The following is a 70000-nucleotide window of genomic DNA, read 5'->3' as shown; positions in this document are numbered from 1 at the left end:
ATTGGCTCATGGTACAGTGGCCTAACCAAAGCCCTAAAAGAGAAGTTTCAGGTTTCTCAAAATAGGTTGGTCAGGCTTGTCTTGGGGCTGTCTGCAAGGGACCATGTTGGAAAACATAATTTCCACCAGTTGGGTTGGCTCCCTCTGGCAGCCAGGTCAGTTCAACTACAGCTGAACCTGGTGCATAACATCTACATAAACAGCGCCCCTGTGTACCTATGTAAGCTCTTTCAGAAGCGTAGCGAAGCCCATTCCAACCTAACCAAAGCCAGCATTGCAGACCTGACCATGCCCACGTTCACCACTGAAATGGGAAAACGCTCATTTAGATTTGGAGGAGCAGTCAACTGGAACCCTCTACCCCTGACTATAAAGAGCACCAGCAGCCATCTCCTTTTTAAGATAAGGGTCAAAGCATGGCTTTTAGAAAATGTTGCCGAATAGTAGGGTTACCTATGTGTTAGCAATGCGATTATATGTATTTATGCTGTAGGTAGTGTAGCTTTTGATTGTTTTATTTATTACTGTACTGTCTAACTGTATGTATTCTGTTGCAGTGCTGTCTGTTTGTCTCAGACCAAGGACCACAATGAAAATACTTTTATGCGTCTGTATCCTTGACGTTTCTACGATGAACATGATGTAACATGTGTTTTTTCCTGTATAACGTCTAATAAAATCAAATCAAGGGATGGGGCGATAATCGTTATCATTAAAAACGCACACAATAATCGTAGAGATTTTAATTTATTGTGAAATTGTCCTCCGTCATACACAAGGATGAATTAGCTTTTGTTGAGCATCAAATCCAGTACCACTTAACCCTCTGTACTTGATAACACAGACCTGTAAAGACTGCATTTTATTTGGTATGCTCTTCTTTCACTCTACACAAATCGAGTCGCCAAAAATGGCCAATCTACAAGGTCACAACACGCTGCGTGCATTGTGAGCTTGTACTTAGTTTACACCACTGCACACTTTGTCCTTCAACGGTCAAGTGACAGGGGTTTGCACAATCATGTTTCTTCCAGCTCAGGAACGTTGCTAAAATCAAGTCAAATTTGCATTCATGCCTTCATGTCATCACACTTAATACTGCAATTAGTCCATGAGCCAGACAAGATTTAATTCGAAAGAGTGGGCAAAACCATACCTATATAAATTGTTTATAGGGTCAATATAAGTAAATACATATATGATAACCTTTCCACAGGAGCAGCTTTTTCATATTTATCACACATTTTGTTATTTTCCCCATACGTACATGACAGGTGAAAAAATGTCAAAATTTAAAACATAGTTATCATAATGAAACTTCCCCAGTTGATTACTTACATGAAGACAATGATTTATCGTATTACAAGTTATGCATTAGGAAAATATGCCCGAATTTGCATAACCTTCCAGAATCAACATTGGAACATTGGACAAAGCCAGAGTCAACATTCTTATTTAATTTTGTTAAGATGTTGGAGTCAAAGGTTTTTTTAACGAGGGAATATTCAATATCTGGCTACATTTTGGGGCTCTGGGTCATGGACTAAATGCCCAATGTGCATATTTAAATATACAAATTCAGAAAACTTGTAGTACAATAAATCAGTGTCTTCATGTAAGTAATCAACTGGGGAAGTTTCATTATTATAACTATTTTTTAAATGTTGTCATTTTTTCACCTGTCATGTACGGATGGGGAAAATAACAAAATGTGTGATAAATATGAAAAAGCTGCTCCTGTGGAAAGGTTATCATATATTTATTTACTTATATTGACCCTATAAACAATTTAATATAGGTATGGTTTTGCCCACTCTTTCGATAATCATTGCTCAATTTTGGGGCTCTGGCTCATGGACTAAATGTACAAGTTACAAGTAAATGTCATTTCCAAACTTAGGACCAAGTTCTGCGAGACTGGTGAAGTCAACAAGGAAGACAACAACCAAAGACCCCTTAATTGCTTCACTGAGGAACCATAGATTTACAGGCAAGATTTGCACAACGGTACCAAAGACAGATATCAAAGTTGCAGGACCCATGCTCAGGTGCCAGACACACACACACACACACACACACACACACACACACACACACACACACACACACACACACACACACACACACACACACACACACACACACACACACACACACACACACACACACACACACACACACACACACACACACACACACACACACACACACACACACACACGTGCCTAGCACAGACCTGTGACTGGCACACACCTGCCTGCAAATGGTACCAGGGCTGACACCAAATAATGCGTAATCTGCATAACGGAACACCAGCATCACTTGCCCTTACACACAGCACATCTAACCAATTGAAGCCTGAGGTTCCGATTCTGCCAAATGTCAACGGTTCTCTGAAAAACGTATGTTTCTATATCAGTGGTTTTCAAACCTCTTCAAGGACCCCCAAAATGACATGAATTTGGCCGCGGACCCCCCCCCCCCCCCCACACACACCTCAAAATATTTTGTTCCAGGGACCCCCCCAGAAGCAAAGATTTGAGTTAATGTTTGCTTTAAAAGAAAAATATATACATACATACATACATACATACATACATACTACATACATATTCACGATTTTTCTAAAATAGCAGATCTACAAGCTCATAGCGCGGCACTCGGTGCCACGCTATGAGCTTGTATATCTGCTATTTTTGAAAAGCCAAAGTGTAAAATGATGCTTTTTAAGCTCAAATGAAAAAGTGACACAGATGCGTTCCAGGTCTTAATGGGTTCAAAACATCAGAAGCTGTGCAAAGTGCCGTACAAGGTTTAGGCAAACAGCATCAACAGGCATCCATCGGTGCACACATGTGTGCATATTTATAAACCCATTAGAGCAGAGGTCTTCAACAGGGGGTCCGGGACCCCTAGGGGGTCCTCAGAGTTACTACAGGGGGTCCGCCAAATCTTTGTGTGATAGGATTATTTTTTTTTGTACATTAACCACTTGAATATTATATCGCTATTCTGAGGGGAACATTAGCCGAAAATAGCCGATCTACAAGCTTTGTGAGCTTGTAGATATTTTCGGCAAAGAGAGGGGGAAAAGAGCACACTAAGTACAGAGTGAAAGTTTACTTAGTGTTGATGGTTTAAGTGGTTAAATGTCTGAAAATACACATCAACATGAAACCAATGAAAAGCAACACAAGTTTATGCAATATAAGGATGAATTAGCTTTTGTTGAGCGTCAAATCCAGTACCACTGGACTTGTACTTTACTTGAGTATTTCCAATACTCCACTACATCTCATATGCAAATATTGTACTTTTACTCCACAATTCCTACAATTATTTGAAAACATTAGTATAACTTTAGCTTTCATTTTGATTATTATTATTATTGCAAAACATACATCCACTTCAGCCCTATATACATTTCGGCCATTTGAAAATAGCCCATCTACAAGCTCACAATGTGTCACATCATTACGAATTGTGAGCTTGTAGATCTGCTATTTTCATATGTTATACATTTGAGAACTTGATATGGGACAATTGGGACATTGTGCACAATGAGTACTTTTGGTACTTTAATGCCAATACTTTTGTACTTTTTGCATAAGTACATTTTGAATTCTGGACTTTTACTTTTAACAGAATAAGTCTCAATACCACAATGTAGAAATACAAGTAAAAGTACTGTATTAAAACATGCTTGAGTCAAAGTACAAAAGTATAAGCATCGAAAATATACTCAAAGTACCAAAGTAAAAGTACTCATTCTGCAGAAATGTCTCTTAAAGTTTTCAAAATGTATTCAAATATTTTGAAAATATCAAGAATGCAAGCTCACACCAAAGCAACACGTTGTGAGCTTGTAGATCTGCTGTTTTTACTATCTCTCACACACACACACACACACACACACACACACACACACACACACACACACACACACACACACACACACACACACACACACACACACACACACACACACACACACACACACACACACACACACACACACATGTTTAGGGCTGAAGTGGTTAGTCCATGTTTTGTAATAATCAAAAGCTACAAAATAACTACTAACTCAAGTTTTCATATCATTGTAGTGGAGTAAAAGTACAATATTTATCTCTGAGATATAGTGGAGTAGAAGTAAATGTATTGAAAATTGGATCTCCAGTTAAGTAAAAGTTTCTCAAAATTGTACTCAAGTACAGTACTTGAGTACATGTACTTAGTTACTTTACACCGTACTAGGCCTGCAAAGCTGGTGTCAGCATCACGACCGTCATGGATTAACTTCAACCTTGTGTTTGCACCTTCCCCATTTACGGCCTGTACATCTACATAAACATTCAAATTTCAAATATAAAGTGCTTACTTCATGGCCACGGATGTTATAATTATGTACGAGTCCTCCAACGTACCTGCATCTTCCGTATTGTTCATTAAAAAGCATTTTAATCCGATCGGTGGCCATTTTCCTCATAGAGTTATAATGTAGCATAGTGCAATACACCTCCCAGCCGATAGGGTAGCGTGGTTTAAAGCATATGGTGAATAGACGGAGAAAATGGCCACCAATCAGATTCAAATGCTTTGTATTGAAAAATAAGGAGGATATAGGTACTTCTGAGGGCCCGTACACTAGAATAACATCCGTGGCCATGAAGTAAGCACTTTATATTTGAAATATGATCGTTAATGTAGATGTACGGACCGTAAATGGAGAAATTGCAAACACCAGGTTGAAGTTAATCCATGACTGTCAGTCAGTCATGTTTCAGGACTAATACAAAGACGGTTCATATTCACTTCACACAGCAATGCTTCATCCTCACTAGTTGTTGCTTTTTTTTTTACCAAGTCAAATAACAGTGAAATTACACGCAATTCCATCAATTCCTTAATGCTAAGCAGTTAATTAGCAAAGCTAAGTAGCTAACACACATCTGCAGAACACTTACCTGTTTTGTGGTCTGGATGGAGATGTTTTCACAGTCTGGTCACAGTGTGTTTTAACAGCTTTTTTTACCAACCTGTTAAACACTGATAACTCTACTCGACGTCCCTGTGGAGTAACGTTACTTTAGGAGTTGTTTATTTCACTATAAGAGTATTTTTCCTTCCTTTTAACTCTATGAGTGGGTCACAAACATTTGTGATGGAAGGTGTGAGGGGGAGGGGCTGACAATTAAAGGACTCTAATAGCCCCGCCCCTCCCTGCTTCCTAGAGCAGGTTCTCAACCTGTGGGTCTGGACCCCACATGATTTTTTTTGAGGGGGGGGGGGGGGGGGGGGGTTCCCTGACAGTGAAGTGACAAATAAAGGACTTTTAAGACCTTTTTAATACCAAAAACACAAGTACTACATCAAAAGTAATCAACAAACCCAACATCAACAAAATACTATAAAAACTGGTCAAACATTGGCCAAATTGTCAAATAATATAAAATAGCCCAAAAAAATAGCCAATCTGCAAGCTCACAACGCCTCGCGTTGTGAGCTTTTACATCTGTTATTTTCACAATATTTATCTGTGGAGTCAAACTAAATGTAACGCCTCAACTCCTACTTTCCAAGTTCTTGTCAGGGTGGGGGGTCCCCAGTTCAAATATGATTATTTTGGGGGGTCCCCAGTTCAAATATGATTATTTTGGAAGGTCACGGCCTGAAAAAGTTGAGAACCATGTCCAAGGGCAGGGTTTCTCAAAGTAGGTGCCCCGGCCCCCGTTGCACCCTAGGGTGCCGTGACACAAGTCCAGGGCCCAGGGTGGGCGCAGAAAACGTTGATAATATTTGCAAATCATCAATATATCACTTCAGTTTAACCACTTCACCTCGCTGCGTTCTTTTTCCATCTACTGTACACCAAATCTCTTTGCCAAAAATAGCCGATCTACAAGCTCACAACACGTGATGTTCCCCCCACACAGTGGTGGAAAAAGTACTCAAATGTTTTACTTAAGTAAAAGTATCAATACTGCAATCTAGAAGTACTCTGTTACAAGTAAAAGTCCGGAATTCAAAATGTTACTTGAGTAAAAGTACAAAAGTATTGGCATCAAAATATACTTGAAGTACCAAAAGTAAAAGTACTCGAATGTTTGAAAATAGCAGATCTACAAGCTCACAACGCGTCGCATCGCGACGCGTTGTGAGCTTGTAGATCGGCTATTTTCAAATAGCCAGTGTATAAAATAGAGCTAAAGTGGTTCATGTATGTTTCATAATAATCTATGTCTGAAAAGTAACTAAAGTTTTCAAATAATTGTTGTGGAGTAAAAGTACAATATTTGCCTCTGAGATGTAGTGGAGTAGAAGTAAAAGTACTGAAAATTGGAAATACTCCAGTGAAGTAAAAATTCCTCAAAAGTGTACTTAAGTACAGTAGGCTACTTGAGTAAATGTACTTAGTTACTTTACACCACTGCCCCCACAATAGGGATGCTGGGGTTCAGGTGGTTAAACGACGAGTATAAAGTCCTTTTCAATCTGTTCTAATTTAAAGGAAACTGATATTCTGATATGAAGTTTTCCCCGTGACATGCTGTATCTTTGGGGGAAAGACTGTAAGAATGTAAGGCGCTTTAAAGTAACATTGTCATTCAGGTGGTGCCGTGGATGGAAAAGTTATTTACAGGATGCAAACAGAGCTACAGTATAACTACAGTACAGTGATGGAAAAAGTACTCAAATGTTTTAATTAAGTAAAGGTATCAATACTGCAATGTAGAAGTAGCCTACTCTGTTACAAGTAAAAGTCAGGAATTCAAAATTTTACTTGAGTAAAAGTACAAAAGTATTGGCATCAAAATATACTTAAAGTACCAAAAGTAAAAGTACTCGAATGTTTGAAAATAGCAGATATACAAGCTCACAACGTGTCGCACCGCAACGCGTTGTGAGCTTGTAGATCGGCTATTTTCAAATAGCCTAGGTATAAAGTGGTTCATGTATGTTTTATAATGTAATAATTTATATCTGTGTTACGTCCCAGATGGTGGTCCAGGAGGAAGGGACGGTAACATATACCCAGATTATATACTTGAGACAGACATAGGATGAGGTTAAAGTAAAGTTGTTTATTAACCAACTGAAGTGAACAGAAATAAATGCCAAGTAACAAATACAGGGAGGGTCAGGTGGTGCCAAAGGAAAGAATGTAGTAAACTCAAGAGAAACAAAAATCCTTCCTACTCCAACAATAAACGGAAAATACAATGGGTGGCACTCACCTCTAGACTAGTGGGATTAAACACGGGAATTACCTACATGCAATATGTACAGGGTACCCCAGAGCTAAACTACCCCCCCTGTACTAAACGTTTGGCAAAAAGGTCAACAAGTCTTTAAGAGACTGGAGGTGAATTAGTTAGGACGTGCATGGAGCAAACAAATGATCTGGTGGAAGCATCATGGGGAAAGAGAAAGATGGCCGCCGTCACAGGTGCTTTATATCTGATGACGATGGAGGTGATTGGTGGAGTGATGAGGGGAAGGACCAACCGGTGGTGAGAGGCGGAGTTGAGTTGAGTGAATGGGCTGGACCTGAGAGTGAGTGAACAGAGAAGCAGGCAGAGTGTAGCAGGGAGAAAAACAGCATACACAGTCTCCCCATAAACATACAGTCTCCCCTTAACCATACCCGTAACAATCTGCAAAGTGACTAGTAACTTCAAATAATTGTACTGGAGTAAAAGTACAATATTTGCCTCTGAGATGTAGTGAAGTAGAAGTAAAAGTATAGACAACTGGAAATACTTCGGTAAAATAAAAGTACCTCAACATTTTACTTAATTACAGTACTTGAGTAAATGTACTTAGTCACTTTACACCACTGCAAACCACGGAAATTAGAAAACAAGGAAGGGACAGCCTAGGGGGTGGGCCGACGCCATTGCTTGCATAGCAGACGCCATTGATGCTCATGGGTGCCAAAACTGGAACAGGAAGTTTGGTGAAATACTATGAAGTCTATGGCAGCCATCTGGACCAGCTTGTAAACAAACACTATTTCTGACCGATTGAGTCCTTTGTCAGATACTCGGTTCAGGAATATAAAAGAAGACATATCACATGCTTTTATCCAATTAATTCAGATTTTTTAGCACACTGTATAATTTTATTGAGGCATCTAAACAGCGGCATGTATCGTCCATAGACTGTACAGCAGTGTTGCCAGATTGTGAGAGAGAAATAAGCAACCAGGTCTAGGAAAACAAGCCCAAAAGAAGCACCGGGGTCCAGGGGATGGGGAGATGGAGCAGGGACACCCTAACCTACCTCGACCCCTACCTCGGGGGGGGTAGGGGTCATGTATGTTTATGAAATTGTGTTTCATAAACATACATGTTATTGTGCATAAATACTAAGCTATTAAAATAATAGACAGATTAATATATTCATGCTTTTATTTTAAACATACATGTACAGGGTAGTGAGTAGGGTGGCGCACTGCCATTTATAAACATACCTTATTAACCGAGAACAACAATCTGTCAATTGCACAATAATCATGTATACAAGCTATTCAAAATGGACAGAATAATTTATAGATATCATCATTTATTTAATACATAAATGTGGAAAATGTTTTTAAAATATATGAAGACAAATGGATATTTAAAACAATATATATACACAAAATATTTGAGTGTATATATATATATATATATATATATATATATATATATATATATATATATATATATAAATATTTGTGTATATATATATATATATATATATATATATATATATATATATATATATATATATATATATATATATATATATATATATATATATATATATAATTATTGGAATTGTCTAATCAAGCAACAATTTCGCGGACCCCCTGCAGTACCTCGCGGACCCCCTAGGGGTGGCGGACCCCTCTTGAAGACTTGCACTAGGCCATTATGAGCACTTTAGACCTTTACTGTATACATTGAAAATAGCCGATCTACAAGCTCACAACGCGTGAAGTAAAATGTGAAATATTGAGGATTTTTGTAACACTAACAACAAATCTGGTAGGCCTACAGGGCTCCCTGGCACAAAACATTTTCAGATGGGGGTTAGGGACAAATACACATTCATTTTGAGGGTCCATGACATAAACATAATTGAGAATTATAATTGTACTTTTAAAATTGTGAAGCCCAAGTCCAAATAATCAACTACACTGTAGAAAAAAGCCCATAAAACCGCAACCCGCAACTACCAATATTTACAAGCAACTTCACTGAAAAATAAGCCCAAAGTCGCTTATAATAAGTGGACATGGCAACACTGTTTTCTGTCTCGGCAGTATTGCGTACTTTGTGCTCTTTAGATAGCTCAATAAACTTATACAGTTGACACATCAAAAAGCAACACAGCAGAAAACAATGTGTGATATGTCTTCTTTTATATTCCAAAAGCAATTACTTTACAAAGGTCTCAGTCATTCATAAATATTTTTTGTTCATAAGCTGGTCCACCGTCTCTCGTCCACTTCAATGCATTCCACTGAACTGAAGGCTGCAGTCTGGCTCCCATGGTGCGACGAATCTGCTGGGTGGAATTGCATGGTAGCGAAAATGACGTAGATGACCCTACCTTCTTTAAATATATCTTGCTGCAAACCAGGAAGTACAAAAATAAGCTTTGGAAAATGCTAATCACCACACAGGAAGTACAGGATGCACAGGAAGTCACCATCAAGTCAAGTAATCTTTATGTACAGTATATAGCATACTTGAGCATAAAGAAACGATAGGAGTTGACCCAAAGTTCTTTCCAATCGAGGATGGCCAAATGAAACACACGATAACCTAATAAATTGTAAAATCCACAAAAGCAAGACTAAAATGTAAAACACATACCAGTAAATCAAGACTATTAAGAGTAACTAAACAAAACAAACAACTGATTAAAACGCTGTAAGGTATTACAAATAAATTAAATTAAATACATTCAGTGGACTCGAGAAAACATCAAAGGTGGGGCAACCTCAAACTAAGCTAAAACCACGAGAAAAGGGTGGGTCTTTAGATTTGATTTAAAATCGTCAACGGGGCAGAACTTAACAGTGGTACAGAATGTTATGTTTCTCAAAACAGATTCTCAATCATAGCCTAGAGCCATGGAGATCATGCATAAAGAGAATTAAAGAGTCCCTAAAACTGGGGGATGCCACATGGCAGAGTATGACAAGGTCCCTGATGTCAAAGTTTCAATCTTTAAATAAAGGCCTAATAAAGAACACATTTGTTCTAACGAAACCCTTACAGTAGACTAATAGTAGCCTTACATCACATCGTGTATTTAGTTGCGGGGTTGTAATGTGACGGTCAAGTAAGTGGAAATAACATCTTATTAGGCTTTGTTAGGTCTTATTAGGCTTTGTTAGCCTCTAGGAATTATGTTCCATAATTAGCGTATAACTGTGTTTGTTTGTTTCTGTCTAATAGCAGAAAACACCATTTATAATAACGCCTTTTGTTACGTTTCATTTCTAATTAGAACATAATTAAGGGATAATAGTCAGGGGTGCACATAACTGTTGCGCAGGTGCGCATGCGCACCCAAAATAAAAAATGCGCACCACATCAGGCAACGCGAGGCGCTTTTGCGCACCAACAGCTGGGACAGGAATTTCCAAGCTTTTATTTTTTAGCAAAACTAAAAAATAAAAGCCTGGAGATCGAGGCTAGGAATTTACTTCCTGAAGCCACAGTCACACAATCACTCTAAAGCACCCGTCGGCCCCATGTACAGCCATTAGGCGGAGGGGTAGAGATATGACTCGCGTCGCCTTGCATCGCCTCGCATTGCCTGGCTCGCTGCGTGCACGCAGCCAGCAGCGGCTGTTAGAGGCACTCGTCACCGATGATGAACGCACCGTAATGGTGCAAAATATGCCGTGAACGTCCCAATCTGGCGGATAAAATCAGCGCAGCAGCACAGGGCACCAACCTTGTGGGCTTTATCTAACAGCGTGAGAAAAAAAACGGCGAAAATCGGCGGAGTTTAGAAGCAGATCGTCCTTTTTGGGCTGACCCCCCCCCCCCCCTCCCCCCGTTGACAAAACGGGACGGGCGCCATGCGCACCAAGTCACATGTCCAGGTGCTCTTCTGCGTACCAGACCTAAAAAGTTATGTGCACCCCTGATAATAGTGGAAAATAAGGGTATAACAACGTTTGTTTCTTTCTAATAAAAAAACATTTTGCTAATAAGAAACACATTATTTGTAATAACGGCTTATTATGTCAAATTAGTGTACCGTAAATTGTGCTGCGACCAACACAACTTACGGCAATGCCTCTAAAATGCTTCCAAGTAGGTTAGATGATCTTAAGGCTCACAGCTCTGAAAAGCCTGTGTTCTCTGTGCACTGCTGCATCAACAATGGTGCTGCCAGGAAGTGACTCTCTCTATTCAAGAAGGGTTTTCAAAAATAAAATGTATAGATACATACAGTATATGTCTTCACAATAAAGTGCTCACAAGCCTTTCTAATGTAAACAGAAATAGAAACATGTAGCATCAAATGACTTCAAGTGAAAAATAAACTGAACATTTGCCTTAAGGCAACATAGTCAGCTTTAGTCCCTGGTTCACAATCATTGAAAACCCCTGCTTTACACAGTTTTCTGACAGGAATGCCTCCCCCATCCGATGAGCTTCTCATCGGCCTAATACAATTGTGAAAGTGTCCCGATTGAAAATAAAATTTGTGGTCAAAGCAGTTGAAGCAGACACAATTCTTTAATTCAGCAGTGTTTATTTGTAATAGCCTAGTTGCAATTTTCACATCCTACACAAATGAAGGCTACAGAAATTAAAAAGAAAGAAAGAAAAAAAAACACAAATTGCACCCTTGTTCTGCAAGTCATAGGCCTATGATATTCATGAAGGCTATAGCCTACTTTTTATCATTCATTTTGTATTTATGTAAATCACATTTGAATGCTATATTTGTATGTAATTTAATGTAATATAATGTTTCCATATTTGTCAGTGTGTGCTGTCACAATCATATTGCATGTGCATAATGTTCTCATATTGTGTGTGTGCATGTGCGTACACATAATACAGAAGGTTTGCTCCCCCACTTCTAAAAATAGCACTACACCCCTGGGCACAGGTGAAGTCAACACAGGTGTAATACTAGCCCCTTACGGAACCTCTCCCTCCGCTGTATAGCTCCGAGATGAGGTTCCGTGTTTCTCGGTACCGTTTTAGCAGGACATTGTCGCACATTTTCCACTTTATATGATTCTTACCCCTTTCTGCACATTGTATCCAAAAAGGTTTTCTGCCATGCTCTCAGATGTTTTAAGTTCTAGCGCACAATAAAAGCTATCCAACGAGTTGAAAAAAGTATTTAATTCGCCTCTCTCCTCAGCCGGTTCCATAATATTTTGAATTAGAAGATGCAATTCAACATTTGACCAGTAGGGGAATCAGTAATGTTATCTCTACGGGCGCAGCTCTTGCGCAATGTCTTAAAAACATGTAACCGGATGAGGACAGGATCTACAGTGTCATTCTCACTTGATAGAGTTACAGATTCAGCAGAAGGTGGAAGTTCAATTTCAGAGTTGGTTGGACCAGGGGGGTCAGTAAGCGTAATATTAACCAAATGTGTACTGATCATAACAGTTAAATGAGAAATAAAACATTGACAATAGATAAAATTACGTATTCAATGTGAGCCATTGACTCATTTGGTCTCAACAGGCCCACGAGAGGGGGGATGGGAAATCAGATGATCATATTTGAGATATGCAATGTTCCCTTTTTTGCGTTCTTCCAGGAGAAGGGGAAATAATTCTTTCCTTTTCAGGCAACCTTTTTCAGAGAAATCCTCATTAATGAAGATCTTAGAACCTTTGAGATGTTTTGCCCTTTTCATGATCTCCTCCTTGTCCTTATATCTGAGCAGCTTGGCGACTATAGATCTGGGTCGCCCCTCTAGCAGAAAGGTGCCGATTCTGTGGGCCCTCTCCATCTCTTCCATCATAGAAACAAGTGGGCTTATAACCAAAACGATCCATGTTCTCTGGGAGAAGTGGTGTTAGTGTTCCGTGTAGAAATATTGTTAGTGGGAATGAAAACATAGTGACACCACCGGAAGTGAAAGGCTGAAGGCAGACCAAAACCCCGGTTTCCTTGCGCACGTGTGCTACGTCGACTTCCTCCCAGAGCCAAGTGAGATAGTAAAAAACAGCAGAGGGCGCTGTTTTTCCTTTTCATTTGGCAATGGGTTCATTTGGTGACGAGTTTAACTGAAATCCACTTCACTTGTCAACACTCCCAGGTTTACTCTAAATGAGCAAATATGCTTTGTAAGATTTTATATTGCTCAGTCACAGGCTATCAGCAAAGGAGCTTTTTACATTCCTTCGACCATTTCAATTGCACAACAAATCACAGGTCATCAATAGACCTAGGTTTCAGCCCACAAACAACTTTGCAATTCAAATCATTGCAATCAACAAAACTACGTTGCAAACCACTTGAGATGCACTGATAAGAGGAAGGTATTACCATCTATTACACATGGAGTGCAATGAATAAACAAACTATTCCAGTGATTTCCATGAACCTTTTTTTCCCCCCCAGACTTTGACAACTTTTATTTCATGGGTTCATTTTAGGCTTTTACTGCCCATTGAGCATCTGACCATTCTGTAAAAACACACACACACACACACACGCACACGCACACGCACACGCACACGCACAGACACAGACACAGACACAGACACACACACACACACACACACACACACACACACACACACACACACACACACACACACACACACACACACACACTGCTGCCTAGTTTTTAGAGCTAATTGATTGTCTAAGGTTTCAAAGTTTTTAACCACTCCAGCCCAATGCTGGGGTGTGTGCGTGCGTGCGTGCGTTCATAAGTGCGTGCGTGCGTTTGGACAGAGAGAGAGAGATAACAACATGTTAAAATACTTGTTGAAATGTTCTCTTTTAACGCTATATCCACTCCACGCTATATCAGAACACATTGTAAGGTTGTACAGATCTGCTATTATTGAACATTTTAATTATATAATATAATATTATAATAACATGCCAACAATAGGGGTCCACATCAGGTTGAAAGTGGTTATAAAAGAGCAGGATTAAAATAAACGCTTAAACATCAGGACAGTCGAGTTCAGGAAGCTCCAGAGCTGACCCATACAATTCACAAGTATTTCCTTTACTGGCATTGGCAATACAAGCATCTACACTCCCCACCCATAATCTATCACACTATCTGTTGCTTTTTTGGCGGAGAAAAGTAAACCTTTCCACAGAACTTTCTCGTAGTTTGCAAGTATTTTTATAATAATAATGCGTATGTGCGTGCGTGCGTGCGTACGTGTGTGTGTGTGTGTGTGTGTGTGTGTGTGTGTGTGTGTGTGTGTGTGTGTGTGTGTGTGTGTGTGTGTGTGTGTGTGTGTGTGTGCACACGCGTGAGGTCATCTGTACTGTAACTATGCAAGGGAACAGTAAACAGATCAGGATTACTACAGCCCTCCTGACAAACACATACAGATGATATGAACTGTGGATATTCAAACAAGTCAGTTCTAAGTGTGCTTAGGATTAGTTAGAAAAGGAATTTGTATGTTTTATTTGTGTAACATTCATTCCAGTAGACCTTTTGTCACATATTTTAGCTCTGTTGTCATTACAGCATTTGTCTATGGTCTGATAGTATGGCATTTGTACTTGTGATGTAAAAGGCCCATTTTAATACATAGAAAGACTTTTTCAGATTGCAGATGTCTGCAGTTGTACTAAGTATTTACAGATGTAAGTCACTTGTGAGGACAGAGAGGATTGCAGGTATGTTTTTTTTATTATTTTAAAGTATTTTAATATGCTGTTATCTCTCTCTCTCTTTCTGTCCGCACGCACGCACGCACGCACGCACGCACGCACGCACGCACGCACGCACGCACACACACACACACACACACACACACACAAACACACATTTTCCAGAGAGTGTGGGTGCACTAAACCCATATCCTACTCTGTGACACTGTGATTGGATATTTGCTATCTCATTTCTCAGAGCTTACACACCAGATGAATAAAGTGCATTTTCACTCTCTAGCTTATCCCTGTGTTAATAATGGCAAAGATTGACATTAAAAAGGCATTGGTGAAATGAAGTCCTGTGTTTTTGTGTGTGTGTGTGTGTGTGTGTGTGTGTGTGTGTGTGTGTGTGTGTGTGTGTGTGTGTGTGTGTGTGTGTGTGTGTGTGTGTTTGTGTGTTTGCGTGCGTGCGTGCGTGCGTGCGTGCGTGCGTGCGTGCGCGTGTGCGTGCGTGTGTCACCAGCCTATTTTGATATTAGAAGAAGAGTCCCTCAAAGGCTTGCATCAAATGCCTGTCAGTTCTCCATTTAGCAATCTAATCCCTGACGGCGTGCATTCTGGAGTCAACGTCTCTCTGTCACAAACGAACCGCTTCCCTCCTTGGGCCACTCTATTTGTCTCACTGCCTCCATGTATCCATCCACACGCCCTGCTGAGCACAATTTGACTCTGAAGGGCCCGGTATACTTGGTTGTGCACTGGTGTCGCACTCTGAAGATAGTGATATACAGACACGTTGTGAGCTTCTAGACCGGCTATTTTTGGTGCGCAACACAATCTCTCTCTCTCTCTTTATCTCTCTCTCTCTCTCTCTCTCTCTCTCTCTCTCTCTCTCTCTCTCTCTCTCTCTCTCTCTCTCTCTCTCTCTCTCTCTCTCTGTGCTGGTACTGCATAATAATTATAATAAGGTCCTTACTGAAAGATTCAGCTCTCTCACTCCCTCAAGTTTGGGTTGATTCTGATCAGTTAAACGTGTAAGGGCTAGTACACACTGTATGATACTATTTGCTCCGATTATGCTGTCGGGACCTTTTTTGCCACTCGCCGACCAAACCCCCGATCTGACGCAGATCGGGCTTTGATCGCCGAGATTTTGCTCGCTGTGTGTGAAAGGCTCTGCGAGAGGAACTGCCCGCGATAATAGCGCTCGGCGATGCCTTCCCGAGCATTTCTAGATTTCTAGCAGGTTTGATATTTGGTTCAGTCGCTGACTGGACATCATACAGTATGAATGAAGTTGTGATCACTCTGCGAAGAGATCCGCGCTACAGCCAATGAGAGCACATTACAGCCATCGTATTCTAGGAGACTTCACCTCAGAGCCTGGACAGCAGGGGCGCGGCCACTGCGTTCTGATTCAAATCAACAGCCAATGAGCGGCCGCCATGTTGTGTACTGCTGTTTGCCTCTCATCAGACTTTTTAGACGAGTTGCACAGCTGTCAGACTGGTAAGAGGCGTGTCCGCTCAGATTCTGAGCGCAAGTTACATCCCGTCCACAAATACCAGGGCTCTGGTCCAGAAGTTTCCTCGCCCCTCCCGTTTGTATGCGAGAGCTGGCGAAAACTTCTGGGAACTCAGATTACAGCCACCGTGGCTAGGGGAGGGTCGCTGGACCTGACCGCAACAAAAAGTCCCCCGCATAGTATCGGAATATTACCGTCCAGTCCTGTTTAAGTTAAGCAAAAGCGACTAGGCCACATGAGCACTTTAAACCTATATACAGATAATAATGAATTGCATTTTTATAGCACTTTTTCAAGTGCTCAAAGCTCTACAATAGTTAATTCATTCATACAGGGGGGGGCATTGGGAGGTGAAGCGGCGAACAGCCGACGCCAGTGTCCTCACTTTTCCGACATTCACACACCGATGGTGGCAAGCTAGCGCTGACCGACTCATTGGAGGCAATGTAGGATTCAGTGTCTTGCCCAAGGATACTTCGACAGTAACTCTGGGGGAGCCCGGTAGCGAACTGGTAACCTCACGGTTCCCATCCGGCTGCTCTACCGGCCACTCCTGAGCCACTGCCGCCCTAATCTCTCAAGAACAGATTCTGCTCTCCGCTTGAATCTGTCGGGGGGGGTTGTCATATCGCGTACGCACTGGTCTACAAGTGGGCGTGCCTTCAGATCAGGAAGCAGGCCGCGCTTTACCCAATCAAATGTAGTGGGCAGGATTTATACGTGTCTGCCGATCCTTCCCCACTAGAAACAAACTGAAACTCATTTAACAATAGCGTCCTCGGAGCAGACAAAACCACGGAAAGATATTAACATTTTAACTTGCTCTTTCATCATAGAAAGTGGGCATATAACCAAAACGATCCATGTTCTCTGGGAGAAGTGGTGTTAGTGTTCCGTGTAGAAATATTGTTAGAGGGAATGAAAACATAGTCGCACCACCGGAAGTGAAAGGCTGAAGGCAGACCAAAACCCCGGTTTCCTTGTGCACGGGTGCTTCATTTAGCTCCCCCCAGAGCTAAGTGAAAGAGTAAAAAACAGCAGAGGGCGCTGTTTTTCCTTTTTTATTTGGCGATGGGTTCCCAGATTGCTGCCGCCCAAATACATTGGATATTTGAAAATAGTCGATCTACAAGCTCACAACGCGTCGCAGCTATTTTCAAAGAAAAATCTTGAAAACGTGAAAATTGTGGAATATTTTCCAAATCCACACAAATCTTGTATGGGGGTCTATGGGTCTATAACATCATTTTCAGAAGGGGGCGGGGGGTCTGCGGACAAATACATATGTGCTGTTTAAACCACTGGTGTAAACAACATTAGGAAACAAGAACAAATAAGCAACTACACTAGAAATAAGCCCAAAAAAACACAGCCCGCAACTACCAATATTTACAAGCAACTCTACAGAAAAACAAGCCCAAAGTCGCGTATAATAAGCGGACATGGCAACACTGTTTCTGAGTTGCATTGTGCACTTTTAAGCTGGTTGACTTGTTTGTTTCATTGAGAGAGAGAGATAGAGACATACAGAGAAATAGAGAATTATTTAATGTCAAGCAATAGCATCCCGTCTTGGTCTCCCTCATATATCACGGGAGCCTTCACAGTTTCGTGAGACGTCAGTTAAAATGAAGGAATAAAAACAAATGTATTTATCGGGTCTGGATCGCATCCTAGTGAACTATCCTACAGTGTGTGATCCCTTGTCGGCGATCAATCGTGTGAAAACCACAACAATATATGACAGCCGAGTTCAAGAAAGAGACTATAGTGTGAAATGCTTAACAATCAGATGACTCCCTGACCACTGTGAAAGTACTACAGTGTGTACCTATAAATATTAGATCATCATGATGGGTTTGTGCATGCCATGCATTACATATTTTGTATTCCCATTGACATATGTGCACTCACACACACACGCGGCACACACACGCACACACACACATGCACACACACGGAAGCATTACACATACTTGCAAACCACAAGAAAGTTCTATGGTCAGGTTTACTTTTATCCTCCCAAAAAGCAACAGATAGTGTAATGGGTAATGTAATAAAGAATGGGAGGGATGTGTTTATGCTTGTAAGCCTTGTATTGCCAATGCCAATAAACATTGAGGAATGAAATAACTTAGATTTTCAGAAGTGATGACATGACAGGAGTCAGGGCTGTTCAGTAGGCCTACATGTGAGGAAGGTGAGGAGAGGGTTTAGCTTCACATTCGTCGATGTACAACATGATACGTTCCTATTTGCATGTGAGAGCACAAAACTGCAGGCTTTATGTCAATTTAGTCTATATTTTGTTGTTGGCGGTGTCGCTTTTGTTGCCTTGTAAAGACTTTTACAAGGCAACGCATCGCTGTCAGTCAGTTATTTTTTATAAGCTTACACCCCCTCGTTATCGAAATACAGCCTAAGGTAAGATTCATGTCACTGGCTTAAGTCTAACTTTTTGGGACACATTCATGCATTTCAGTTTGAATCTGTAAGTTGTATGTTCTCCCCCAAAGGAGAGAGATAATTGTGACTGTAATATCCTGGATTCAAATCCGGGTTTCCCCGATGGGAAACCAAACATGTACAGTACCACTCAGCCAAGAGGGAATCTACCCTTCGCCAGGGGAGATATCGGGCTAATGAGCTTCAGGAAGGGCTAATTTTCAACCTGTAGGTGTCTTACCCTACACCGGCGACCTTCAACTACTGAAGATGTGCCAGTTATATTTGAAAATAGCCAATCTACAAGCTCACAACGTGTCACGATGTGACATGTTGTGAGTTTGTAGATCGGCTATTTTCAAACAAATGTTGAAAGATTTGACATTTTTTTAAATACAAATCTTGCATGGGCTCCCTGGCACAGGGTTTGCGACCAAATACATATTAATTTGGGGATCCTTGCATGAAAAGGTTTGAGAATTGCAGCTTTAAGATGGATGTGTTTTTCAGAAACCAACTGCAATCACAAAGATTTGAGCCACTTAATAAACCCTTTCTGATAACATCCAAGGAAGTATTACATAATATTAAAATGAATACAATTAAAGCGCCAACTGTTGGGTGAACTAAATAAGAGCCTGCAAAACCATTTTGAGACCTCCGCTACCCAGAGGAAAAAATGTTAAAGCTTGAAAAGCGCTGTTGTTATCAGCATAAGTTATATGCTTGGAGAGACAGAGGAATGTATGGGACAACAAAGTAGGGGACCAAATAATGAGAGCTACTGAATATTGGAAACACTGGTGGATTGTCCTGAAGGGCAAAAAGGGACAAATCCTGCCGTTTTCCTTGACCCAAATTAAATTGTGAAAAACAAACTGGACTGGCAATAATTTAATGTTTATCAAATTACTGTCCATTCAGATTAATTCGTATTCTCATGACAAGTTTTGCCCTATGTCTCAATGTCACAGCTCTTACGCCTCTGGCTGTTACTTGAAGGGGCCAGATTGTGTGATTAGTTTTCCGGTTCAGGTTAAAAACTAGGCTACACAAGGGCAAAAACATGACACAATGACCTTTAGCCTTGTAGTAATGCAGCTGCGGCTAATATAATTATAATGGGTGTGTTAGATGTAGGTGTGCAAATAATGTTGACTACTTTCTATGTTTCCACTATTGGCATACTCATGGCTCAGGGCACACTAATAATATAACACACCCATTAGCAATTTGATCAGCTGCAGCTGTTGCTTGGCTTAGTAGCCTACAGTGTACTGTATTCATTCAACAATGATACTTGATTACAATCACTGGTTTGTAGGAGGATGTCGGCCGATTGGGCTAATGTTAGGCCAATGGTGTGTATTGGGGGAAAGAATAGAGAAATTAACTAATGCTTCTGTGTTTTAGTTCCCCTGTAAAAAAGAAAAGAAAAGAGGTGACCTGCACTCTGAAGAGCACACTTTTCTAGTTTTGTATTTATTTATTCCACAGTGTAAATCTGTGTGTTGTGGTATAAAATGACATGAAAACATTTTTATTTTTTTAATATATATTATTATATATATTGTATTTAAAATACAGAAAATACAAGATCTTAAGGTGTCTTGATTACATTCATGTTTCCATCCCAGTTAAAATACAAAAGAGTATTTCAAATACTAATTTAAATACATGTAGGCCTATTTAAAATACTGCCTATCTCTAGCTATGGACCAGAGCTAACAGTAGCCTATGTCCTGTTGACCACATGCACCTGTCATTAGGCCTGTCACAATTATTAAATAATCGTCTAATCGCAATTATTTAAGATAATCTCAATTATTTTTGGCATAATCATTATAATCGTTTCGATGTTGAAAAATGTTCACACATTTTGAAATGTTAAAAAACTAAATATTAAAATAGCAGATCTACAAGCTTACAACGTCACTTTGTGACGCGTTGTAAGCTTGTTTATCAGCTTGTATTTGAACATGTACAAATTATTAAATGTCAATAATGTCTTTGTATATCCAAGTTATTTGTTATATCTACCCAGTGCAATTTGTGATTGTGAAGGTTAAAAACCAAACAGAAATATAAATTGTATTCATATGTTCCTATGTCCAATGCCAAAAACAGAAGTTAATCAAATCTGTGTCACTTTTGAATCTATACTCTGTCATACACAGTGTCGCTCGCCAAAAATAGCCGATCTACAGTATATCAGTGAATTTGTCATAGATGGGAGTAGGCTTGGAGGATCAGGGGGTGGCAGGAGACACTGTCACATCGTCACTTATTGTCCACATGCCACCCTGTTCATATTCCTCACACAACGTGACAGAGAAGGTAAGTCAGTGGGTTTCTTCTCATCTCTTGCCTCCACAACAATGTATCCTTAAAGATGTTTGTTACAGTTGGCTGATTCAGTGGTGTTAAGTAACTAAGTACATTTACTCAAGTACTGTACTTAAGTACAATTTTGGAGTATTGTTTTTACTTTACTGCAGTAGTACATGCAGTAAAGGAATTTATTTTCTTAGCCCGTATCCCCATCTGCCCTTTTCAAATCTGTGTCAGCTTGTAATCTATACTATGTTGTACATGGTGTCGCTCGTCGAAAACAGCCGATCTAACAGTCTCATTGTCATCAGTGGTGGAAAGTAACTAAGTACATTTACTCAAGTACTGTACTTAAGTACACTTTTCAGGAATTCTTTACTTTACTGGAGTGTTTCCAATTTTCAGTACTTTTACTTCTACTCCACTAACATCTCAGAGGCAAATATACTACTCCCACTACAATTATGCAAAAACATTAGTTACTAATTACTTTGTAGATGTTGATTATTACAAAACATACAGCAACCACTTCAGCCCTATACATTTCGGCCATTTGAAAATAGCAGATCTAACCTCACAATGGTGCGACACATTGTGAGCTTGTAGATTGGCTATTCTCAAATAGCCTATAAAATAGAGCAAAAGTGGTTAATGTATGTTTTATAATATAATAATTTATATCTGCAAAGTAACTAAATAAAGTTTTTAAATAACTGTACGAGTAAAAAGTACAATATTTGCCTCTGAGATGTAGGCTTGTGGAGTAGAAGTATAAGTATGGAAAATGGGAAATACTCAAAATTAAGTACAGTACTTGAGTAAATGTACTTAGTTACACCATTGGTCTTAATCTTGTAACGTTGTGCCAGTGCGTTAAACTGGAGGCGTGTTGCCATGTCGTTTAATTGTTTTACATTATAGAACGCGAGCGTGGATGAGCTCTATTATTTAATCAGGCAGTTATGTTTTTATAGCTGCGCATGGCCTTAATATGTTCCCAACAAAGTGATCAGGAACAACCAACCCCATTGGGGGGGGTTGATTATTCCCATCTATATGGGTCAGTTGTTCCGCTATTCTAAATGTCACGGTGAATTATTTATGAAAAATTCTAACTCACAGCAAGTCTTCAGAGACATGTTTTCTTTAACTTAATGTATTATTTTATTCTAAATCTTATTACTTGATATGGAAGAAAAAGGGGAAGGGAGAGGGAGTCCCGCACACTGTCAAGTTTCAAGCGACCGAAACGTTGCATCTCACAGTAAATGTGATTCCAGACGGTGCGTTTTAACAGCGGGCAACTCTCGGGCGATGCCGGGCAACATCGCCCAAAAGATAATGAAAGTCTATGAAAGATGGATTTTCTTTATCTTTTTGGACGATGTCGCCCAGTATCGCCCGCTGTTAAAACGCACCGTAAGTGAAGACAGGGTGCGGAACACCCTCTCCTTTCCCCGTTTTCTTCCATATTCAGCATTCATACTCAGACGTACCAGTCTGTTCGTAGTTGTGCAAAAGGACATTATCCTATAAACCTTATTACTTAAAATCACGTTGAAAGCAGGTGTGAATTTCCCTGTCACTTCCTTGTTGTCTGAGAGGCACAACCGAACCACAACCTACCCCCCTGACAACGTTTTTTTTAAAACATAATAATAGGTCTTGCTTTTTGATAGTGACAGTCAAAGCTTACATGTGATGATAGGACAGATAGATGATTCAAATTAGGTATATTGTGACTGTTAGAGGACTAAATTCAAATCACTATAGATGTGCTTTTGGTCTGCATCTTGAAGAGGTGATCAGGAAAGAAAGTGAAATCAGCTTTGCACATGTTTGCAGCCGTGATGACCCGGAAAGGGGAGTTCCAAAGAGGTCAGAAAACTGATTGACAGCATTTGATTTGACATTGTATTGGCTTAAATGGAGAATAACTATACTGACCCCGCAGCACAACGTACCCGCCCTCCCCTACTGTTATTTGATTGCAATCACTGGTTTGTAGGATGATTGGGCTACTGTGACATTAAAGGGTGTGCAGTGCTGCCAATGGTGTGTATTGTTTTTTTTTTTTAGAAATTAAGTAATGCTTCTGTGTTGCATATAAGTTACTAGAGTTTCGGGGGGCTACGCCCCCCTCAACCCCAGCCGCGCACGGGGCCCAGCGTGGCCGCGTGTATATTGGGGTACTCAAATTGCTGGAGTAAAACTGTGGAAAAGTTAAAAAAAAAAAAAAAAAAAATTGAAAAAAAAATATTTTTGATGTTTGAGGGGGACCCCCGCGGACCCCCTGCTGGTCGACGGACCCCCTGTGGAGTGTTGGGCCGCGCGGGGACCCCCCTGGAACATGGCGGACCCCTTCGGTGTTTTTTTTTTTTTCATGAAGGTGGTTGCTTGTTTCTGGCGCTTGTTTTTAGAGAACCTGGCATGCCAACGACTTGGCAAGCCGACTTGTTTGTTTTTGTGTTTGGGATGAACATGGCACGTGAAGGACGGACATAGTGTGATCGAGACATGAGTGAAGTGAAAGTAACGGCCTGGGTGGAACAAAGGAGGTACGTAAGAAGGGGGGGGGGGGGGGGGGGGTTGAAGCAAAGGAGCTGCGTGTGTGTTGGTGTGGAGGAGATGGGCAGAGTGCAATGGTGGCGCATGCACGTTACACCAGAAATGGTGCCTGGAGAAAATGGTGACCAAAAAAAAAGTTTTGAAAAAAAGGAAAAAACCCCCGCAGCGGCTGGCTGCTGTTGTGGTGATGAGGTGGTGCGCACGGTAAACGGTACGAAGCTGCCTCCCCTTCCGTTTTGTCCGACATTTGGTGAGTAGAATTAATTATGTTGCGCGGTGGAAAAGGTGTACTGAGCAGTGAGATGTCCCCTACGCGAGGCGTAAATTCAGCGCGGCCGCCGTGGCGAGTCAGTTGCCGACATGTGGTCTGGCGGTGCGTTGTTTATTCGATAACAGAGCTGTGGGGTGTGGACACCGAGGGTGCGGAAGTCGGTCGCCATTTATATAGTTAGATAGTTCCCCTGTAAAAAAAAAAAAAAAGAGACAGAAAAAGATTAATGATAGAGTACATGTATAATGCAATGGCTATTTTAACCAGCTGTTCCTTAGTTGGGAGTGAGAATGTGTTGGCTGTTCGTATCAGAAATACAACACTCCAGGGTCCCTAGCTGGCATATCTTTTCAAACGGGGGTAAGCGGGCTAATAAGTGTCAATTTGGGGATCCTTGACATGAAAAGGTTTGAGAACCACTTCTGTTGACCACATGCACCTGTCGTCCAGATATATCTGTATACCTCCTGCCTGTGTCCAAGGAATTTCTTTTCTTAGCCTGTATCCCCATCTGTCAAATCTGTGTCAGCAGATCTACAGTCTCATTGTCATCAGTGGTGGAAAGTAACTAAGTACATTTACTCAAGTGCTGTACTTAAATACACTTTTCAGGATTTCTACTTCAGCCTACTGGAGTGTTTCCAATTTTCAGTAGCCTACTTTTATTTCTACTCCACTACATCTCAGAGGCAAATATTGTACTTTTACTCCACTACAATTATTTGAAAACATTATACTAATTACTTTGTAGATTTTGATTATGATTACATAACATACATTAACCACTTCAGCCCTATATATTCCGGCCATTTGAAAATAGCCGATCTACAAGCTTCAATGCTTCATGATGCATGCATTGTGAGCTTGTAGGCTCTTTTCAAAATATGTGTAGGCTATATTTTATAGCCTACATTTGAAAACTTGTGAAATGGGACATTCTGCATAATGAGTAGGCTACTTTCTACTTTTGGTACTCTAAGTATATTTTGATACCAATTAATACTTTTGTACTTTTACTCAAGTACATTTTGGATTCCGGACTTTTACTTGCAACAGCATTTACATTGCAGTATTGACACTTTTACTTAAGTAAAACATTTGAGTAGCCTACTTTTTCCACCACTGATTGTCATAGATGGGAGTAGGCTTGGAGTAGGCTATAAGAGGGTTGCAGAGACACCCTGCTGCCTGGGTTGCAGAGACACCCTGCTGCCTGCCACCCTGTTAGAACGTTGCTCTCCCTCACTCCTCACACAACGTGACAGTGAAGGTAAGGGGTCATTGCTGGGTCATTGCTGGGTTTCTTTTCATTGTTGCTTCCATACTTAATGTATATAGGCTATTAATTAAGATGATTGCCTGCATCAGGACGCATTGTGAGCTTGTAGATCGGCTATTTTCAAATGTACTTAGTTACTTTACACCACTGCACTGGATGATTGTTACAGTTATGAAAGGTTGTTCCATCATGCTTTCACGCAGCTCTGTGCGCGCCGCGCTCTGCTGCGCTCATAATTAAAACTCTCCAAGTGCGTCTTCTTAATCCTGTAAGGCACTCACCAGCACCCAAGCTAGTGAAAACAGCAGATCTGCAAGCTCGAGCTTGTAGAACGGCTATTTTCACTACTTCTTAAACATTTGTTTTCTAATTTAGGTCTTTGATTATTTATTTTTTAATTCATGAAGTTATTTTGGAAAAAAACGTTGAATTTGTTTTTAATTCATAAAAAAGTTAGCATTTATTTGGATTAAAAACAAATGTTTTGAAATAATAATTATTAAAAAAAAAAAAAACTGTTAAAGGGATCTTTACTCGTGACCCATACAAATGTGTCCGCGACCCACAAATTGGTCCCGATCCCAGTGTTTGAACCAGTGCTGTGTGTAACGTTGTGCCAGTGGAGCGTTAAGCCGGAGGCTTGTTGCCATGCCTTTTAATTGTTTTAAATTATAAACGCGAGCGTGGATGAGCTCTATTTAATCAGGCTGTGATGTTTTATTTTATAGCCGCGCGTGGCCTTAATATGTTCCCAACGAAGATAGGATTACAATAAGAAGCTTCAGAGAGTGGAAAGTTTACCGAGAGGACCAACAAGCAGTCAGTGGTGGAAGTTTTTTTTTTTTTTTTTTTTACTTAAGTAAAAGTAGGCTATCAATACTGCAATGTAGAAATACTCTGTTACAAGAAAACGTCCGGAATTCAAAATTAACTTGAGTAAAAGTACAAAAGTAGGCTATTTCATGATTTATGACTGTCATCTGCTTGACTCACCACGCACATGCATCTAAGTAAGCAAGCATATTGTTATCCGTGATACGATGACCATCAAGTACTTTGTCAGAGAAATTGATTGAAAGTCGACATTAATCATGACAGTTTTGGTATCAAAATGTACTTAAAGTACCGAAAGTAGAAGTACTCACTATGCAGAATGTCCCATTTCACACGTTTTCACATGTATCAAATGTTTAAAAATCCTTTGAAAATAGCAGATCTATGCAATGCATTGTGAGCTTGTAGGTCGGCTATTTTCAAATGCCCGAAATGTATATAGGGCTGAAGTGGCTAATGTATGTTTTGTAATAATAATCAAGTAACTAGTAACTAAAGTGTTCAAATAATTGTAATGGAAAAGTACAATATTTGCCTCTGAGATGTAGTGGAGTAGAAGTAAAAGTAGTGACAGTTGGAAATACTCCAGTAAAGTAAAAGTACATTCAAATTGTACTTAAGTACAGTACTTGAGTAAATGTACTTAGTTACTTTACACCACTGCAAGCAGTCCATTCCTGTAAACAAGGATGTTGCACTTTGTGCTCTGATATGTGATTGTGAGGTAATGTGAACTCTTGTTGCATAGACAGATGTCAATGTTATGGCCAGGGCACCTGTCAGGTGCATAGAATAAACATTATGTCTGGGAAATTATTAATTTTAGTCATTTTGAGAACATGGTAAAATTGTTATTAAAAATGCACTTTTTTGCATCACTAAACACTAAATTAGACACAAAGTTAAAGTTGAATGTGTTTTGTATTGTTCAGTTACACATGCAGTGTTGTTCTACTGTGTGTGTGTGTGTGTGTGTGTGTGTGTGTGTGTGTGTGTGTGTGTGTGTGTGTGTGTGTGTGTGTGTGTGTGTGTGTCGTAACTGCCGTCGTCAATGCAGGGAAGAAAGGTTACTAATATGGATGTTACCAGATTGCTGTTTGCAATGTGCCTCATTGCGGTGATAAAGTTGGCCTTTAAAGCTGCTTTACCAACTGGTAGAATATATCAACAAAGGTGGCAGGTGTTCGACCCCACGCCAGCACATCCAGCGGGGAGAGAGAGCACCTGGACAACGTTTTCAGACTATGTCCGACCACTTACACCAGAGGAGTGGATCCTCTTTCAAAACGAGGAGAGAAACTGGCTTTTATTCCTTTTGCAAATCACTCACTGTCCCATTCTGTCCTCTCAAATAACACTATTGGTGAGGACATTCTAATTTTCACCATTAAAGCACGTCTACAAGTGCTGCCGACCAAGTTTAACTTGGCAACCTGGTATCCATCACAACATGACCCACACTGTATTCTACACCCAGTACCACATGACAAAGAGACAGTCGCACACATCTTAAATGGCTGCAGCCACTATAAAGGACTGTACATTGCCAGACATGATCGTCTGGTGGATCTGGTCTCAGACAGAATCAGAGAAGTACAGGAAAGGACAACAAAAATGTATAAACACAGTACTGTAAAACTAGACTGGTTTGATCACAATGACACACATGTCAATTCACTGCAAGATATTCCAAATACCCCAGATATTGTGTTCATTAATGAAATGAGAAAAAACGTTACTATCTTCGAAATAGGCTGCCCATTTGATTTGTATATGGACATTTGTTTTACATCCAAACGTATGAAATATCAACCTTTGATGGAACGTATTATGGCCTTGGGATATAACTGTCAACTTATTGTCCTTGTGTTTGGGAGTCTGGGCCACGTCCACAAACTTGTGCTCCGTGGCATGCAATTAGGTGGATTGCAAAAGACAAATGCAAAAAAGTTGGCTAAATACTGTTCTGTCTCAGCTATTATGGGCAGTCTGTCTATCTGGAGAAGGCGATGTTTCATTTACCCTTGAGTGGCAAAAAACAAACAAAACAACTGTTGAATCTCTGTATATAGTATGTCATCAATTCGTTATCTTTTTTTTTCCTCTGTGTGTTAAGCATGTGCAGCAGTTGTATCTGGTTTGCCCGTATAATGTGACCTTCTTCTGATCAATGTTTGGATCTATCATGTATTGCGCTTTTTGTGCAGATCCAAATAAAAGAATTCAAATGTGTGTGTGTGTGTGTGTGTGTGTGTGTGTGTGTGTGTGTCTGTGTGTGTGTGTGTGTGTGTGTGTGTGTGTGTGTGTGTGTGTGTGTGTGTGTGTGTGTGTGTGAGTGTGTGTGTGTGTGTGTGTGTGTGTGTGTGTGTGTGTGTGTGTGTGTGTGTGTGTGAGTGAGTGAGTGAGTACACATATTTAGAATTGGGTTCTAGTGCGTCACATGTAACTTCAAGTGGGAACATAAGTGAGAGAGGAATGATAAAACTGTCATGATGCAACTGTTCCTTTTGTACTGCACTGGGTTGCTTCAGCATGTGTACAGTATTATGTTACACCATGTTTAACACAAAGCACCTGTTCTCTAAATATATCCGGAAACCTCCAAGCCATCCACGTCTGCTTTTTTAAATCAGTGTGTCAGTCTTACACTTCACCACATACTTAGTAAAACAGACCTCAATTGCACTGTACCTACTTTGTGCGTTCTTTTTCAATTTACACCAAATCTTGTCCCCAAAAACAGAATGGGGATGCTGGGGTTCATGTGGTTCATGTAGTTAATTATACCGTCGTAAACCAGACTTTTGTCTGTGTGTGCTTCCTTCCAGCAGGCTCCAATCATCCCACATGGCCATTTTAGTATACATCCAGTTTCTCCTCTTCCTCGGCTCTTTGGTAGCTACTCAGAACGACCTCGTGGTCAAGACACCTAACGGAAGGGTCAGAGGTAAACTGGTCTCCACGCCGGGAGCAGGACGAGGCGCCGTCAGGGCGTTCCTGGGGATTCCATATGGAAAAGCCCCAGTGGGTGAACTGAGATTCCGCACTCCTGAACCAGCAGGAGGGTGGGAGGGGGTCAAAGAAGCCACGAAGTTCCCAAATACCTGTTACCAGCTTCCGGATACTTATTTTCCAGGTACAAGACAAGAAACATGCATTCATGGCTATATAGTACTTCTGAACATAAACACACAAATGGGCTAGATACACTCTAGGACGTTTTTCTGTATGTGTCCCTACTGAAATAAAGGATCGTGTTGCATTATGTACATTCACGCATGTAAGCACACACGCACACACGCACACAGGCACACACCCACCCGCACGCACGCACGCACGCACGCGCACTCTAGAGCTTTGTAAGTAAATATATTTTAAATGTATGTTTATATTTATCTCCTTATTTGCTGCTGGATCATGCAACGTTGCTTTATTTTCTACTGCATGGTATGTCATTGCTAGTCATTGCTAAATACACACAGTCAGTCAGTCAGGCAGTCAGTCAATCAATCAATCAATTAGCTCAACTGTCTTATTCCAGCTTGTTAATTTGTTTATTGTTCCCAGGGCACAGTGGGGCAGAGATGTGGAACCCCAATACCCCCCTGAGTGAGGACTGTCTCTACCTCAATGTCTGGTCACCACAAGTCAACCACACCATGGCCTCCCCACCGGCTCCTGTACTGGTCTGGATCTATGGAGGTGGGTTCAGCACAGGAACTGCCTCTCTGGATGTATATGACGGTCGCTTCCTGAGCCAGTCAGAAGGTGTGATTGTGGTGTCAATGAATTACAGGTAAGGCTATGTAATCAAAGTATAGTGTACAGTATGCCCTGCTCCTCTCTCTCTCTCTCTCTCTCTCTCTCTCTCTCTCTCTCTCTCTCTCTCTCTCTCTCTCTCTCTCTCTCTCTCTCTCTCTCTCCCTCTCTCTCCCTCTCTCTCTCTCTCCATATGTGTATTTACAGTAGTAGTACCAGTCATAAGTTTAGACACACCTACTCTGTAAGTGAGTATCCTCAATGGTTAGGCACTGGCAAAAACTAGTCAAGGAGTCGAGAGTATTTTGTAGGTTTTTGTTTTGTTTATCGTTAGCAGGCCTACGGGATACAAGCTTCTCCAATCAAACATTTCTTACAAGGAATATATATGCATTTCACTTCAAACAAGCATGATTATCTATGCATGCCATGTCTAACAAGAAGCTGTATGTTCATATTATGGTCAGTAGTAAAATCAAAGTACCCATCATCACATGTGGTAATCATAAAGGCACACAGCATCCTTTGTGGTGTGGTCATCCGCAACATACATGGGCCTTTACTCCTACTTGCCTGATGATGTGCGTGTATTTTTTTATTTGATTCGATTTATTTGAAAAGCAATAAAAACACAGTTCGAGGATGACACAATAAAGTCCTGAGACTTATTTCCATTGTGGTCCTTTCACAGTTAACAGTTATGTTAAAAAATACATTACAATACAAAACAAAACACATGACAGTAACATATACAGTACATACATGTAGTATAGTAGACTGAGAGAACGAGAGCAATCCATGGTCTCGAAGGGCGGATCCAAACCCAGGCGCCCGGAGCAGGCGCGTCCTCCGATTGCTTCACCAATCTATGTCCCCGCCTCCCCCCCCTCCCCCCTCCCCCCCCCCCGGTCTGTGCACGGAGCAGGCTGACGTCACCAAATTTAGAGCGACGCCCCTCTGCACTCTGAATGGTTAGGAGATAACAAGCTTCAAAGACCATCGTTCCTGCATCGTTCCCCCAGACTTTTTTCTTTTGTAACAAAAAAAAATGGCTGGGTTTCCGAGGCTAGTAGTATAGTGACTGAGCGTCAGATGACATCGCTGCAATACTAACACATGTACTGTAGCTCCTCTCACAACATTGAAGACACAGGTCGGGTTCTTTATAAACGGGCATTTATTGCTTCAGGCATTCTCCTCATCCCTCAGTCATGCCGTGAGAACTATGTTCACACAAAAAATAATAAGCATACAATCAATAACTTGCATAGTAAATAACAACGTGTAGCCCAAAGCATACATAAATGAAAATACAATGACCTGTAGAAGTGCGCAACGCGCACGTTAACCACAACGGTAACATCAAAACAAGATCAAACATAAAATACCTCGTTGGCCGCTTGTTGTGGAAAAGAGGTTCTTCGTTGTTGGGTTGCTTAATGTCCTTAGAATGTTTTGACCGTCTGTCTATGCTTTCAGACGTCTTTTAATAACTTTAGCAGCATGAAATCACAAACTGCAAGTTTTACAGAGCTTAGTCGACCAGGTTTGTTTGCACCACCTGTCAGTAATGACATGCAATCAATGCATCAATCAGTAATGGTCCGGTGTGTGCTGCTGACAGACAGGGAACTTTTGTTCCGCCCCAGAACTTTTAATCACATTATGTTTTTACATTTTTAACCTTACATGAAATCAATTATGACCCAAAACATTTATTTATATCATGAAATTAGGAATTATGCTTTATGAACTTAATGACCATTCATTTTCTGTATTTAGCAATTTTAGTATTTTTATAGTTTGTAATTTAATAGCAACACTTACACTCCCACCAAATCACTCATTTGAAATGTGAGATTTCTTGCAACCAAAATTATGAAAAACAAATTAAAAGTTTCGACCTAGAGTGAGTGACCTTATGTACATGTATGTAACTTGTATGTATGTGACTTAGTTGGCCTCAAGTAATGTTACTACTTTATGAATCGGCCTTTCAAGGTGACTTGGTTTAGTGTGTGATTTGCCTTTATCAAGTGTAGTGCTGCTGACCAGTAGTTTTAGTTTTCGCACCAAGCCGTCTGCACTCGGGTAGGCTTCTACAACCCTGGCGAGCTTCCACTCGTTTCTTGGTGAACTGTCATCTTGTACAATAACGATGTCATCTACTTGTGAATTTCGTTTAGTTTTTTGCCATTTCTGTCGTTGTTGGAGGTTTAGCAAATATTCCCTTCTCCATCTTTGCCAGAACTCATTGGCTAGGAACTGCACTCTCTTCCATCTCTTGTTCAGATAGAGGTCTTCTTTGCAGAACTGTCCAGGAGGGGGTAGAATAACTGATGACTTCATGGTTAATATGTGGTTGGGAGTTAGAGGTTCTGGACCGGTAGGATCATGGAGATGTTCGACACTTAGTGGCCTACTGTTGATTATGGCCATTGTTTCATAAAGAAATGTCCTCAGAGTTGCAGTGTCAAGTCTACTTGCAGACTTGTCAAGCATAACAGTCAGGATGCTTCGAATCGTTCTAATTTGGCGCTCCCAAACTCCACCCATATGGCTCGCTGATGGGACATTCATTACGAATTCACAACCGATTGCTCGTTGACGTTCTTGATCCATTCCCTTAAGCAGCTCAGAAAACACTCTCCTTGCACCCATGAAGTTTGTTCCCTGGTCACATCTTAGTTGTCGTACAGGCCCTCTGATGGCTATGAATGTTCTAAGCGCATTCATAAAGGCGTCTGTTGTCATGTCATCTAGTGTTTCTATATGTACTGCTCTGGAGCATAAGCAGGTAAACAACAGTCCATATCGTTTTAACTCCTTTCTTCCTTCCTTTACGATGAAGGGGCCGAAACAGTCAATACCACAGTAAGTAAAGGGAGGGGACGTCTCGGTTCTCTCTTCTGGCAGATTTGCCATTTGTTGAATCTCGGTAGTTCTTCTGAATCTCCTACATGTCACACACTTGTAGATGTGCGAGGAAACCATATTTCCACATCCTAAGATCCATACTCCGTTTGCACGCAGCTCGTTCATGGTCATGCCTCTTCCTTGATGAAGTACACGCTCATGATAATGTTTGACGAGCAGGGCTGACACATGAGACTTCTTCGGTAGTATTGCTGGATGTTTTATGTCATGGTGCAAGGCTGATTGGGATAGCCTTCCTCCCACCCTGAGCACATCATTTTTGTCCAGGAAGGCGTTCAATTGATGCAACTTGTTGTGCTTATTCAAGGTGCCTTCTTTCTGGAGCTTGATCTTCTGGATATCTTCGGCGAAAGCTTCCTCTTGCACCAGCTTGATAATCAGGATTTCCGCATCCTTCCTTTCTTCAAGGCTAGTTGTGTCGTTCGTTCTTGTTTGAAGTTTCTTGAATTCTCTGACAAATCTCTTGAGCCTGGCAACTGCTCTCACAGCTCTAGACCAGTCAGAACATTTTGTGAATCGATTCACAATTGGACTCATTTCCTTCGTGTTGACCGCATGAACATAGACCTTACAAAGCTCAGGGTCGGTCATTTCTACTTCTCCCACCATCTCCTCTTCGAGTGGAAGATTCGGTTCCCAAAGAAAGTCAGGTCCTTTCAACCAGTTGGACTCTTTCAGCTGAATTGCACTTAGTCCTCTTGAGGCGTGGTCGGCCGGGTTATTTTCGGAGCTGACGTGTCGCCATTGTTCAGGACTTGTGCTAGACCTTATACGTTGGATGCGGTTGGCTACAAACGTGTGAAACCGCTTGGCATCATTGCTCACGTAGCCAAGGACCACCTTTGAGTCAGTCCAGTAATATTCTTGTAGGTTTTCAATCTCGAGCTCCATCTTGACGACTTCAGAAATGCGGACTGAAGTCACAGCTGACGACAATTCAAGCCTTGGAATAGTGGTTAGTTTGGTAGGGGCTACTCTTGCCTTCCCCATTACAAGTGAACAACTAATCTGTCCTGTTTCACTTATCGCTCTGAGATACGAACATGCACCATAGCCATTGGAACTTGCATCCGCGAAGTTGTGCAGCTCATATCGCAATACCTCTCCAAAGCTTAATGGAAGGTATGGTCTTGGAATCTTTATTGCTGCCAAGCGAGGTAGGTCTTTGAGCCAAGACTCCCACCTTGGCAGAATGTGTTCAGGGAGATCTTCATCCCAGCTCACTTTGTCTCTGCATAGCGTCTGAAGGATCTGTTTGCCAACTAGAATAAAAGGGGCCACAAACCCTAGTGGATCATAGACAGAGGCAACGGTTGAGAGAACCCCTCTCCTTGTCAGTGGATTTTCCTTCACTGTGACTCTGAATTGGAATTCATCCACATCGATGCACCACTGTACTCCAAGTGCTCTCTCGATGTGAAGTTCTCCTAAGGCCATGTCTAGATCTTTGGTTTGGGCACATTCTTCGGGTGGTATTGCGCCAATCACTTCTTTGGAATTGGACACAAACTTATGTAGCCGAAGGTTTCCTGTTTTGCACAAGGCTCTTGATTCTTCCACAAGACGTATGCCTTCATCAGACGTCTTTACGCTTGTTAGGCCATCGTCTACATAAAAACTTCTTTGAATGAACTTGATGGACTCTTCGCTGAATGTTCCATGACCCTGTGATGCCAGATGTTTGAGGCCAAAGTTGGAGCAGCCAGGGGATGAAGCTGCCCCAAACAGGTGAACTCGCATTCTGTACACGGAGGGCTTGGCGTTCAGGTCTCCTTTATCCCACCAGAGGAACCTTAGGTAGTCTTGGTGTTCCTTTGCAACGTGGAACTGATGGAACATCTTTTCGACATCACACATTATGGCTATTGGGCCTTTCCTAAATCGACATAGTACTCCAACTAATCCATTAGTTAGGTCCGGTCCTGTCAAGAGGTGATCATTTAGAGAGGTTTCTTGAAAGCGGGCTGAACAGTCGAAAACCACACGGATTTTCCCGGGTTTGTGGGGGTGATAAACTCCGTGGTGCGGGATGTACCATGCTGGATGGTTATCGAGTTCAGGCTGTGGGACCTTCTCGGCATCTCCTCTTGTTATTATGTCATTCATAAAATGGACGTAATCCTTGCAATACTGCTCGTTCCTCCTCAGTCGTCGTTCTAAGGAGGCGAGCCTATGAACTGCACATTGCTTATTGTTAGGGAGATTAGGCTTATCTGTCTTGAAAGGAAGTGGAAGTTCGTAGTGGCCGTCTTCCTTCTGTCTTATGCTTTCTTTCACCTTGGACAGGAAGAGAAGGTCTTCTTGAGAAACTGGGTTATTATCTGCAGTGTGATCAGTAAAGTCGAATTCCAAAGCTTTGATTATATCTGTTGGATTAATCTCCTTGACTTGCGTTTTGCACACGAAGCGTACTTTGTCTTTCAGCTCAACTGATGGCTGTACAGCAGGAATTACTTGTCGCATTATAATTCTGTGACTGATTCCAATTGAGTCACTGTAGTCGCTTACTGGGTCCGAGTGGCCAACAATACTCCAGCCGAGATCAGTCCGCTGTGCATACGGATGATTTTCTTCACTGGACAGGACCTCTCTTGGAAGAAGGGCCTGTTGACAGTCATAGCCAATCAGTAAGCCTATTTCACACTCCAACGGTGGTGGAATCTTGTCAGCCAGTTGTTCCAGATGAGGCCATTTTAGAGCAGTTTCAGAGGTTGGAATATGCGACCTGTCTCCTGGAATGAACTCTCTGGTGAAAACTGGTGGCAATGAAATTCTCTTCTCTAGGTTATATCCTCTCACTTGAAGGTTTGTCAGTTTCTGACATGGTATAACTGTTGACCTTGTAGACATCGTGGATAGCCGCAATCTGACGTTTTCTTTGTTTGTGTTCAGTTCTTGGGCCACTTCATCAAGGATGAAAGTCGTATCACTCTGTGTGTCTAAGAGCGCATAGACAAGAACTTCTTGATCTGGCTCCTTTATGGACGAGACCCAGACAGGTATGGTGGTTGACGTTTTCGTGTTTGAACCTTCTTGTATGATTCTGTTGGCATGTGCTGTTTCATCCACCTCTTCCGTGTCTGCTCCATCTCTCCTGTTGTTTTCTCCCCTTGGGGTCGTTGACCTTTGTTGTGCCTTGAAATTGTCATCGTGCAAACATGTTGGGTGTTTCTTCTGACAATTTTCGCAGGTGCCCTTATTTTCACACTCCTTTGAGCGATGACCGGTCTCCAAACATCCGAAGCAAAGCTTCTCAGATTGCACAAACTTGACACGATCTTGAACTGTCTTTTCTACAAACTTTCTGCACACAGCAAGGATATGTCCCGATTTTTTGCAGAAGATGCATGACAGGTTGCTGCTCGGTGTTGCGTTTGTGGACAGAACCTTCGCTTGAAAGGGCTGGCTTCGTGGAAATTTTGCTTTGTCACCTTCTCCACCCTTAAGTGCTTGCATAGAGCATATGGGATCACAAGCAAGGTCTGCTTCTTCTGACAAGAAGTTTACAAACTCTTTGAATGGTGGGTACTCATCCTTTGTTTGTCTGGCTTTCATGGCTCTACGGTTCCATCTGGATGCCAACCAGTCTGGTAATTTCCGCAGAAGGTTTTGATTCTCATTATAGTGGTTGAGGATTTCCAGCGTCTTAATGTAGGGCATTGCAGCTTGGCAGCCTTTGAGGAAGTCAGCCAATTCTCTTAGCTCCTGGCCATCTTTAACGCTTATTTTGGCCAAGCATGCAGCTTGTCTGTGAAGGACTTCCCAATCATGAGTAGGTTTCCAAACCGTTCTTCTAACAGCTGCCAGGCTGTGTCGTATGCTTCTTCATTTCCTAGTAGGAAGAAACCTTCAATGGCTTTCTTTGCAGTGCCACCTACGTACTTTCTCAAATAGTACAGTTTCTCTTCCTTTGAAATGTTTTTCTTGTCTATTAATGTTCTGAAAGATACTTGCCATTCTTTGTATTTCAAAGGATCTCCAGTGAATACTGTGGGCTCTGGAGCTGGAAGACGATTAATACTTATGGCTTCTGCTAGCACACTGACGAAATCAAGGGTGTTCTGCTCTTGGGGCAGGGGCGTTGCGCTTGTTGCAGCTTGAGGTAGACCTTGGGGACTTGGGGCTTGACTTGTGACTTGTTGATATTGAGGAATGAATGAGGGGCTTGAGAGGTAGGGAGCTTGCGTCGTAACTGGTAGGGATTGAGGAATGAATGAGGGGTTTGAGAGGTAGGGGGCTTGCGTCGTAACTGGTAGGGATTGAGGAATGAATGAGGGGTTTGAGAGGTAGGGGGCTTGCGTCGTAACTGGTAGGGATTGAGGAATGAATGAGGGGTTTGAGAGGTAGGGGGCTTGCGTCGTAACTGGTAGGGATTGAGGAACGAATGAGGGGTTTGAGAGGTAGGGGGCTTGCGTCGTAACTGGTAGGGATTGAGGAATGAATGAGGGGTTTGAGAGGTAGGGGGCTTGCGTCGTAACTGGTAGGGATTGAGGAATGAATGAGGGGGTTGAGAGGTAGGGGGCTTGCGTCGTAACTGGTAGGGATTGAGGAATGAATGAGGGGGTTGAGAGGTGGGGGGCTTGAGTTGTAACTGGTAAGGATTGAGGAATGAATGAGGGGGTTGAAGTGTGTATGGCTTGTGCTGTAAATGGCGGAGATTGGGGAATGAATGGAGGGCTTGAAATATTGAGGGCGTGTGTTGGGACTGGCAGAGGTTGGTGAGTGGATGGGAGGTCTGGGGTATTGAGAGAATTTCCTTCGGTTAGGTCGTAGACTCTTACTCGAGCTTGTGCAGCATTCAACTTCTTCATTTCTTCTAGACGTTCAATCTTTCGTTGCCTTTCCTTTATCGCTTGTTGTCTGGCCAGCGTCTCGGCCTCCATTGTTTGTTGTCTAGCCAGCTTCTCGGCTTCTAATTGCGCCAGTCGATTCTTTTCTTCAGCCTGTAACCTTAGATTTTCGGCCTCCATTGATTGTTGTCTGGCTAGTTCTTCAGCCTGTAACCTTAGATTTTCGGCCTCCATTGATTGTTGTCTGGCTAGTTCTTCAGCCTGTAACCTTTGATGTTCGGCCTCCATTGATTGTTGTCTGGCTAGTTCTTCAGATTCAAATTGTGCCAGTCGATCCTTTTCTTCAGCTTGTAGCAATAGAAGTTCTCTTGTTTCCCTCTCTTGTTCTTCCAACACTGCCAGAACTTCTTGGGATGCAGCGGCTTCAGCTGCAGCCTCATTTCTTTTGACTGTGTTGCTTGAGCCAGTAGAAGTACAATTTGACTTATGAGACGGTGGCTTTGACCAGGAACTTGTTGAGTCTAGGATTGAACCAGTATCAGGCCATGGATCTTCCTCTTCTTCTGAAGTATGCCCTTGAAGTTTCTTTGTTGCTTTCATAACAATGAATTCTGAAAGAGACACACAGGTGTCTACCTTGCGCCGTATGTCTGGTTCAGGGGTTTGCAGTCGACGTAATTCTTCATAAATGGATGTTACCTCAGAACGGGTGATCTTCACGTTATGAATCAGTACCTTTAATTCTCCTTCGGAGGCATCAACTGACAATGTTTCCTTGCTTATTCTTGCCTGATACCTCCACTTTTCGAAAATCATTCTGTACCGATGTTGTACACCTTTTAGCAATTCTTCTTGAAATTCTCTTCCCTTTTCTGTCGGGGTTCGATTTCTTTCACTTCTTCGTAGTGTTTCCACTTGTTCTGATTCAGTGGCTGTAACCTCAGATAGAGTAGATGCATTGACATCTTCAGTTTCTGTAACCTGGGCTTGAACAGGTGGATTGGCGTTTTCCTGGACGGTTCCGGTGCTTTGGTCAGACATTTTTGAATGAATTTGTATGGCATAGAATGAGTATAGATAATGAACTTAAATTGTCTTAGTAGTGCGTATACTGTGTGTAAATATGTCTTTATGTAACCTGTGTGCACTGTGTAGAGTACTGTATGTGGGAAACTTAGGTAGCCTTAAAGTTAACTTCAATTTAGAACCAAAATTAGAAATAACCTTGGCAAAAATGCAAGAATCAACCTTAAATACAGATACAATATGCTTAGAAATACCTTAAATCACCTATTCTAAAAATAAAGAAATATTTTTACAACAGTGGAGTTGTCCTTTAACCTTGGTTACTCTCATAGAAAACAAAAACAAACAAAAAACAAAACACTTTAGTTCTCCTTTAACCTTCTTATTTTTAGGTGTAAAACCAAATGAGTTGTCTTTTAAACCTTTGTTTTAAATAAACACAAAATTAGCTTGTTACCCTTTAAACTTCTTAAACCATTGTGAAAACACAAAATTAATTATCCTTTAACTTCTTATCATGAAATACAAAATGACTTATACTTTAAACCCTTTGTTTGGTAAAACATAAACTTACAATCTTAATTTCAATTTAAATGTATTTTCCCTTTCTTGTAACCTTATACTAAACCCTGTTCACTTGCTTATGTGACTTTCTTCTTTCTTCTTATTAACCTTATAAATATAACAACTGAAAATACCAGCACATAGAATTATCCCCAAACGTGTAGGCTGAGCTCAATGAGCAGGGTAAATAGATCTGAGTCCTTTTGTTGCAATGTCCAAGTTTAACCACTTCTCAGACCACTTTAACTTGAGGTTTATGGTCAAGAACTTCTTGGCTATGGCTTGAAACGTTGCGCTTTTAACACAGTCTATCACCGTTGCTTGCAGTGGCTATGCCAACACCTACTTTGTGGGCTTGCTTCTCTTAATGCTGGACGTTCGTTGCGTCGCACCCGCAGTGGTCGCGTCGTCATCCGCGGTGGTCTCGTCGTCTCGCCTACCCGTGCTGTGATGAGCAGTCGAGTTCTCACTGTAGCTCCTCTCACAACATTGAAGACACAGGTCGGGTTCTTTATAAACGGGCATTTATTGCTTCAGGCATTCTCCTCATCCCTCAGTCATGCCGTGAGAACTATGTTCACACAAAAAATAATAAGCATACAATCAATAACTTGCACAGTAAATAACAACGTGTAGCCCAAAGCATACATAAATGAAAATACAATGACCTGTAGAAGTGCGCAACGCGCACGTTAACCACAACGGTAACATCAAAACAAGATCAAACATAAAATACCTCGTTGGCCGCTTGTTGTGGAAAAGAGGTTCTTCGTTGTTGGGTTGCTTAATGTCCTTAGAATGTTTTGACCGTCTGTCTATGCTTTCAGACGTCTTTTAATAACTTTAGCAGCATGAAATCACAAACTGCAAGTTTTACAGAGCTTAGTCGACCAGGTTTGTTTGCACCACCTGTCAGTAATGACATGCAATCAATGCATCAATCAGTAATGGTCCGGTGTGTGCTGCTGACAGACAGGGAACTTTTGTTCCGCCCCAGAACTTTTAATCACATTATGTTTTTACATTTTTAACCTTACATGAAATCAATTATGACCCAAAACATTTATTTATATCATGAAATTAGGAATTATGCTTTATGAACTTAATGACCATTCATTTTCTGTATTTAGCAATTTTAGTATTTTTATAGTTTGTAATTTAATAGCAACACTTACATGTACTTAAGCTTCACCCAGCTAGATGGCTGCTCAGGTGCATGGGGAGCGCACAGGGAGTGGGGTTCAGGCAGGTGTCCTGCTCAGGAACACTTCAACTGGGCGGTGAACCGGTGACCTTCTGATTAGCAGGGGACAGACGACAGCAGGTTTTCCTTCCTTCCGTCCGTGTGTCCGTGTGTGCATGTGTGCGTGCGTGCGTGCGTGCGGTCGTGTGTGCGTGCGTGCGTGCGTGCGTGTGGTGATTCTTCTGTTGCGTACATAGAATAATGTTTTTGGTGACCTTTAAGAGCAGTCTATCTGTTGAATTTCCTCTCCATCCTCATCCTCCTGGACCTCTGTGATGCCTTTGACACCATCAACCACTCCATCCTCATCACAGACCCTTGGCATAACTGGCACTGCCCTCTCCTTGCTGAAATCATACCACTCTGACCAAAATCAATACAATAATACTCCACGCTCCACGTTCTACCACTTGCACAGATCCTCTGCTGCCATGGGCTCTGGTTTCACTGCTATGCCTCTCCACCAAATCCAACCATTCCACCCTCACCATCTGCCTCACAGACGTAAAGACATGGATACAAAATAACATTCTCAAACTCAACTGCAATGAATCAGAAATGATCATCAGCCCAACTCCCTCACCTGCTCAACCCGGGATTTCTCACTCAATATCGAGTGCTTGTCACCCCCTCCACCCACGTATTCAACCTCGGAATCATCCTCGACCCCGCCCTCTCATTCCTCCCCCACATAATCCAGAGCACAAAAGCTTGCCTTTTTCCATCTAAGGAATATTGCCTGCCTCCGGCCCTCTCTGTCTCTCTCCACTACTCATTCACACATTTATTACATCCAATCCACTGCAACAACATCCTCCATTGTATCACCACTAAAGTCCTTGATAAATTCCAAAATCTTCAACACTCAGCTGACCACCTTTATATTACCAGTAGCCGCCCCCGGTCAAACACATTATTTACTTCACAATACTACCGATCACCAATACGCCACTCGACTTCTTTTTCCGACCCCCTCCAACATAATATCCCCACCTCCTGCTAACCTGTGTCTGTGTGTGTCCGAAATAAAAAATTTACTTGAGCAAAAGTAGTGGCATCAAAATATACTTAAAGTAACAAAAGTATAAAGTAGGCTACTCATTATGCAGAATGTCAAAGTTTTCAAATGTATAAAAAACTAGCAGATCTTCAATCTCACAATGATTGTGAGCTTGTAGATCGGCTATATTCAGATGGCCGAAATGTTTATAGGGCTGAAGTGGGTAATGCATGTTTTGTAATTATAATCAAAATCTATAACGTAACTAGGGGTTACGTAGGTAACCCCAGTTTTCTTAGTTTCGTAGTAAGAAACTTACTTATGGGATATCATCGCCCTCTAGCGATGCACAGAGCACAACACATGAACTCCCGGAAACAGTCTTCGATTGGACAGGGTTCTGTGACGCAAACCGGAAACCGGTTGGGTTATAAAACCCCCAGCGTCACAGTGTTCGCCCTCTGATACCCTTCACTCTGCACGCTAGTTGAAGTGCACAGAAGGGGTTTCTGGTAAGTTTCTTACTACGAAACTAAGAAAACTGGGGTTACCTACGTAACCCCTAGTTGTTCTTTAGTTTCTTCTTAAGAAACTTACTTAAACGCCCCCTGGGGAGTCCCAGGCAGCAACCCTACCCAACCTGTACACCCTAAGGTCACAGGTCATGCCTCCCGGCAAGACCCCGACCCCCAGACGCATGACCCACGAGGTCAAAAGGAAGGGAAAACAAGACAGGAGCCCATCAGACAAACCTGACCTCTCCCGGAGAGAGCCAGGCCCCTGTCCCACCCTTTCACCCCCGGACCTGGCCCAGCCAGTCCCAGGGAAGCAGAAAGGAGACCACCAGCCAGGAGAAGGAAGGCCAGCCAAGGCACGTGCCAACCTCTCCTGACCACAGTCCCACCTTTGACACCTCAGGCGCCATCATGGTTGAGCCAGGGTCACAGAGGCCAAAGCCTCTGGCAAGGTTTCACAACGGACGGCCAGCAGTAGTCAACGTGCCCCCAAGGGACATGTACTACCGTCCTGACCGCCCCCGGCCCTCCACTAGCCCTTCACGGGCCAAACCCACAGGTCCAAGACCCTGGGGGACCAGTGAAACACCTCATCCCCGCCTTGCCTCAGAAGGTCTCTGAAAAGCGGGAGAGGCCAAGGTTCAGCGTAGAGGAGGGGAGCAATATCCGACCTCCACACTCCCCATGCTGGAGCTACCAGCAGGACCCTGACCCGCTCCAAAACGGAAAGGATCAGTTCCAAGGGCGGGAAAGCATACAGCAGAACGTCCGGCCAGACGTGTGCCAACGTGTCCACCCCCAGGGAAGAATCCCTGTGATTTAAGGAAAAGAATCGTGGACACTTGCGTTCCCACCGGACGCAAAGAGATCCATCTGAGCCCGTCCGAACCGGATCCAGATCAGGTCTGCCACCTGCGGGTTGAGAGACCACTCCCCGTACCTAAGTTCGCCCCTAGACAGCAGATCTGCTCTGCTGTTGAGGAGACCCGGCACATGGGAGGCGCGTAACGAGGCTATGTGCGACATGCTCCATAGCGTCAGTTCGCGTGCTAATTTGTCCAACACAAGTGAACCTAGACCCCCTTGCTTGTTGACATAGCACATTGTCGTGGTGTTATCCGTTCTGACTAGAACATGACACCCCACAATGCGGTCCTCGAACCGTCTGAGGGCGAGGAAGACCGCCAACAGCTCCAGGTAGTTGATGTGGTATTCCTTCTGAGCAGAAGTCCACACCCCCCTGGCTGAGTAGCCTTTGTGGACAGCCCCCCAACCTGAGAGGCTAGCGTCCGTGGTAATCACTTTCCGTGACACCACCTCGCCTATCCTGACCCCTCCGGACGGGTAGGACGCCTGTGACCACGGCTGCAGCGTCGTCACGCACCAGGGAGATATCATCACTTTTTGAAATTTCATGGTGTGCGGTATCATGTGGAATCTGCCCAGCCGGATCAGGTGTATGGCCGAGGCCATGAGACCCGCCGCTTGCATGCATGTCCTGTACGTGACTCTGCGCCCCACGTGTAAAAAGCGCACACATGCCAGGAAGCCGGCTATCCTGTCCTGAGACAGGCACGCCACCATCGTGGATGAATCCAGAGAAATCCCCACGAAGGTGGTTTGCTGGAATGGGATCAGAACACTCTTTCGAGTGTTCATCGTAAACCCCAGGGATGTCAGGTGCGCAATGGCCAACTCCTTGTGCCGCGCCACCTCCTCCCTCGACCCCACCGCCAGCAGCCAGTCATCTATTTACGTCGCCAGACGGAGACCCTGTCGGCGTAGCGGGGCGATAGCTGCGTCCGTGCATTTCACGAAGACCCGAGGGCTCAGTGACATGCCGAACGAGAGCACCGTGTATTCGTATATTTTGCCTTCAAAGCCAAAACGTAGGAACTTCCGGTGCGCGGGGTAGATTGGGACGTGAAAATAGGCATCTTTAAGATCTATACTCGTCCACCAATCCCCCTGACGTATCGAGCGTAACAACGTGGCCGTTGTCAGCATTCGAAAATTTAAGATCGTCAGAAACCTATTTAAACCTTTCAGGTTCAGAATAGGTCTCACGCCCCCCCCCCCCTTTCTTTTTCACCAGGAAATATTCCGAATAGAAACCCAGACGGCTCTGATTCGGGGATAATTCTCTGATAGCACCCTTGCTCAGCAGTGACACAACTTCCTCCCGTACCGTTACAGCCGCTTGGCCTGACGCTCGGGAGAAAATAACCTCGTCCGTCAAGGGAGGTTTGCAGGAAAATTGCAACCTGTACCCTTTTGTAATCTTGCGCAGCACCCAGAGATTTGGTTTGCAAGCTTTCCATTGCGCCAGGCAACGAGCCAGAGGGTTCGTGGGGTCGGAGGGGGTCAATGACGTCATCAGCTCCGAGGAGCGCTGCCCCGTTACCAAGGTAACCGGTGAGACTGCCGGCCTGACTGGTCTAGCCAGTGGGAGGGCGTCCACGAGGGGCAGCAGCGGTAGACTCCGCCCGTACAACGAGCGTGATGAGCTCACCGCTTCGGAGGACGTGCCCGTTTCCATATGAACCGGAGGCGTCGTCACTCCGGTCGACGAGACAGCGGAACCCTTTCTCGGTTGTGTTGTTACCCGGAACGAAGCTTTCATCCCCCTCGGGGAGAGTCGAAGGGGTAACACCAGGGCCCTCTGGTCCGTCAACTTCCGCCTCTTTACAACCGCCATCTTAGGGAGGTCGACTGGGGCGGACCTCTTGTGCGAAGATGTTGCTACACGGAACAAAACTTTCGTCCCACTAGGGGAGTCTTGTCGGTGCAACACCGGGGCTGTCTGGAAAGTGCATTTCCGCCTCTCCTCGTCCGCCATTTTAGGGCAGGTGAGGGAGGCCGCCATTTTGGCTCTCGACCGTCCTACAGATGAGCTTTGCAGCCATCTGCTGGAAGGAAGAGGGAACTGCAATGTCGCAGTTGGAAATGTTTTATTCACAGAGGGCCCCTGTTTCACTTTGTGAAAACAACACTCTATAGACATTTGATTCATAGCAGAAAATTGTACTACCTGCGATTGATTCATCATGTTCATGGCACGCACAGGAGTTGTCCCTGCAGTGTTCGGAATGCCGTCCAGGGCGCAAACCGAACACTGAGGGCTCATAGCATAGTTTCGAGGACAGGGCACCACACCGGGGTGCGACCTGCCTCTAACATTTGTATGAGAAGAAATGAGCATTTGTGGTTTCGGCAACAGGTTTATTCCACACACACAAAGCACATTACACACATTAGACATTAAGGACAGCATGGCAATTGAATTGTCTTTAGCTTCTCTTATAGTCTCTGTGTTCCCACGGAGCCGCCCGCGGCTCTGTCCGTCGGGCAAGAAGAGCGCCAGTTCTGGTCCCCAAGTGGGGAGCTCCCTAGACGTGGGCCCGTCACGGCCACTTGGCCGGCATTATGCGGGGTCAGCTAGAAACTGTCACTTACCCCTCCCTTTGCTACCAGCCCCGTTGTCCTTTCGGGGGGGTTTGGTCGAGGGGGGTTTCGGGGTCCTTGTGCTTCCTTATGTCTCCCACGCCTAGGGAGCCGCAGGGACGTTCCCAGGAGCTGGTTCTCGCAGAGGACGGCCTGGACGCTCCCCGCCTGCGTCCATCGACGGCTGCGGCGAGGAGACCTGCGGTCGCCCCTCGCCTCTGCTGCTCCTCCGCCTGTGTCCTCCCAATCAGGTCCGTGCTGGTGTCGAAGAGGTTGTGGGCCTGGAGGGGGAGGGCGAGAAGTCCTGTCGACACATTCGCCCCCGAAGTTGTGGCCAGGTCCAACCACTGGGCCCTTTCCAGGTCCGCGGTAAGGGCCATGGCTCGACCTGTCCACATGAGGCTCTGGCAAGTGCAGAGCATGGCTATCTGCACCAGCCTGTCCAGCTCCGTTGCGTCCTCCACCCACTCTCTGTGGACCGCCGCCGCAGGCATCCTGTCCACCAGGGGCTTGGCCACCAGCTCCTTGAGTCTCACGGCGGCCGACCCCTGCAACAATGACACAGTGTTGAGCGCCTCCGCAGCCGAGCCCGAGGCCTTGTAGAGAGCGTTGAGGGCCGTGGTACGCTCTTGCCTGGTGTGCTCGGCGAAGATGGGCCTATGTCCCGGGCCTATCCTCACCAAGCCTTCCCTCGCCCTCTCGATCTTGGTCGCCAGAGCAGGGTCATTGGGGGGAAGGCCTGTGACCCCCAGGTCCACCCCGGAGAGGACTTTGACTGCGAAGCCTAGCCTCTCCGGTGCCCCCCTACCTCTCCCCCAGGAGTGGTGCAAGGCCGCACAGACTCCCACTGCCTCGGGCAGTAGTTTCGAGGCGACCTGCTGGGGAACGATGGGTGCCAGGCCCTGGAATCCTGGGATGGGGGCCCCGACGGAGGCCCTCACTGCCTCCATCGGCTGCTCCAGGCCACACCGCCGATACGGGCTCGAGAGGCTCCCTCACCAGGCTAGGAGCCACCACCCATGGTGCTGCTGGTGCAGGAGCCTCCACCCAGGCCGCTGCAGCAGGCGCGGGAGCCTCCGCCCTCGCTGCTGCAGGCACAGGAGGATCCGGACTGGACCTCGGAGCCCCCTGTGCCCGACGGGAGGAGAACTCGGCCTGGAACGCGTCCTCTCCCCCAAAATCTTCTCCATCCGAGCAGCCCTCCGGCGCCGGTGTGTCGCCCCCCAGGCGATGACGGAGAAGGGGGGAGGAGGGAGGTGCGCAGTCCACGATCGACGGCCCACTGGCCTCGGCTGGAGCTGCTTGGTCCGGTGTAGGCGACGGAGGAGCCTCTCTCCGGACTTTCCTCCTGGCTCCGCTGGATCTTGGCGCATCCTGCAGTAGGCCTGGGGACCCGAGGCCTGCGTTTTCCACCCACACTGTGGGGCCCATGGCGAGGCTAGCGTTGGTGTTAGCGCTGCCGCTGCTGCTGGAGGCCGCCAGCCCCTTGGCCCTCTTAAAGCGGCACTCCAGCTGGTGGACTGTGAAGTCGTCGGTGTTCACTCTCCATTCCGACATCTCACCACTCCGACTAGTGGCTTCCGCGTGCGGTTAGGGTTAGGGTTAGGGTTAGGTATAGGGTTCGTCAACATCGGAAAGGCGACATGTCGGAAAGGAGAAATGCACCCGAAGTCGTCGCAGGGCTTACACGCATCTTCGTCGCCTTCGTGGTTCAGGGCGAGCCACGCATGGTTGGGTCCCAGACACAGGATGCAGAGATGATGGCGGTCGTCCGCTGCCATTGGTAGGCCGCAGCCTGCTAGGCCGCAGGCACGAGGCGCCTCCATCTCTTTTCCTCTTGTCGACACGAGGCAGCAAGTGCGGCTAGGCTAAAGCTAGCCTAGCTTCTAGCTGTTAGCCTTGTAAGCGGCCTGTAGCCTGGCTAACAGTGTTAGCTAATTAAGCACTCCTCGTGGCAGAAAAGACTGAGAGGACAGGAAAAGTAACGTGGGAGCGTTCTAATCTAACAAACAATAAACTTTTAGTAAACGAAAACGCCCGTAGAGCGACACTGGGTGCTCTCGCTATGGGTTTTGTTGGGATTCGTCAAGTTTATCGAGGTTGCTAGTTGTGTTGTCTTCAGGACTTGTGCGCTTCGCTGCTAGCAGAGTGAAGGAAGAGGGCGAACAGTGTTTCCGGGAGTTCATATGTTGTGCTCTGTGCATCGCTAGAGGGCGATGATATCCCATAAGTAAGTTTCTTAAGAAGAAACGAAAGAACAACTAAAGTTTTCAAATAATTGTAGTCGAGTAAAAGTATAACATTTGCCTCTGAGATGTAGTGGAGTAGAAGTAAAAGTATACTCCAGTAAATTAAAATTACCTCAAAATTGTACTTAAAGACGGGGTGCCGTGATTTTCAGTGATCCCCCCCCCCAAAACATAATCATCAGGTATTATGGTTATACTAGGAGGAAGATTTTTTTCAAAAAAGTGTACAGAAATTGTTAAAATTATGTTTTTATGTAGACACGCCTCCAGTTCATTAAGTATACCTGGTTCTCACATTAGAACCTCCTCAACCACCTTAGCACCACCCACCTGTCCTAGTCCCTCCTCCTCCTCATGCCCACACCTGTTGTGTTATGATAATGAGGGGGAGGGTATGTTTTTTACTATGTCACTAAAGCGCTGTTTCTCTATTGGCACGTTTGACCCTCAAGGTTTCAGCCTCCAGGAAGAAACTCCAAATAGTCAGAGAAGACATAAAACACCATAAAAAACACCACCGGGGGGCTTAATGAAGTTCTACCAGTAAGACTCCCTAATCGGGAGATAAGCGACCGTAGGTCACATGTATACAGAAGAGGGCTGTAACGGCGATTGGTTCCTAGTTGTGTGGGCAATGGATAGTTTTGTTTGGTGGTCTAAATGCAAAGGTGTGCAGGCAAGAGCTGTTGGTGTGTGTGTGTGTGGTGTGGGAGAGAGAGTGTGTTTATAGGGGAAAGGAGGGATTGTTTGTGGGGGGCAAGCCCCCGAGTTACGGCATTTTATGTGAGCTGCAGTGGCAGGGGGTCCTCCACTGGGGGCGCCACCACTTTTGCATCCGTTCTGGAGCACCAGGAGTGGGTGGTCCCCGGGAATGCCCCGTGAGCAGCCCCGTTGGGGTGGTCATTTGGTAATTTGTCCACATGTGCTCATTTTTTACACTTGGGGGTCCCCGAGGCAGCTGGGGGTCCCTGGAGCGCCGGGGGTCCTTGGAGGGTGTAGTTTGGCAGGTAAGGAGTGTGCGTGCAAAATGTGGCATGGATCGGGGCAATGGGTGCGGAGATATGAGCAGGGCAAAAGTGTGACGTGTGTGACGGAGTGACGGAGTGACGGACGGACACCTGGAGCAGCTTTCTGTAGTAAGTGCGACCTACGGTCGCAATCAACCTCATAGACACATGAAAAACAGAAAAAGTGCAAAAACATGGCACCAGCTCTTTAAGTACAGTACTTGAGTAAATTTAATTAGTTAATTTACACCACGCGTGTGTGTTTGTGTGTGCGCGGAACACCACTTTGTCAGGACCTTCTCAGGAGTCTGTATACTGTACTGTTTTTGATACAATGATGATACTGTTTTAAATAATTTATTTTGATGTCTTTTGATCTCTATTGCTATGTTGTCTTGTTTTTAAGTCTGGGTTGCTGAATGTCCCATCTGCACAACAGATTTACCCTTGGGTACTAATAAAGAGACGTTGAACCCCTAGGTCCACTCTGAACCTGGGGTGACAGGGCCTTCACTTGCTCACCTCTCCCAGTGGAACGCTCTGTCTAACCACATCAAAGATGCCCCACCATCTTGTCCACAAAACTGCTTTCCCCCACACTTTGATTATACTCTTTTCAGGCACTATTTCACCTTTTTATTTCTTAGTTAGTTAGTTCTTAGATAGTTTTTCGTTTTTCGTGTAAAGCAATTGAGTACTATATAACTCTGATTTATTATTATTATAATAATAATAATGTGCAAATACATACTGTATATGCACATACTGTAACCACCGTTTTTGATCCGTGACAGAGTCGGAGCACTGGGTTTCCTGTCACTTCCTGAGAGCAAGTCTATTCGTGGAAATGCAGGTCTACTAGACCAGCAACTGGCCCTCCGTTGGGTAACGGACAATATTGCTGCTTTTGGAGGGCACCCCTCTAAGGTACAGCTTTTTATTCCTTATTTATTTGAATCCTTTTCCACAATGTAATTTATTAATGCAGATTTAATTTATTTTAATATTATGCTATTTACCATAAATACAATTAACTATTTTAGCACCATGCATCAGCAATATATTTGAGGCAAATCATTTGGGAGAAGCAAAAGTATAAGGTAACGCCTTGCTGTTACTGTATGTCCAGGTGACCTTGTTTGGGGAGAGCGCTGGGGCAGCGTCTGTTGGCTACCACCTTCTTTCCCCAGGCAGCCATGGACTCTTTCAGAGAGCAGTGATGCAAAGTGCTTCTCCTACAGCACCCTGGGCCTTTCTCAGTCAGATCGAGGCCTGGGAGAGGTACAGTAGCCTACATATATTGTGTGTTCACTATTTCAGACTGGTTCAACAGTTGAATCAGCTGTGAATTCATTCATTCATTCAGCCAGTCATTCCTGTATTGTCTGTCCGTCTGTCCGTCGGTCTGTCTCTCACTCACTCACTCACTCACTCACTCACATAATTATGTCTCCTCATTCATTGAAGTATATGACTCACGCACTTTGTTATTGTGACCGATACGAATACACTCATAATTAGAATTAGTGATTCATAGAGTGTACCGGGTAGCAAACAAAGGCCAACAAAACATTCATGCTCATTAAGAGAAGGGCACTCAGACAGAAGAAATATCTACCCTCTCTTCCGCTCTTCAACCGTGTTGAAGAGAGGAAGACAGTTCATCATTATTATTCAGAAGTAGTGACACACACATCTCAAACGCTGTTAGATGCATGCAAACTCAATTATGTTCACCATGGCTCATACTGCTCTTGTTCATCTTCCGTCCACTCCCTGTTTCCACCTCCCTTTCTTCCCTTCCTCTTTTCTCTCTTCTCTCTCTCGCTTCCTTACCTTTCATCTGTCTCTCACCCTTCCACATTCCCTCTCTCTCAATTTCCCCAATATCATCATCTTTCCGCCCTCCTTCACTCCCTCTCTCCTCCGCACTCTCACTCCTCTCTGTCATTTCGTATCTCTTTTCTCAGGTCTGTGAGTCTTGGACAGCTGCTAGGCTGCCCGCTCTCCCCTGCAGCTGATCTGGAGGCGTGTCTGCAGAAGGCAGACCCGGAGGTCATCGTAAACCAGCAATATGCCGTTTCTCTTGAACCTGGGCTCCTAGGCCTGCCGTTCGTGCCAACTGTAGATAACAACTTCCTACCAGATGAACCAGAAGTAGGTGTGTGGGTGCAGTTTCTGCAAGGGTGATCTTGCAATTTGTGGGTGTACAAATATGTGGGTGGGCCATGCAACAGTGCTTCGCAGTAAAGGTGTGTTGAAGGGTTACATGGCGGCTTTCCGACATGTCGCCTTTCCGACGTTAACGAACCCTATACCTAACCCTCACCCTAACCCTAACCGCACGCGGAAGCCACTAGTCGGAGTGGCGAGATGTCGGCATGGAAGACGGTTACCGTGTTGAAGCATTAGGAAGATGATGTTGGTGTTGCTGCATGTTAAAATGTAGTGGATGTTGTGTACTTTCAGATGTGCGTGTTTTGAATGGGAATCTGAAGCATGTTATAGCATGCACACATTTAGGTTGAGCTTAGAACAAACTTCTATAGCTGGATCCAAAATAATCAATACTACATTGATAGGGGGCACGGTGGCGCAGTCGGTAGCGCTGTCGGCTCACAGCTAGAAGGTCCTGGGTTCGATTCCCGCAGGGGACGCTGTGGACACTGGGGGCGTGTCTTCTCCTCCGCGTCATCAGCGCCCATACCCTAGGTGGGGTTGGCGAAAGGGCCTCTCTGTGTGGTGTTTGCATGTTCTCCCCGTGTTCCCGCACAAAAACATGCAGTAATCCTGATCACTATACTGCCTCCCCCTGGGCCGCCTGATGGAGGGGAAAGGAACTGGTTGGAATAACGTGTTCCTTCTACGCGCTACGTCCAACCAGGGAACCTCTCCCCTGTCAGGTGACAAGAAGGTCAGTTGGCTCTCATGCATTGACGGAGGCATGAGCTCGGCCCTGGCCTCCCTAGGTTGGCAGAGGGAAGGTAGTGCCCAGGATTACATAGACAATTGGCACTGGGTGTAAAACATAGGGTTACAAAATCGTGGGATAAAACAATTGAGGAAAAAAAAATACTACATTGATAGGTCCCCCTAAAAACTGACACATTTAAAATGTGTAAAAGCAAACAACTGAAACTCTTATTTTGTTATCACTCATATAGGTGCTTCTTCGCAATGGCAACTTCCTGAAGACAGATTTACTGATTGGCGTCAACCAAGATGAAGGAACCTACTTCCTAATTTATGGATCACCAGGATATGACGTCACCAGTGAGAGTCTGATCAGTAGGAGGGACTTCCTGGAGGGGGTTGACCTTGCAATGCCCGGAGCCAGTAATGTCACAGTGGAGACAGCTGCATTCCTCTACACAGATTGGACAGATGAGAATAATAGCACAAAACTTCGAGACTATTTGGGTCACCTGGTTGGAGACCAGGCCTTTGCTTGTCCAGTCTTAGACTTCAGTCACAGGTACTGTAATTGATCCGGGCTACTCTGTTGATTTTAGGAAGCCTATCACAAAGTCATCATTTTGAATCCCAGTTCAATTTCTTGGGAATTGATAGCACTTGCTGTGGGTACCTTGGACAGCTTTATGGAGTATAGGGAGATGCGTGTAATCCATGGCCTTATTCCACTGTAATATCAATTCAATTGCTAGTGCTAAATGACACTGATAGGGGAAACCAAAGATACACAGGGATTGTGTTTCCCTCTGCATTCTTAAAACAAAAAGAATGCTGTGCACGCTGTGCAGTTGTCTTCTTTAAACTCCCCAAGTCTAGAGTCAAAGTAATACAATATGGTCACCTCCTCTCCCAGGTATGCAGAACATGGAGGGAAACCCCGCCTCTACCTGTTTGACCACCGCTCCTCCACCAACCCCTGGCCACAGTGGATGGGTGTTATGCATGGCTATGAGATCGAGTTTGTCTTCGGAATGCCACTGAACCGAACCCTGAGATACACACAGGAGGAAGTGACCATGAGCAAGAAGATAATGAAACACTGGGCCAACTTCGCCCGAACAGGGTAAACATCCACCCACCCATCCATCCATCCATCCATCCATCCAGCCATCCAATATTATATTTTTTATTAATGTAATTGTATTAATGTAATTCTTCTTATGATAGGCCTATTGTGTGTTAAGTATAAAAGAAATGCCTTGGTCAATGCACGGTGGATATATTGATACTTTGATGGTTTGTCTACTAAAATCCCACAGTGGGAAGACTTTTATATTGGCTCCCACTATTCAAACAGGATACATTCAAGGTGGGATAACATTGGTTGTATGTATAGCATTGCCTCTCAAAGTGGGGTCCAGGGATCACCATGGTTCCTTGAGGGGGTTTCAGGGGGGAAATGAGGAACAGTTGATACACTTATTTATTGTATTTTACTTTAAAGAACTTAAAAAGGTTTTTGAAAAAACACAGTCCCTCACACATTAGGACAATGTCACTAGAACCAGGGACACGTGTTTTCAATGAGTCTAACATGGTTCAAATGGAGTTTGAAGTTCGCATCACAGTAGGAGTGAGGCGTGTCTGATGAAATGAATACCAAATAAATATTGAATCAAGCAACTCAAGAACTGCCTGGGGTGCACACAAAAGAGAGAGTAGACTTTAATATAACCTCAGAAGGGTTTTAAAGTGAAATATGTATGGTCAGTATCATGTCAGTATTATGGTCAGTATTATGGTCAGTATCATGTCAGTATCGTGTCAGTATTATGTCAGTATCGTGGTCAGTATCATGTCAGTATCATGATCAGTATCATGGTCATCATGGTCAGTATCAATGTCAGTATCATGGTCAGTGTCATGTCAGTGTCAGTATCATGGTCAGTATCATGGTCAGTATCATGGTCAGTGTCATGTCAGTGCCGTGTCAGTATCATGGTCAGTATCATGGTCAGTATCAATGTCAGTATCATGGTCAGTGTCATGTTAGCCTGGTTCCAGACGAATCTGCCGTTGCAAAATTGCATTGCACTTTAGCCCTAGGCAGAGTGTGTCGTGTGATATTGTCTGGCCACGCGAGGCTAGTGTCATGTCAGTGACAGTATCGTGGTCAGTATCATGTCAGTATCATGTCAGTATCATGTTCAGTGTCATGTCAATATCATGGTCAGTATCCTGTCAGTATCATGTCAGTATCATGTCAGTATCATGTCAGTATCATGTCAGTATCATGTCTGTGTCAAAAGCTCACATCACATCATATTTTCAAGCAGGTGTCCGCGGCCAAATACATATCAATTAGGGGGTCCTTGACATGAAAATGTTTGAGAACCACTGATCTAAATAACTTGCCATTGTTTCTCTGCTGTTGCCTGTCAGGAACCCAGCCATCGGAGGCAGTGATTGGCCCATTTTCACTCTGGAGAAGCAAGAGTATGTTACCCTGAACTCCAGGCCTCCAGAGACAGGGAGCAGAATGGAAGCTAAATGGTGTCAGTTCTGGGACAACTTGATACCTAAAATACAGCAAGTTTCCGGTTAGAGCACACACATACACACGCACACATACACACACGCATGCGCGCACAGACGCAAGCACGTGCACGCGCGCACGCACGCACACACATAGGGGGGGAGCTGTCACTCCACTGAACACGCTGTGTGAATAATCCTTTTTACACTCCTACATTGTCCCCCCCCCCCCCCACACACACACACACACACACACACACACACACACACACACACACACACACACACACACACACACACACACACACACGCACACACACACACACACACACACACACACACACACACACACACACCTCTGCGTTTGATTCACACGCAGAACCCTTGGCACCACCAGTTTGGAAGATAGGTCATGATGAACATTTTGACTACTCATTACATCTCCCTCTTTTAGCTTTCCGTGTACGTACAGTATGACACATACTATGTGGGGGCAGTCATGCCCAAATCGTTGTTATTCAACTATTGAGTCAGCAGTATCCCACTCAAATGCAAGTGAAAGTCAGTTAAAGTGCACTCGATGATCCTTTGTCCTCTCTGGAAAGATGATTTTACAGTATGTGATCATGTTGAATTTGTCAGTATTAGCCCACTGTGTTGGAGGCCAAAGGTTAGCGGTCATGAAGTGAAAATCAGCCGCAAAAGCACTCAGTTGATTATTATTATTATTCTGTTCCAACCCCAACCTTGAGAAGTGTGTGTGTGTGTGTGTGTGTGTGTGTGTGTGTGTGTGTGTGTGTGTGTGTGTGTGTGTGTGTGTGTGTGTGTGTGTGTGTGTGTGTGTGTGTGTGTGTGTGTGTGCACACACGTTTGTAAGAGACAGCTGGAGGGCAGTGTGTGCATCTGTAATTGTGCACGCTACATGTCCACGCTCATGTTCAATTGTTTTCCTTGAACATTTAAGTCACTATTTATTGTTCTCCTGTTATGCATATTAAAAGTGCCTTTCATTGTCTGTCTGTCTGTCTGTCTGTCTGTCTGTCTGTCTGTCTGTCTGTCTGTCTGTCTGTCTGTCTGTCTGTCTGTCTGACTCCCTCATCTGTCTCCCTGTCTCTAGATGAACTACTGTCATGTGTACATGCTGATGGAACTGCACTGCGAAGTAGCCATACACCCCTCATTCTACTGTTCTTTACTGTGATCTACTGGCTATTGAGGGGCTGAAGAGAGCTATCTGTTGTACCCATTACCACAAACACATTGACATACAGTCAAAAGAAACACTGAAAAACACTTCTTCTTTACTTGCCTTTTTTTCTGTTTCAACATGAAAGTCAGTAATCACTATAACCACTTGCTTGCAGTCTGTTCACTCACCCCATATTCAACCACTTGAGCTTGTAGTTCTATTTTTGAAAAATGATTTTTTTTTTTTAGGTTTGACACATTGTGAAATTAATGGATTTTTTTGTATGTTTTGATTTATTTCTTTACATTTTTTGTTTTTAAATTGTTTACCTACAGTATTATGACATGCCCAAAATAGGGACGCCAGGTTCAAAGTAGTAATGCAAACTACCATGGAGTTCACTACCAGGATTATCGCTCTTTCTTATGCTGCTGAATGCATACTGAATGAATTATTCATGAGTTTTTTTGGGGCATTACACAATCTATTATACATTCTTACCTTCTTGTATCCAAGAATGTACTGTACAGTATCATGTAGCGTAGGGGTGTGGCTGTGGGTGTTGTTTCTCATAAAAAGGCCAGTAACTTAAATATTTTGGGTGGAGAGATAGTCTCGATACGTTAGAGAACAGCTGGTTCACTTTTCACATTGATCGGTCAAAAGGGGAGTGTTGGTGGGTGGGTGAGGCTTCCAACAGAATGGCCTGTAACTTTAGAACTTCCTCCAACACGCTATTTTTGGTATCTCGTCCAGAAACTAGCCGAACTACAAGCTCAGAACTGCGACGCATTGTGAGCCTGTAGATCCGCTACTTTGGGTGCGAGGCACCGGTGCGCAAAGTATAAATAAGGCTTCATCAGGGTTGTAGCTTTGCACAACATCACGTAAAAAAACTCTGATCAAACAACACCATAGATTGTTACGTTACTATCATCAGACATACTTACAAACCCTACATTACATTTTATTGGTTACAAAACAACAAAATATTGGCGCTGGAGCGATAGTCTCTTGCCACTGGACAAAATCAATGAAGTGCTGAACTCTCCCACATATGGAAATGACATATCTTGACAACTGCATAGTGTTGCCAGAGGTATTCACTCTTCTGATTCCAATACGTCCTGGCCTTTTTATGGAGAAACGACACACACAGCCATACCCCTAGGCTACATGATACTGTACAGTACGTTCTTGAATAAAAGAAGGTAAGAATGTATAATAGATTGTGTAATGTTCAACAAAAAAAACGTATGATCATCCCTGACGTTTCTAATTTCATTTTTTGCTTGTTTGTAATATCATTAATGTCAGATTTATTGATAATTTCCTCCATTGCTAATATTCTGGATTTCAGTTTTTTTTGTATTAAAATTATTAAAATTAATCTGAATTGACTTGGCTGATCATCATTACAGTAAGCAACATGGATGTATTTGGTAATTTGTTAATTCATTACAGGCACAATGTTTCTACTCACTTTTTATTTTCCTGTTTCATGTCATATTACGTATTTTTGTCCCGTAATATTTACCCTTTTCCAGGCGCGTGTGTGTGCGTGTGTGTGTGTGTGTGTGTGTGTGTGTGTGTGTGAGTGCGTGTGTGTGTGTGTGTGGGTGTGTGTGTGATAAAATTGTTCTGTAGATGCGGACTTTCAATTGCTATTACTGACAGGTTTTTTTGGGAGATTATAAAAAATTAGTTTAGTGTTGTTAAATGCCATACTCATTTATTTTAGTCATAATACGTTTGAATGGTCACTCTATATGGGTTTAAATACAAACACGCACACAGTCATACACATGCATACACACAATATCACACGATTTACAATTTTCTTTTCTATCCGACCTTTTAAAAGTGACTTGCGTTATAAGACTCCTGGCCACCACTTAACCCATTAAAACTGGGAAAGCATCTGTGTCATTTTAGATTATATATATATGTGTGTGTGTGTGTGTGTGTGTGTGTGTGTGTGTGTGTGTGTGTGTATACATATATATATATATATATATATATATATATATATATATATATATATATATATATATATATATATATGTGTATACACACACACACACACACACACACACACACACACACACACACACACACGTGTGTGTGCGCGTGCGTGCGTGCATGCGTGTGTGAGAGTGAGTGAGTGATTGACTTAGTGAGTATCATTGTCTTTAGCATATCTCATCTATTATGGATGAGGATAAAAAGTGAGAGGTAGAAGAGGGCCAGGCACACAGAAAAGACTAAAAAAGGGAAAAGAGGATGATAATATGGATAAATAGAGGGAGAGAAAAACTATACTGTTATACAGAGAGAAAAAAACAGGAAAACAAAGGAAAACAACAAAGGGAGGAGAGAGCAGTCAAGATGAGAGAGCGAGGGAGAGTGAAGGAGAAAACGGTTGTCAAAGCTTTTATATGGTCGTCTTTGGGGAGACAATACCAGGCTTACTTCAGTGGCACGGTGTCTTTTGATATGTCAGGTAATGCATCTTTCATTAACTTGTTGCCAGTCTAGCCTGGCAACAAGTAACCTAAACTGTATCTTGTTCCCACTTTGTGTGGGTATTTGTTGTTGTACTATTTGTATAAACTGTTTTGTGTATCTGGTGACATGTGGTAACATGGGAGATATGGTCATGTTTCACCACTTCATTTCATTATTGGTGACACATACATGAATCTGAAAAAAACAAAACAAAAAAACATGTCAGTGAGTCCATAGATATGGTGTCTTAATGTCCTCAATTAAAAAATGCCATGTTTGGTTCTTGAAAACATCAACTAGGTTCTGTTAAATGTAAGTTATAAAACTCAACTGCTATTAATTGAGGTGTCAAATTATTGTTCTCGACCCTCAGGCACAATTGTTTTCCATTACTCATATCAGCAATATAGAATACACACACAAGCACATGCACGCGTGCACGCATATGCTTCCTAATTGCCATTTAAAACTTAGATGGCTTTAGACCAACGGTTTTCATGGCCTGGTTTGTCTTTTCTCTGCCTTTGCCATCCATTTGTTCCCTTCTAGCCCGTGGGTCAGCCAGGAAAACTCATCATTTAAGACACCACTTGGCTCCTGCTCTCCAGCATGTTTCCAGAAAGAGAGGGAGAGAAAACAAAAATAGCAAGCCTGTATGCGCTTGCTGGCACATGGGCTCAATAACTCAATATCGCTCACTTTTTTCCTCCATCCCAACAACTTGAGAATGAACAAAGGAACATATGAATATGAAGGTGGAAGTACATTTACTCAAGTTAGGTTTTGAGGTACTTAGGTTTTGAGGTACAACATTTTTTTGATAATTTCTACTTCTACTCCACTATATCTCAGAGGTAAATATTGTACTTTTTACATACTACAATTATTTGAAAACTTTAATTACTAGCTACTTTGACTAGTTGAAAATGCCATGCTATTTTAAATGTTTTGGAAAATAATTATAAATGGGCCATTCATAATGAGTACTTATACATTGGTACTTAAGTATATTTTGACGCCAACATTTGTAACTCAAATCTTTGCTTCTGGGGGTCCCTGGAACAAACTATTTTGAGATGGGGGTCCGTAGCCAAATACATATCAATTTGGGGGTCCCTGGCATGAAAAGGTTTGAGAAGCACTGCGTTAGGCTATTCAATATTTGTTTTAATTTCTTGCACTAATATTTCTTTAATATGCAATAATTCAACTGTATGGCAAATAATGGCATGCCAATGTTTTGAGATATATTGTATTTTATTACTGCACAATAGTAAATAAATAATTCTACACAATAAATACATATATGTTTTAAATAACTAATCTCAATATGGACCCATTATAGTGATGATAAGTTTTGCCATAAACATGTAGCTCAAACATGTAACAGATGCACAGCCATGACAGCAATGGTACAATTTTATGTATATATATATATATATATATATATATATATATATATATATATATATATATATATATATATATATATATATATATATATATATATATATATATATATATATATATTAGGGCTGGGACTCGATTAAAAAAATTAATCTAATTAATTAGAGGCTTTGTAATTAATTAATCGCATTTTAATCGCATATCAATATTTGACCTGAGAACAGTGAAAAGCAATTTTTTCAAATGGATTTTGGCATACGTCTTTAAGTACATGTACTCAAGAACTGTACTTAAGTACAATTTTTAGGTATTTGCACTTTGACTCTAGAGTATTTCCAATTTCTAATACTTTTACTTCTACTCCAGTAACTCCACTATATCTCAGAGGCAAATATTGTACTTTTACTCCACTACAATTATTTGAAAACTTGAAAAACAGTTACTAGTTACTTTGTAGATTTCGATTATTATTATAAAACATTACAGCCATGTGAAAATAGCAGATCTACAAGCGCAAGGCATTGTGAGCTTGTAGATCAGCAATTTTCCACCACTGGAGGCTGGTAGAGTGTTGTTGTTACTGTTGTTTATAGTTGATTCATTAATTATTATGAATTAAAATCGCGCGCATGTGATCCGCACCGCATCGTGGACCCCCCCCCCCCCCCCCCCCTAAACGGGACAAACGCGCGCGTAGGCGGGGGCTTGCCTTCCATTACAGATTCTGACTTGCCCAGCCAACATTATCAAGCAGGCATCATGTTTTCATGCACTGTGCTGGCTGGCTGCAGTAGACTTTGTTGTTGTCTGTCATGCCTGAGAAGTGAGAATTACCGTCTGTTGGTGCGCTTCTATAAACGGTCTGTCTGAAACTCGTCCAGTGAGAAACGTTCCGCGGTGCAAAAATAGGTGCGATTAAAACAAGGGGCAAGGCTTGGATATTTACGGTGAGGCCAACACGGAAGCTTATGAATGGCCAGAGTGAGGCACTGTTTTACCCTGCGCCGACCTGCATGTCAGAAAGAATTTATTTTAACGCAAGTGAATGGGTTTTTGACAAACGTTAGACTAGATTTTCTTACCGTAATAAAAATTGTCATAAATTCTATATGCTTCCAGTCGCTAGTTTAAAGTCTCCTTTCAATCATCATGATATGCGTTTTGCTAAATTATGGTCCCATTTATTCTAAAATTGACGATAAAGTAGGCTATGCTCCAGGAGGGGCGGGATGATTTGATTGACAACCTACACAACCAATAGCATTTTTGGGGGTTGTTTTCCGGTTCGCTGGTCACGTGTCTGGTCTCAACCAATAGCGTTTGAGTTCCGGCGTGGCCAACTGTATATATTAACGATGGAGGAATGCATGTTCCTGAACTATCGGCTTCATTTTCGTTCTGTAGAAAGCAGGGGAGTGGCTTTGTCCATTCTTTTTTACAGTCTATGGATTAAAATGCGTTAATTTTTTTAACGCGATATTTTTTCTGTAATTAATTGATCTAATTTAACGCGATAAAGTCCCGGCCCTAATATATATATATACATATATATATATATATATATATATATATATATATATATATATATATATATATATATATATATATATATATATTTTTTTTTTTTTTTTTATGTATCAATTTCGGGCCAGAAAGGTTGTCGTAGGATGTATATATATACATTAGGGCCGGGACTATATATATATATATATATATATATATATATATATATATATATATATATATATATATATATATATATATATATATATTTTTTTTATGTATCAATTTCGGGCCAGAAAGGTTGTCGTAGGACCCAGGTTGGACCTCCAGCACCATTATGTTTAGTCTTCTGGCCACACTGTCGTGGAAAACGGTAAACAGAAGACTCGCCCCAAAACACGTCACCCCCATTTATTTCGCAGAGGATTTGCTGAGGATAAGGTTTGTTAGAAATATAGTTATACTGAGGTTAAGTTTAGGATTAAGTTAAGTTAGTGTCCAAGCGGCTCAGAAAGTGTTTTCGCCACGACATAATTCCATTGCTCAGGAAATAAACAACGGATTACAATAATATGACATTCCCTATAATCAGTAACATGTAGGTGATACATATGTCTATCATATGTGGTTTTATTGAAAGGCAATCAAAGGCTAGATCGAGCTTAGAAAGCAAACGTTGGGTAATATCCAGGCGCCTCAGTGCGGCTGCAGCGTGAGACTAGGACACTGCCCCAAGTTCTCCCACACAACTATCCTTCTCCGTACTCTACACTGGCTCCCCGTAGCGGCTCGCATTCAGTTTAAAACCCTGGTGCTAGCCTATAGGGCAGTGAAAGGAACAGCTCCTTCTTACCTCCGGGGTATGGTCGATGCTTACACCCCTGCCCGACCACTTCGGTCTGCCACCTCGGGGCGACTGATTGCCTCGTCACTCAAGGGTCCTTCTGGTCGATCGACACGGTCACAACTTTTTTCTGTTCTGGTCCCACAGTGGTGGAATGAACTTCCCACTGATGTCAGGATAGCAGAGTCACTGCCCATCTTTCGCCGCAGGCTGAAAACCCACCTCTTCAGGAAACTACCCTTCCTCTTTGCCTGGCCTAATTGTTGTTAACTAGTTGTACGAACTCTTGTTTTATTGTTGTATTGTTTTATTGCATCTTGTTTAGTCGATACACTTATTTGTTTTAGCTCGTGCTCAATTGATTTTGCTATTTTGTCTCATCTGTTTAAGAAAGTAGGTAGCTGATATATTGCACTTTTACCTGTGCGTTTGTTCAACACTCAACTCTTAGCAACAAAGTTTATTTTTCATACAATAGGCCTATCTATCTATCTATCTATCTATCTATCTATCTATATCCTATAATACATTTCTAAACCCAAAACCCCCCAAAAAACCCTGCCACTGTGTGGGACTAAACACAAAAACAACATATCAATGTCACTAACAAGACACGCCACAACGTGCAGAATTACTACGCGCAGTCTGTAGGCCACTTCATACTGCTCAGCACACATCTGCCCCCTCGCAGCATAATTAATTGCGGCCAACACAAACTCACAACATTACAGTCGGCCATGTTGTTCCTTAGCGTCATCGCCGACCACCGCCCAACGAGACCCAAGTGAGGTCAGACAACACACTCCATATTTGGGCATAGCTCCATTGGGAACATCTCCTATTATGGCTTTATATATTATAGAGAGCAACAAACACAAAGCACCGCGCAGCGGATAGGGGGGAGGGGCGCGCAGCGCCCCGACCCTCTAGTATCTATCTATATATACATTTCTAAACCCAAAACCCCCCAAAAAAACCTGCCACTGTGTGGGACTAAACACAAAAACAACATATCAATGTCACTAACAAGACACGCCACAACGTGCAGAATTACTACGCGCAGTCTGTAGGCCACTTCATACTGCTCAGCACACATCTGCCCCCTCGCAGCATAATTAATTGCGGCCAACACAAACTCACAACATTACAGTCGGCCATGTTGTTCCTTAGCGTCATCGCCGACCACCGCCCAACAAGACCCAAGTGAGGTCAGACAACACACTCCATATTTGGGCATAGCTCCATTGGGAACATCTCCTATTATGGCTTTATATAACCGCCCAACATTTCAATAATACAAGTAAATAGAAAAACAACATTTCTGGGTCCAATTGGTCTATTTCAGTAATAGAGAGGAATGGTCACATATTCCCACCTATAAACATGTTGTTGACCAATGCTGACAGCTGGTCAGCAGGTGGTTTCATGAATAGACAATATTTTGGACCAATCAAATAAATAGATATATGCAGTAGACCGCATTTCCCAACCCCACCTCAGGGGCTGCCGGAATAGGCCAGTCAGTCACATGCCTAAATTGTTGATCAATTATTCACTCATATTATATGAGGGAATATAGTTGGGACAAATGCGTATTTGGTGTATAGGCCAGTAGCAGTGCTGTTGAGCCTATCACGCTGGAGGAGGTGGGGGTGGGGGCAAGATGTCCACTTCAATGCTGTAGTATGCAGGCCATTCTGTTGTAGATATGGTCTCCTCCCTCTATTCAGTTATTCTACTTTCATACTAATGTGAACAATAGACATAGCCTCCTACCTTTATTAACGTGATAACCCTTGTTATTGCCCACTTAATTAGTATTCACGATAGAAACTGCACATACACCACAGTTCTGCTACTGCTTTTGCAATTGAAAAGCCTAATCAGCATTTATTTACCCAGACATGGGATGCATATAAGTGTTACCCAACATGATAACACTTGCTATCTATTCATACCATACTATGCATTATAAACATACTTGTAATGCAGTGGTTCTCAACCTTTTTACAACAAGTACCACCTCAGATTTTATCTGTCATTCCAAGTACCATTACCGCCAACGTTTGGCATCGTGCGCGCGCGAAGCGCGCGTGCGATATTTTGCGCGCGCGATTTTTTGGCCGGTTATTAGCGGTTATTGATGCTTTTTGGGCGGGTTTAGGATGGATTTAGGGCAGTGGTTTTCAACCTTTATCATGCCAAGGTAGCCTAAATTGATAAACATTCGGCCGTGGACCCCCATTTGAAAATGTTTTGTGCCAGGGACCCCCAGAAGCAAAGATATCAGTTCATTTTCGCTTTAAAAAAAAAAAATATTCAAAGATATGCAACACTTTTTCAAGGTTTTTCCAAAAATAGCAGATCTACAAGCTCATAGCGCGGTGCCTGCTATTTTTGAATAGCCAAAGCTAAGTGGTTAAAAATGATTGTGACGCTATTAACTCATGTCCAACTTGACCATACTGTACAAGTACATTTTCAAAAAGCCAAAGTTTAAATGGGGCTGAAGCGGTTTATGTATGTTTTGTCATAATAATTAAAATCCACAAAGTTACTAGTAGTAACTAAAGTTTTCAAATAATTGAGGTGGAGTAAAAGTATAATATTTGCCTCTGAGATGTATTGGAATAGAAATAAAAATATTGCAAATTGGAAATACTCCAGTCAAGTAAAATTACCTTAAAATTATACTCAAGTACAGTATTTGAGTACATGTACTTAGTTACTTTCCACCACTGTCAGCATTAGATAAGATGAATTACTCACCTTCTGAAAAGATGAAAGAAAACACACTTTTGTTCCATAGCCCCACATTGTCTTGGTTTCAGAGATCATGGTTGTAAATATGAACTTTTGCCACAAAGTCTTTATATTCCATAATGTCCCATGACCCACGTCCGTGTTATTGACATTTTGACGATGCACGTTAGTCAAGTGGAGCTGTGTTCCGTGAGCAGAAAGCTGTCAAGTGGCCTCCAGAAAATAAATCTGGTTTCCTTTCAAAACGATGTGCATTTCAGAATAAGAGGTTTTTTAAAACTCTATCCTTGTAATGTTACAATTCAACACACGTTTTATTTTGAAATCATACTACTGGAAGTAGAAGTACCCAGGTAGCCTAGTTGAAACTACTTAACTTCACGCGAAAGCAGCTGTTTATGCGGAACGGGGGAGAAAAAAAAAAGTCAGACAAACAGTGGGGGGAAATCACGGATCTGTGAGAGTGTCCCGTCGTCCCGTTTGACTTTTTCTTAACGGAACGGCGTTCCGCCACCGAATCTTTTACCGGAACGCCGTTCCGGACCGTGCCGGCCCACTTTCACCCCTGCCCTTCACCGTGTTTGTTTTGATCGTGGCTACCAGTACCGGCGCATTCAAAGTAACAGCCAGGAAATGCGCTGTTCCCACACTGACAAAGTGTTCAACAAAACCTTTTTTAAATTAAATTTGAGTGATATTATGGTAATGTTATTTCCATTCAAAGTAGTATTTCGATAGTTTTATTATGTTTTCATATATATAATTTTATTTTATTTTTTTTCATTTCCCCCCCACTTTTTTCATTTTTGGGAAGATTCTTCCGCGTACCACCAGGGGGGGGCTCAAGTACCACCGGTGGTACGCGTACCACAGGTTGAGAACCACTGTTGTAATGTATTATACTATGCTTATAACCCTGTGTATAATTATAGTTATACGAACTCATAAATATTCATAATGCTTTATAAAAATGATCATAACACATTATAAAGCATTCTATGATGCTGCTGTGTGGTGTTTACCGAAGAAAGTTAGATAGCACGTAACGCACAACCAGCTGCTACTAATGAGGGTAGAGCGTAGGTTTGGCCGGTTCCCAGCTGTGTAGGAGGCTCTTACGCAGCTGGCGTAGGCTACGCAGGACCTGAAATTTCTTTAGGACAACCCGGCTCTTACGTGCTTGCTAAGGTACTGCGCATTCTGTGTGGAGAGAGGCTCTTTTACGTGCAGTGTTTGGGAAACGGCACGTAGACCCTTCATAAGGACTGCACGTAAGTCCCTATGCAGCATCTCTTTGGGAAACGCGGCCAATGAGTGTTCATATGGCTGTGTATGGAAGACATGCAATAATATCCTGCTGTATTGTAACCTTATCATTCACTGGAAAAACAATCCAACGTTCATCTAGAGTACTGCTGATGATTGTAGAGTGGGCAATTAGACTGGAGCAAGCTCAGATAAATCATAAGTTGTAGTTGTAACTACTACAAACTATTCACGTCCAACACAAAGGCTTTTGTTAGGCAAAAATACACCCTTTGCCATGCACTTATTGCCATGCATATAGGCTCACATCTACACCTTTTGTCATTCATATGTATTGATGTTATAACATATGAAATGTAATGTTTTCATATTGGTCAAGGTGCGCTGTCACAATGTTTCCGCATTACATCTGCATGTTTTTATAGTGTGTGCGTGTCCGCCCATTTCGCGCACCTGCATGAAAATGCACGCGCACGTGACTGGCATGCATGTACGCTCCCCTGCTTCTAAAAGTAGCACTACAACACTGAACACACCCACTCTCACATTGGATATGTTATCCAATTAATTCTTGTTTAAATGTATATTTTGAGACGCCAATCAATACTTTTCTATACTTTCACTCAAGTCATTTTTTTACTTGTAACATTTCTATATTGTGGTATTTATACTTTAACCTAAGTAAAAAGAAAATGGAGTACTTCTTCAACCTCTGATGAAAAGGGAAATGAAACAGATTATAGAAGGAGAGAAGGCAGGGTTTCAGAGACATCTACACTGTGGCAAGATGGTGGGCTGAAAGCCACGATTCTGCTTTGGTGAAAAACTCTACGGGCGGGCAAAGTTTGATCATCACAACACAACTTTGCAGCACTGTTATGAACTCATTAGTGGTACACTTTGGGACATATCCAAAATGGAAATGAGATACAGTGGGAGGCATTTATTTTCCCTAACCTTCAGGCGTAAGTCATGCATAACTTAGGTCTACTTTAAAACAACTATGCCCCCCAACAACAGATGTGGAATCATTTGTATTGGTCCCAAATGATGTTAATATGTAATTGTACAATAGTGTATACAACTGTGACTACTGTGTGTAAGTATGCATGGTTACAGATTAATGACATCAGTACAGCTTATGCAAATACATGTGTATCCACTTCCGTTTTGGTTCATGACTTATTTTACATATTTTATCTCTCAGGGAATTGTACACGTGTAACAGAGAGAGGGCAATTGTGCTATGCTTGTACTATATGAACTGCTGGTTTTACAATAACACCTTTTACTTTTGTATTACAGGATGTATACAATTGCATCTAATGTGAGGACACTTACACTGCAGCCAGTAAATGCCAACTTGTTTAAAGTGACCATGTGGTAGTGTAGTTGTTGAATGTTTGTGTTGTAACATGGTAAGCCAACCGATCGTACAGCTTTGTTTCTTTTTCTTTGTGCTTTTTACCCCCTTTTCTCCCCATTGTAGTTGTTATGCCAATTGATTCCTCCCCACACACATTTGTGTGTTGTCACTGCTGTCGTATCCAGTGGTGGCTTATCCAACGGGCTTGAGGTGCTGAAGCACAGTGCACCAACCTTTGGGGGTGCCCTGTGCTTCAGCTAGTAAGATATTTGGTGTAGAGGTCAAAAGGAGGGGCCTAGTATAGACCCCTGGGGGACTCCAGTCAACTATATACTGTAGGGGTTAAGTGGTTTTACTATTACAGTGCTTAAACTGATCTGTAATTTAGCAGTACCTATACAACAATAGTACAAGATTTGTCCACTTATGTTAAAGTGTAGCTATGATGTAATTACTTTGTAATGTTTGTGGCCATATACCATCTTAGATTTTATGGGAGAGGTTATCAATGTTACAAAGATTTTCAAAAAGAATCTTTTCAGAAAAAGAAAATCAAAAGAATTTCAGGAAAGAATCCCCATACATTTAAAAAAAAACGTAAGTTCTGTCAGGACAACTCATAAATAGAAAAAGACAAATCATGAAGAATAAGATATATTTATTGAATATAAAATTTGCAATATATTTATTGGTTTGGCGATGAATTGGATCTGCTTTTAGGTACTCTGATAAATCACATTTCCCAACCATAGGGACTCAGAATCCCCCGTACATAAACAGCAGATCCAAACAACAGGTGGTAGCATGGGGTGGTGGAGGGTGAGCAGCAATTTTAGCAACAGCAATGAACAGCAGCGCAGCAGCAGCAACAACAACAACAACAACAACAGTGTGTGTGCAGCAAAACAACAGAATGAGAAGTGCAACCTTCCAGCTTAAATAGAGCGGTCTGAGAATGAAATGAGTGTGAGTGGATGTGTAGGTGGTGCTGATGTGGTCCAGTAGTAGGCCACCAACACTGCACTGAGGTTCCCTGAAAGAACTTGCTCTGCGCATATCTGTGACAGGCGCAACGCTCATAAGTAGGGGAAATAGCAGATCTACAAGCCCTCAACGCGGCACGATGCGCCGCATTGTTGATCAGCTATTTTCACTATTAGATAGTGCTTAAGTGGTTAATTCATAATGTGTTTTTGTTTTTTTTGGGTGAGTTTAGTGTCTCCAAATACCAAATGTATCTTTTGCATCTCAGCTGAAAAGGTTTGGGAGCCAGTGCTCAATCTATCATCATCAACATGTAAATACAATTATGCACTGTCCATGGTGCTGAAGTCTCTCTCAAATACGACTCTCCTTGGTGGTTGTGCATGGATGTTCAGACCCAGAGGGATACAAAAATAACAGCTATTCACAGCACTGTACAATAATGAGTGGTATAGCTGCAATACATAACTTGTTGAGTGTACTGTATACAATGATATTTTAACCAATCTGTATGGCAGAGTACGTTAATATAATATAAGTATCACAACTGTGGTGGTGGTGGTGGTGGTGGTGGTGGTAGTAGTTGGTCTACCTACTTTAGATCCTTTGGTCAGGAAGGACCACTACTGGTTGACAAAGAGGTATTGCATGAAACTCCCCCGTGGGGAGGGGTGACCACGGGGGGTGCCGCGACGGGACCCGCGGGGGGGAGGAGGGGGGGGGTGAGAAACCGCGCGACAGGACGTGCAATAACCCCAAGTTTGCAACTACTTTCGCCTGTGCCCTTCACCGGGTATGGTCTAGTGATAATAGCTATGATACTGACCATGATACTGACATGATACTGACATGATACTGACATGATACTAACATGATAATAACTATGATACTGACATGATACTGACATGATACTGACCATGATACTGACCATGATACTGACCATGATACTGACATGATACTGACATGATAATAACTATGATACTGACCATAATACTGGCATGATACTGACCAAGATACTAACCAAGATACTGACGATGTCAGTTGGTGCAATAAAGTATCTGTTATATTTGAGCCCTACTGTGTGTGAGCGTTTATTTCTCTTTCATCTTGCACTGGTCATCGCTCAGCACCTAACCAATTTTGGTTTTGGGATGTGCATGTCCTTCCTCTTTTACAATTAATATTCTCATAAATGTCTGGGTTAGTAACTATGTAGGTACACAAACATTCTACAGTAATCACGTGGCATGGTAAATGGACAGTTCATGTGTCAAATTACAAATTGGTTTAAAGCCGGACCATCAGTTGGGTTGATTTGACTACCCTTATAAAAGAGAAGGAAGGCTTCATTTAACCCTATAAGGATATCAGTCAGCCTAATTTATTATGAATCCATGCCCACCTCCCCAGTCATTATCAACGGGGAGTTAAATCTCTTTTAAGAGTTTCTCGGGACAGGTCACCACGCCCCTGCTTTGCATACTTTCACTTTCCTTTAGTTCCATAAAAGGAAACATCCAATTAGTCAGCCACGTAGCGAGGGCCATCGGATTTGTCCCCCCGGAGTTAATGAAAATTCCACGGGTATAAACGCCATGGCAACGTGAGAATGAGTCTGACCTGGGCTGTCAGCAGAGACGAAGACAGCCATCATTCAAATGAGACAGGTGATTAACAGTGGGACAGAGGCAGACGGCGGGACAGCGGAGGGGGAGAGAGAGAGAGAGAGAGAGAGAGAGAGAGAGAGAGAGAGAGAGAGAGAGAGAGAGAGAGAGAGACAACACAAGAATGAGAAGTGAAGAAGAGGGTAAAAGATTGAGAATGACAGCGACAAAAATAAATTGTGGAAGAGGAGAAAGAGAGTGAGGGAAAACAAAGAAAGAGAGAGAAGAGGAGACTTGAGAGGAGGTTTGGGAGTTGCGGGGTCGGTGTGGAGGAGAAAAGGGCTGATTGTGAATGAGGAGAGAGAGGTGATGCTCTGAAAACTTTTTAGGCAGAGAAAGGAAACATGAAGCACAAACGTCTTAATAGAAAGACAATAAAAGAAAAGAAAAGAATGATTAGGGGACAGGAACAAAGAGAGAGATAC

The 70000-nt window shown here is 42.8% G+C and overlaps 1 protein-coding gene across 4 annotated transcripts; it reads left to right on the top strand.

Moving 5' to 3' along the window:
- The first annotated feature begins 21066 nt into the window (after positions 1-21066).
- Positions 21067-56613, top strand: LOC311050298 (acetylcholinesterase-like). Of its 4 annotated transcripts, none has more exons than XM_084064306.1 (10): positions 21067-21153; positions 28928-29235; positions 29667-29895; positions 49428-49560; positions 49763-49914; positions 50604-50790; positions 51798-52108; positions 52460-52669; positions 53989-54146; positions 55199-56613. In XM_084064306.1, exons 2-10 carry the CDS (start codon positions 28947-28949, stop codon positions 55303-55305), a joined length of 1776 nt encoding a protein of 591 aa, XP_083920432.1. In that variant the 5' UTR covers positions 21067-21153; positions 28928-28946; the 3' UTR covers positions 55306-56613. The 4 variants fall into 4 exon arrangements, with proteins under 4 accessions (XP_083920432.1, XP_083920433.1, XP_083920434.1 ...); XM_084064307.1 differs by having other exon boundaries at positions 21069-21153; positions 28931-29235; XM_084064308.1 differs by lacking the exon at positions 21067-21153 and adding an exon at positions 25183-25256.
- The last annotated feature ends 13387 nt before the right edge of the window (positions 56614-70000 follow it).

This window comes from Gymnoscopelus microlampas (assembly GCF_963454915.1).
Source record: "Gymnoscopelus microlampas genome assembly, chromosome: 8".
NCBI lineage: Eukaryota > Metazoa > Chordata > Actinopteri > Myctophiformes > Myctophidae > Gymnoscopelus > Gymnoscopelus microlampas.
The sequence above is the reverse complement of the archived record's forward strand: the minus strand, read 5'-3'. Positions and strand labels throughout refer to the sequence as shown.

Coding starts and splice junctions, on each gene's coding strand:
- LOC311050298 (XM_084064306.1), top strand. CDS start 28,947: ATGGCCATTTTAGTATACATCCAGTTTCTCCTCTTCCTCGGCTCTTTG. Junction 50,791..51,797: donor TCCTACCAGATGAACCAGAA/GTAGGTGTGTGG, acceptor TCACTCATATAG/GTGCTTCTTCGCAATGGCAA. Junction 54,147..55,198: donor TAAAATACAGCAAGTTTCCG/GTTAGAGCACAC, acceptor CCCTGTCTCTAG/ATGAACTACTGTCATGTGTA.